The sequence below is a fragment of the Salmo trutta genome, chromosome 14, assembly GCF_901001165.1.
Source record: "Salmo trutta chromosome 14, fSalTru1.1, whole genome shotgun sequence".
NCBI lineage: Eukaryota > Metazoa > Chordata > Actinopteri > Salmoniformes > Salmonidae > Salmo > Salmo trutta.
In genome coordinates, this window is record NC_042970.1 from 20,410,317 (window position 1) to 20,482,177 (window position 71,861).

Below are 71,861 nucleotides of genomic sequence, written 5' to 3' on the forward strand. Positions count from 1 at the left end.
GTTATGTTTTTTGTGAACGTTTATCGTGAGTAATTTAGTAAATTCACCGGAAGTGTTCGGTGGGAATGCAAGTTCTGAACGTCACATGCTAATGTAAAAAGCTGGTTTTTGATATAAATATGAACTTGATTGAACAAAACATGCATGTATTGTATAACATAATGTCCTAGGAGTGTCATCTGATGAAGATCATCAAAGGTTAGTGCTGCATTTAGCTGTGGTTTTGGTTTTTGTGACATTATATGCTAGCTTGAAAAATGGGTGTCTGATTATTTCTGGCTGGGTACTCTCCTGACATAATCTAATGTTTTGCTTTCGTTGTAAAGCCTTTTTGAAATCGGACAGTGTGGTTAGATAAAGGAGAGTCTTGTCTTTAAAATTGTGTAAAATAGTCATATGTTTGAAAAATTGAAGTTTGTATTTCGCGCCTTGCCCTATCATTGGATATTGGAGCAAAACATTAGATTATGTCAGCAGAGTACCCAGCCAGAAATAATCAGACACCCATTCCTTCCAGAAATTGGCAGCAGAGAACTGGAAGGAAAGGCCGCCAAAGGAAGTGTTGGCTTTGGGGATGACCAGTGAAATATACCTACCGGAGCACGTGCTACGGGTGGGTGTTGCTATGGTGACCAGTGAGCTGAGGTAAGATGGGGCTTTACCAAACAAACACTTATACATGACCTGGAGCCAGTGGGTTTGGCGACGAAAATGTAGTGAGGGCCAGCCAACGAGAGCATACAGTTCGCAGCATGAGTGAAGGACACTTTGTTGCGAAGTAGGAAGCCGATTCTAGATTTCATTTTGGATTGGAGATGCTTAAAATGTGAGTCTGGAAGGAGAGTTTACAGTCTAACCAGATACCTAGGTATTTGTAGTTGTCCACATATTCAAGGTCAGAACCGTCCAGAGTAGTGATGCTAGTCGGGTGGGAGAGTGCTGAAAGCAATCGGTTTAAGAGCATGCATTTAGTTTTACTAGCATTTAAAAGCAGTTGGAGGCCACGGAAGGAGTGTTGTATGGCATTGAAGCTCGTTTGGAGGTTTGTTAACACAGTGTCCAAAGAAGGGCCAGATGTATAGAGAATGGTATCGTATGCGTAGAGGTGGATCAGAGAATCACCAGCAGCAAGAGCGACATCATTGATATATACAGAGAAAAGAGTCAGCCCGAGAATTGAACCGTGTGGCATCCCCATAGAGACTGCCAGAGGTCCAGACAACAGGCCCTCCGATTTGACACACTGAACTCTATCTGAGAATTAGTTGGGGAACCAGGCAAGGCAGTCATTTGAGAAGCCAAGGCTATAGAGTCCGCCGATAAGAATACGGTGATTGACAGAGTCGAAAGTCTTGGCCAGGTAAATGAAGACGGCTGCACGGTACTGTCTTTTATCGATGGCGGTTATGATGTCGTTTAGGACCTTGAGTGTGGCTGAGGTGCACCCATGACCAGCTCGGAAACCTGTGCATAGTGGAGAAGGTACGTGGGATTCGAAATGGTCAGTGATCTGTTTGTTAACTTGGCTTTCTTATATTTTACAAAGGCAGGGCAAGATGAATATAGGTCTATAACAGTTTGGGTCTAGAGTGTCACCCCCTTTGAAGAGGGGGATGACCGCGGCAGCTTTCCAATCTTTGGGGATCACAGACGATACGAAAGAGAGGTTGAACAGGCTAGTAATAGGGGTTGCAACAATTTTGGTGGATAATTTTAGAAAGGGAGGGTCCAGATTGTCTAGCCCAGCTGATTTGTAGGGATCCAGATTTTGCAGCTCTTTCAGAACATCAGCTGTCTGGATTTGGGTGAAGGAGAAGGGGGGAGCTTGGGCAAGTTTCTGCAGGGGGTGTTGAGATGTTGGCCAGGGTAGGGGTAGCCATGGTCAGCCGTAGAAAAATGCTTATTGAAATTATCAATTATCGTAGATTTATCGGTGGGGATAGTGTTTCCTATCCTCAGTGCAGTGGGCAGCTGGGATGAGGTGATCTTATTCTCCATAGACTTTACAGTGTCCCAAACCTTTTTGGAATTAGTGCTGCAGGAAGCAAATTTCTGTTTGAAAAAGCTAGCCTTAGCTTTCCTAACTGACTGAGTATATTTGTTCCTGACTTCCCTGAAAAGTTGCATATCGCAGGGGTATTTGATGCTAATGCAGAACGCCACAGGATGTTTTTGTGCCTGGTCAAGGGCAGTCAAGTCTGGGGTGAACCAAGGGCTATATCTGTTCTTAGTTCTACATTTTTTGAACGGGGCATGCTTATTTAAGATGGTGAGGAAAGCACTTTTAAAAAGCAACCAGGCATCCTTTACTGATGGGATGAGGTCAATATCCTTCCAGGATACCCGGGCCAGGTTGATTAGAAAGGCCTGCTCGCTGAAGTGTTTTAGGCAGCGTTTGACAGTGATGAGGGTTGGTCGTTTGACCGTGGACCCATTATGCACACAGGCAATGAGGCAGTGATCGCTGAGATCCTGGTTGAAGACAGCAGAGGTGTATTTGGAGGGCAATTTGATCAGGATGATATCTAAGAGGGTGCCCATGGTTACGGATTTAGGGTTGTACCTGGTAGGTTCCTTGATAATTTGTTTGAGATTGAGGGCATCTAGCTTAGATTGTAGGACGGCCAGGGTGTTAAGCATGTCCCAGTTAAGGTCACCAAGCAGTATGAGCTCTGACGATAGATGGGTCACAATCAATTCACATATGGTGTCCAGGGCACAGCTGGGGGCTGAAGGGGGTCTATATCAAGCGGCAGTGGTGAGAGACGTGTTTCTGGAAAGGTGTATTTTTAAAAGTAGAAGCTCGAATTGTTTGGGCACAGACCTGGATAGTATGACAGAACTCTGCAGGCTATCTCTGCAGTGGATTGCAACTCCGCCCCCTTTTGCAGTTCTATCTTGTCGGAAATTGTTATAGTTAGGGATGGAAATTTCAGGATTTTTGGTGGCCTTCCTGAGCCAGGATTCAGACCTGCTAGGACATCAAGGTTGGCGGAGTGTGCTAAAGCAGTGAGTAAAACAAACTCAGGGAGGAGGCTTCTAATGTTAACATGCATGAAACCAAGGCTTTTAAGGTTACAGAAGTCAACAAATGAGAGCGTCTGAGGAATGGGAGTGATGCTGGGGGCAGCAGGGCCTGGGTTAACCTCTACATCACCAGTGGAACAGAGGAGGAGTAGGATAAGAGTACGGCTAAAGGCTATAAGAACTGGTCATCTAGTGCGTTGGGAACAGAGAGTTAAAGGAGCAGATTTCTGGGTGCAGAAGAATAGATTCAGGGCATAATGTACAGACAAGGGTATGGTAGGATGTGAGTACAGTGGAGGTAAACCTAGGCATTGAGTGATGATGAGAGAGGTTGTGTCTCTAGAGGCACCATTTAAGCCAGGTGAGGTCACCGCATGTGTGGGGGGTGGAACAAAAGGGCTAGCTAAGACATATTGAATAGGGCTGGAGGCTCTACAGTGAAATAACACAAAAATCACTAACCAAAACAGCAACAGCCAAGGCATATTGACATTAGGGAGAGGCATTTGTAGCTGAGTGATCATTGGGTCCAGTGAGTAGCTAGGCGAGCTGGAGACACGGCGATTCAGACAGCTATCAGGCTGGGATAGCAGGCTAGCAGATGGGCCTCAGGGGGACTTCGCAACGGAAGAGCCTGTTGAAACCCCCTTGGATGGATTACGTTGGACGACCAATCGTGATGGATCTGCGGGGCTCCGTGTTGGCAGCTAAGGGTCCAGGCCAATTGGCAAAAGAGGGATTGAAACCCAGGAATTGTCTGATGGATCTCTTCGGCTAGCCAGGAGATGGGTCTAGCTCGAGGCTAGCTCCAGGCTAACTGGTGCTTGCTTTGGGACAGAGACGTTAGCCAGGAGTAGCCACTCGGATAGCAGCAAGCTAGCTGCGATGATCCGGAGTAAAGGTTCAAAGCTTGCTGTAGGAATCCGGAGATGTGGTGGAGAAAAAGTAGTCCGATATGCTCTGGGTTGATATTGCGTTGTGCAGACTGGCAGGAATTGACCGGTCAGAGGCTGCCTGATGTCCGCGTTAACAGTGAAGACCGCTAGCAGTGGCTAACTGGCTAGTAGCTAGTTAGCTGGCTAGCTTCTGTTGGGGATTCTGGCTCTAAAGTATTAAAAAAATAGCAGATCCATAGCACATTGGGTGAGGCGGGTTGCAGAAGAGTATGTTCAGTCCGTTGATGGAAATTGAGATTAAAAATAAAAAAAATATGTGTGAAATATATACAAAGAAAACGATATATACACGGGACGAGACAAGACAAACAAAACAAACGCCCGACTGCTACGCCATCTTGGAAATCCCTATAAATAATGAAAAGTAATAACATTGGCCAGTATTGTCTAATATCATTTTTCGGGCTTACCCAGAATTGCCGATGAGTATTATTTTCAAATGAGGCTTAGGTTTGTCCAATTACGTCATGAGTTAGAAACATCTGCTCTTTCCATGACATAGACTGACCAGGTGAATCTAGGTGAACGCTATTATCCCTTATTGATGTCACCATTTCAATTAGTGTAGATGAAGGGGAGGAGACAGGATTAAGAAGGATTTTTAAGCCTTGAGACAATTCGTATATGGATTGTGTATGTGTGCCATTCAGAGGGTGAATGGGCAAGACAAAAGATTTAAGTGCCTTTGAACGGGGTACGTTAGTAGGTGCCAGATGCACTGGTTTGAGTGTGTCAAGAACTGCAATGCTGCTGGGTTTTTCAAGCTCAACAGTTTCCAGTGTGTATCAAGAATGGTCCAGCACCCAAAGGACATCCAGTCAACTTGACACAACTGTGGGAAGCATTGGAGTCACCATGGGCCAGGATCCCTGTGGAATGCTTTCGACGCTTTGTAGAGTCCATGCCCGGATGAATTGAGGCTGTTCTGAGGGCAAAAAGGGGTGCAACTCAACATCAGGAAGGTGTTCCTAATGTTTTGTACACTCAGTGTTTATTAACAGCATGGATGTACATGTATTTATGTACAGTTGAAGTCGGAAGTTTACATACACCTTAGCCAAAGACATCTAAACTCAGTTTTTCACAATTCCTGACATTTAATCCTAGTACAAATTCCCTGTCTTAGGTCAGGTAGGATCACCACTTTATTTTAAGAATGTGAAATGTCAGAGTAATAGTAGAGAGAATGATTTATTTCAGCTTTTATTTCTTTCATCACATTCCCAGTGGGTCAGAAGTTTACATACACTCAATTAATATTTGGTAGCATTGCCTTTACATTGTTTAACATGGGTCAAACGTTTCAGGTAGCCTTCCACAAGCTTCCCACAATAAGTTGGGTGAATTTTGGCCATTCCTCCTGACAGAGCTGGTGTAACTGAGTCAGGTGTGTAGGCCTCCTTGCTCGCACATGTTTTTTCAGTTCTACCCACAATTTTTCTATGGGATTGAGTCAGTGAGTGTGTATTTTACAAATATATGTACATACATTTTATTTATTTATACATTTGATAAATACATTTTCCAAATATATTTAAATATATTTATATTTTATTGAAATATATTCCAACATATTCTTTTTCCATGTTCGAAACACAATCCTCCTTTTTTTGTCCACCAAAATGTTCTTAATTTATTCAGCTGGTTATTGATTTGAACAATTTGTGCCAAGTTTCTTGAAAAATAAGCTATAAAACATGTTTAGTACATTCCTGAGATTTCAATATTCCATTCACTGCAGTGCACGCAATCCCCTCCCAGCGCAAAAAGCAAGAAGCCTGGCGTCTTGGAAAGTCCCTCAACAACTGAGCCAATTATTTGAAAGTGATCTTATTATTCCCATTGAATGAAGACACTCATTTGAAATTAATGAACCTCAGCTACTGAAACATTTCCACCACCAGAGGGTGGTCATATGATGTTATAAACTCAGCAAAAAAGAAACGTCCCTTTTTCAAGACCCTGTCTTTCAAAGACAATTCATAAAATCCAAATAACTCATTTAGCAGATGCTCTTATCCAGAGCGACTTACAAATTGGTGCATTCACCAATTTGTAAGTGGAACAACCACTTTACTGGAATGAAAGTGGAACAACCACTTTCATTCCAGTGGAACAACCACTTTACAGTATTGTAAAGGGTTTAAACACTGTTTCCCGTGCATGTTCAATGAACCCTAAACAATTAATGAACATGCACCTGTGGAACGGTCGTTAAGACACAAACAGCTTACAGATGGTAGGCAATTAAGGTCACAGTTATGAAAAGGCCTTTCTACTGACTCTGAAGAACACAGGGTCCCTGCTCATCTGCGTGAACGTGCCTTAGGCATGCTGTAAGGAGGCATGAGGACTGCAGATGTGGCCAGGGCAATAAATTGCAATGTCCGTACTGTGAGACGCCTAAGACAGTGCTACAGGGAGACAGGATGGACAGCTGTTCGTCCTCGCAGTGGCAGACCATGTGTAACAACACCTGCACAGATCGGTACATCCGAACATCACACCTGCGAGACAGGTACAGGATGGCAACAACAACTGCCCGAGTTACACCAGGAACGCACAATCCCTCCATCAGTGCTCAGACTGTCCGCAATAGGCTGAGAGAGGCTGGACTGAGGGCTTGTAGGCCTATTGTAAGGCAGGTCCTCACCAGACATCACTGGCAACAACGTCGCCCATGGGCACAAACCCACTGTCGCTGGACCAGACAGGACTGGCAAAAAGTGCTCTTCACTGACGAGTCACGGCTTTGTCTCACCAGGGGTGATGGTCGGATTCGCGTTTATCGTCAAAGGAATGAGCGTTACACCGAGGCCTGTACTCTGGAGCGGGATCGATTTGGAGGTGGAGGGTCCGTCGTGGTCTGGGGCAGTGTGTCACAGCATCATTGGACTGAGCTTGTTGTCATTGCAGTCAATCTCAACTCTGTGCGTTACAGGGAAGACATCCTCCTCCCTCACGTGGTACCCTTCCTGCAGGCTCATCCTGACATGACCCTCCAGCATGACAATGCCACCAGCCATACTGCTCGTTCTGTACGTGATTACCTGCAAGACAGGAATGTCAGTGTTCTGCCATGGCCAGCGAAGAGCCCGGATCTCAATCCCATTGAGCACGTCAGAGACCTGTTGGATCGGAGGGTGAGGGCTAGGGCCATTCCCCCCAGAAATGTCCGGGAACTTGCAGGTGTCTTGGTGGAAGAGTGAGGTAACATCTCACAAAAAGAACTGGCAAATCTAGTGCAGTCCATGAGGAGGAGATGCACTGCAGTACTTAATGCAGCTGGTGGCCACACCAGATACTGACTGTTACTTGTGATTTTGACCCCCCACCCCTTTATTCAGGGACACATTATTCCATTTTTGTTAGTCCCTTGTCTGTGGAACTTGTTCAGTTTATGTCTCAGTTGTTGAATCTTGTTATGTTCATACAAATATTTACACATGTTAAGTTTGCTGAAAATAAATGCAGTTGACAGTGAGAGGATGTTTCTTTTTTTGCTGAGTTGATATGGGCCTACTCAAGGATTTCAGGAATCTTGCTAGGGTTCTATCAGCTCTCACTGTTCCAAGGTGTGATGATAGTCACCATAACCACCACTACCATGCCATGGTCAATTCAGATCTTATATCATATATTAATACACTCAAGAGTTGATCTTACTTTTGATAAATATGTTCAACATTTGATTTCATTATCATAATGCAAAAGAATTGGCAGTCAGAGTATCAAATAGGAAATATCCTATTTTTTCCAATAGGAAAGATAGATTTAGACAGTAAAGGTATTTTATTGTATTTCAAGTACTTGCAACAGTAGAAGAAATCTTTGTCATTCTGATTTGTATATTTAGAATGACATTTAGTAGTGGGAGAACTACAAAGAAAGGGCCGTAGATGGCAGTGAAAAATGTTAATGACATATTTTTTGTATTTTCCTATTACTGAATAAAATATATCAAAATCAAAGCTCTATTAATATGATCTGTTGCTAAGCTGTGCTCTTCTCTTCCAGGACCTCTGTAAGACATGCATATCTGTCTCTCGTATATCAGATGAAGCAAGTGCTGACATTAGCCTTGCTTAGAGTTCTTTGCACACATATGTTGTGGTGTGTCAGTGTTTTATGACAGTTGGGTTGTGGTACCAGCCTATAATTTGTTACTTACAACAAACATTAAAAAAAGTTAATGACCATTATTGAGTTAATTAGTAAAAATCTAAATTATTTGTGTAATAATCTGTCTTTTTACCGTTATAACTGTGAAGATTCCCCAGGAGATTTCTTTCTAGAGCTAGAGAAAGAGAGAGAAGGGGGGGGGGTATACTGGTATCTGAGAATGGCTCAGCAGCCTCTGTGTGGTAGAGATAACACTACTGCATACACAGAAGACTGTTTCTTCGGAATTGGAGGTCTGACCCCAATGGGCACTGGACTGCCACCGCTGTCCCCCCTCCCCCATCCTCATCTTATTACCATATCGTAGAACTGCTCAACTGTATATTATATACATTATATACAGATATCTTTCTCTCTCTCTCTGTGTGTGTGTGTGTGTGTGTGTGTGTGTGTGTGTGTGTGTGTGTGTGTGTGTGTGTGTGTGTGTGTGTGTGCCAGTGCATAGACAGAGATGTATGTGTGTGTGTAAATGTGTTTTTTAGCTTATGTACATTTGTGTATTAGGAGTGGCATGGCTTTGCAGGGTTTCAGATTTTATTGGTTGTATGTACAGGAAACACATGGTATACTCCGTCCAACAAAATGCTTATTTGCAGGTTCCTTCTCAACAATTCAACAACGGTAAGAAATAATAACATAAAAGAATACGAATGTAAAGGAAATGGCTCAGTAGAATAAAATCAACATTTTATGATTAGTATAATACCTACTGTATATTCCTCTGTGTCTGCTGGGTGACAGTGTTAGGCCCGTAATTCCCGGCCTCCCCCTTTCATCTTGATAACCTCTTATCAGAGACAAGCAGCTCAGTGAGTGCCACCAGCCACATCCCTCGCCACCGCTCTCCACCACTCTCCTCTCCTCACACAAACCCAGCTGTACACAGTCAGGACCTCATCCTCTCTCTCTCTTCTTCATTGTTTTCTCTTTCTTTGAGTGAGCCATTAGGCTCAAAATTATCTCTCTGACTTAAGATTTAACATCAACAGATATAGTTCCTCTGAATTGTTCTAATTTGAATATTGTGTATTTGAATACTCTCTATCACCATGATAGGAACAGGGACTATACAGCAGTTGTTCATGTAAATTCTCTTACATTTCCACTTCAAAAAGACAGTTACAGGCAGTGAGCTACAGTAGGACGTGTTTCTTGTGCAATGAAAGGTTTCACTTCTCTCTAACTCTCTCCTAATTTCCATGAAAACTGTAAATGAACAAAGGAGGAGGAAAGTCGAGGATGCTTTGACTACCAAATGTGAGGCCTGTCTGAAGCCTGCCTGTGTCCAGACCATATCTCTCTCCATGATTGCAGCACCTCTCCCAATTTGCATTACTGTCCTCCACTCTAAGCTGTGCAGAACCACAGAGAAATGTATTCTTTGCATTTTTTATTTGTTTTGTTAAAATGCCAATCTCTCCTTTTTACGATGTGGGTCTTATCAGCGTTGTATGCATATCCATCAACAGACAAAAATAGTCCCTGCTGCAAGCTGGCTGCATAACTCAATGAAGATTGTAATTCAGGAGCAGATACTGAGAAGAATTCCAGCATGCAAAATTCAGTGAAATTCAGAGACAGTGAAATTCTGACGTACAAATTGTATTAGTCCAAGACATTGGTCGAGACATATAGTTGAAGTCGGAAGTTTACATACACTTCGGTTGGAGTTATTAAAACTCGTTTTTCAACCACTCCACAAATTTCTTGTTAACTAACTATAGTTTTGGCAAGTCGGTTAGGACATCTACTTTGTGTATGACACAAGTAATTTTTCCAACAATTCTTTACAGACAGATTATTTCATTTATAATTCACTGTATCACAATTCCAGTGGGTCAGAAGTGTACATACACTAAGTTGACTGTGCCTTTAAACAGCTTGGAAAATTCCAGAAAATGATGTCATGGCTTTAGAAGCTTCTGATAGGCTAATTGACATTATTTGAGTCAATTGGAGGTTTACCTGTGGATGTATTTCAAGGCCTACCTTCAAACTTTGTTTGACATCATGGGAAAATCAAAAGAAATCAGGAAAGACCTCAAAAGAAAATTGTAGACCTCCACAAGTCTGGTTCATCCTTGGGAGCAATTTCCAAACACCTGAAGGTACCACGTTCATCTGTACAAACAATAGTACGCAAGTATAAACACCATGGGACCACGCAGCCGTCATACCGCTCAGGAAGGAGACGCATTCTGTCTCCTAGAGATGAACGTACTTTGGTGCGAAAAGTGCAAATCAATCCCAGAACAACAGCAAAGGACCATGTGGTCCCGTGTGTCTCAGTTGGTAGAGCATGGTGTTTGCAACGCCAGGGTTGTGGGTTCAATTCCCACGGGGGACCAGTACAGAGAAACATTTTTATGAAATGTATGCATTCACTACAGTAAGTCACTCTGGATAAAAGCATCTGCTAAATGACTAAAATGTGAAGATGCTGGAGGAAACAGGTACAAAAGTATCCATACCCACAGTAAAACGAGTCCTATATTGACATAACCTGAAAGGCCACTCAGCAAGGAAGAAGCCACTGCTCCAAAACCACCATAAAAAAGCCAGACTACAGTTTGCAACTGCACATGGGGACAAAGATCGTACTTTTTGGAGAAATGTCCTCTGGTCTGATGAAACAAAAATAGAACTGTTTGGCCATAATGACCATTGTTATGTTTGGAGGAAAAAGGGGAGGCCTGCAAGCCGAAGAACACCATCCCAACCGCGAAGCCCGGGTGGCAGCATCATGTTGTGGGGGTGCTTTGCTGCAGGAGGGTCTGGTGCACTTCACAAAATAGATGGCATCATGAGGAAGTAAAATTATGTGGATATTTTGAAGCAACATCTCAAGACATCAGTCAGGAAGTTAAAGCTTGGTCAAAAATGGGTCTTCCAAATGTACAATGACCCCAAGCATACTTCCAAAGTTGTGGCAAAATGGCTTAAGGACAACAAAGTCAAGGTATTAGAGTGGCCATCACAAAGCCCTGACCTCAATTCCTATAGAACATTTGTGGGCAGAACTGAAAAAGTATGTGCGAGCAAGGAGGCCTACACACCTGACTCAGTTACACCAGCTCTGTCAGGAGGAATGGCCAAAATTCACCCAACTTATTGTGGGAAGCTTGTGGAAGGCTACCCAAAACGTTTGACCCAAGTTAAACAATTTAAAGGCAATCCTACCAAATACTAATTGAGTGTATGTAAACGTCTGACCCACTGGGAATGTGATGAAAGAAATAAAAGTTAAAATAAATCATTCTCTCTACTATTATTCTGACATTTCACATTCTTAAAATAAAGTGGTGATCCTAACTGACCTAAGACAGAGAATTTGTACTAGGATTAAATGTCAGGAATTGTGAAAAACGGAGTTTAGATGTCTTTGGCTAAGGTGTATGTAAACTTCCGACCTCAACTGTAGCCACCAAACTCAACCCCACGATTTGAGATAGAGTTGAGCGGCGACTAGTGTGGGCGGACTGGAGCTCCGACCAAACATAAAATGAAAATGTTATAAAAAAATGACAGATTTCAGCACCCAAAGAATAGCACGCATTTACAGTCTATTGTTGGGGTGCTGAAATATGTCGTTTTTGATAAAAAAGTAATTTTATGTGACGTTGGAGCTCCAGTCCCCCCACACTAGTTGCAGTTCAAATCTATTGTAAATCGTGGAGCTGAGTTTAGTCGGCTAGTCCAGATATTACTGACACAAGCCACATTAATACCCGTCAACTCCCCTTTTTATACAACAATACCATGTCATAAATGGAATCATATAGAAAATTTAAAAAAGTGTTCATGTTAACAATTCCTGTCAACATAGAAGTAAATAATGATCATAATAAGGAGTTTCTGGGTATTGATACATTTGCTGACAATTTCTAGTTGGGACTGACTATAGTGAGTCTACCCTAACAGACAAATTAGATCTCTTGGTATAGCAGGAAAAGGAGGTGTGTCTTTCAAAAAAGTTCTCCCCAACCCCTCCCATCTCTCCCTTTCTAACCTTAATCTCAGTCATTTTCGAGGGGTTCTAGAACTCAGTTAGTCTTCTGGAGATTTTCCCACACATACACAGATACAAACCTCAGGCTGTATGATCTCTTAATCTCTCACCTAGCTGGGTATCCTTCTACTGTGGCCGTACTTTACTCACCTTTGACATCCACTCCTCACAGGGACCTCAGGTAGGTGCAGCATTTCTGTCACATTACAGTGCCACTGTACACACTATCAGCCTGTGAGTGACAGTGGAAGTGTAATGGTGTGAAGCTGGAATCTGTGGAAGTTAGCATTCTGCATTACTCCAGATCATTCGTTGTTTGATTGGCTGCAACACTATGAGAGATCAAAGTGATAAGTGGCAATGGCTTCTTTAGATAAAGTTCTTAAACTTTTTCAATAGTTACATTTTGGTAACCCTAGCTACAACTGTAACACTACAGTTACAGTAAAGGAGGGCATGGTTGAATTATTTATATCCAGACAAGTGTACACTTATCAACATGGGTCTTAATTGCTCATCATGTCTTTATTGCTAGTATGTTACTTCTCTTCATCTAGTTGGATGAATAATTTGAGTTGAATCTTAATTTAACATAAAGCATTTTCATTATATTAATTAACATTTGAATTGTAACTATTTCACAAAAATGTTGACATCTATTTATTTTTGCCATAACGGCTGGTATACAATGAGAGTAAAACTACTATACCATTGGAAATTTACAGTGTCATTTCACTATTTTCCTATTGTGATTATTTGGGCAAATTGTTTTGTTGTTGTTATTGCAGTGATAGCATTGATTTATTATGCACACTTTTTTTATTAAGAGAAGTTCCATAACAGTGGTTTTCTATGGTCCACTGGCTGTTAGTCAGCAGTAATTGTGTTACAATAGATTTCAACTAATCAGATGAGATTAGTTGATTCCGTCATATCACTGGTGCTAGGTATATTAAGTAGGACAATAATGTACTCTATCTGATTTTCTCAGACTCTATCAGACCCTATTAGGCTCCTCTTTTCCCTTATCACAAGTGAATAAAGGTATGATGCAACATTGTGTCTACTACTAACTACTGTACACCCTGCACTGTGTGATACAGAGCAGACCATACTTCCGTTGTTTCCAGAGATGAATTCTTTGTTTTGGCTAGAAGAACTCTCTGTTACATTATACCATCAATTCCATTGAATGTGATAAACTCACTTTATATTATACAAAATTGTCACTGAACTTTATCAAATTATATAAGCACCAGCACCATGCAGTGCTGAACATCTATAAACAGATTATTTCCATTGAATTAACTGTTTTCAATTTCATTACTACCATTTTTATTTGTTTTTTCCTTAGAAGTACTCAATGTTTTAGCCCAGGGATGTTTCTCTCATATTCTGTTTTTACAAAACGCATAATATGAATTACAATAAAGGTCATTTGTTGTAGTCAGCAAACGTTTGTTCACTGTTTGTAATTGCAGATAGGCTTATTAATTATTTGGGTCTACTTTCAGCCACAGGCAAATGAGGATTCTTGAAAGGGAAGTTAGAAAAGAACTGCTGCTGTCGAGGGACCATCATGTCTTGAAGTTACATGGGTTTCTTTAAAATGGCATCCACACAAACAACATTATTTGTAAACACTTGAATGTAAATCACATCGGCCTACTGAGATGCTGGTCCTGTCTGGTTGTTGCTATAGGTCAAATCAGGTCCCAACTAAATCTATTCCCTGGGACTCCCAAAGAATGGCAGATTTCTCCAAATCCTTTCTGTTGTTTCAGAGTCAGTGGTTATCTCTGTAAAAATGGAGGATTCCACTGAACAGTCTCACTGGGTGTCTCCGGCTCTGCTCAGCTCTGATCCCCTGGCCAGCTTCTCCTCAGAGCCTGGCTTACTACCTCCAGGAGAGGAGGGAGAGCCCTTCTTCTCCAACCATGAGACTGATTTCTCCAGCCTGCCCTCCTACTTGTCCAACCCCAGCCACAGCAGAGCTCCATCAGCCTACAGACACAGCTCAGGTCAGCAGTGTGGAACCTAACATAACTTTAAAACATTTATGTTGACCTTTCAGAGTTTAAATTAACATTGAATATAAAAGTATTTGAAAAATGTGTAATGAGGGACTCCCCTGACAACTATGCCCTTCTATTGTATCTCTCTCATACAGTTCGCCAAGTGTACTCCTCGCCCTCTCTCCCAGGCAACCTCCAATGGCTGGAAGGGCCTGGAAGCCACTCCCTGAGCTCTCCTTACAACCCATCAACCTCTACTTGGACCAGCAACCCTTTCACCAAGACTTCACTGCACCCACACACCCCAACCTCCCTTTATGCCTCCAGTGCCACATCCTCGTTTTCCTGCAGAAATGGGTACTCCTCTCCAGGCAGGGATGGCAAAGAAAGTCCCAGGCTTCAGGAGGCCTTGAAGGCCGAGCGCTTGAGTCCTTTAGGGGGAGGTGGTGGAAGCAGTTTTCTGAATCTGACTTCAGCTGCTGGGGGTGTTTACACACCATCTCTCCACTCCCACTCGCAGATGATGGGCCCCTACAGCTCGTACATAACCTCTCCACAGGACTACGGCACAGCAGGCCTCTACTCTCCAGGGGCATGGATTAACCCCTCCTCCTACTCCCCCAAACTACGTAATAAGATGAGGCTGTCCCCACCAGGTGAGCAAAATAGGACTCCAGAATTTCCCGATTTTTGGGGGGGTTCAGTAGAGATTACTTAATTACATACATCTTTATGTGCACTAACTAATATCGTAGGCTAATTATTTGGGGTTCAATACCTGAGGAAGTGGAAACTCAAAACACATTAACTAGATCGCTAACTCTAAATATAATACCCACTGCTAGTAGCCATGTATTCATCCAACAGTAAATGTAATGTCCTAAAAAAACTTTGCAGACTACTACCTACAGTAGGGCTGTGACGGTCATTACATTTTGTCAGCCGGTGACTGTCAAGAAAATAACTGCCGGTCTCATGGTAATTGACACTGAATTAACATAAACACGTTTAGCATCTCCTGGCTTCCATGTATAGCCTACAATTCACTGATGCAGACATTTTGAACATCTACATTTTAAAAAGTCTAATAAATCCATTTAATATAGCCGACACCATCCCAATGAATCCATTATTTATTTTAGACAGGTTTAAAGAAACATGATATGAAGAAAATGTACTCTATTTCAGAAAAAAAGAATAGCATTCTCTGAGTTGTCTTTATGTTAGGCCCTGATATGGGTAAGTTTAAAAAACAAGAAAATCATGCCATCTGGGTTGCTTAATATAAACAATTTGAAATGAGTTATACTTTTACTTTTGATACTTAAGTAAATTTAAATTCAAATACTTTTAGACTTTTACTGAAGTAGTATTTTACTGGGTGGCTTTTACTTTTACTTGAGTCATTTTCCTTTAAGGTATCTTTACTTTTACTCAAGTATGACAAGTGGGTACTTTTTCCACCACTGGCTATATGTTTTGATTTTAATACATTCTAAGGCTGCATTATTCGACTCTTATGATGATTTGAAAAAAGTTGCATGAAAGGCATGAGCTTTTCTTTGGGTTTTTTGCAGGCTGCACACACTTCATCAGTCACTCATTTACAATTTTACAAGCACTCGATAATATTCTCACCAGGCCTTGAATTTCCCATTGGCATCCCCCTTGTGTGGCCGTAATGCCCCCTAAACAATCCATGCCTTTTGCGGCCAAAGTGGCCGTTGTGCCATTGGGCTGAATATAATACACAGAACAAAAGTATAAATGCAACATGTAAGGTGTTGGTCCCATGTTTCATGAGTTGAAATAAAACATCCCAGAAATGTTCCATATGCACAAAAAGCTTATATCTCTCAAATTTTGTACACAAATTTGTTTTCATCCCTGTTAGTGAGCATTTCTCCTTTACCAAGATAATCCATTCACTTGACGGGTGTGGCATATCAAGAAGCTCATTAAACAGTATGATCATTACATGGGTGCACCTTGTGCTGGGGACAATAAAAGTGAATGTGAAAATGTGCAGTTTTGTCACACAACACAATGCCACAGATGTCTCAAGTTTTGAGAGAGCGTGAAATTGGCATGCTGACTGCAGGAATGTGCACATGAGCTGTTGCCAGTTAATTTCTCTACCATAAGCCGCCCCTAACATCGTTTTAGAAAATTTGATAGTACGTCCAACCGGCCTCACAACCGCAGAGCCACGTGTAACCACGCCAGCCTAGGACAGATGGCAGATGGCAGACGTTGTGTGGAACAGCAGTTTGCTGATGTCAACGTTGTGAACAGAGTGCCCCATGGTGGCAGTGGGGTTATGGTATGGGCCGGAGTAAGCTACGAACAACGAACACGATTGCATTTTATCGATGGCAATTTGAATGCACAGAGATACCATGGCGAGATCATGAGGCCCATTGTCGTGCCATTCATCCGGTGCCATCACCTCATGTTTTAGCATAATAATGCACGGCCCCATGTCACAAGGATCTGTACACAGATCCTGTAAGCTGATCATTTCCCAGTTCTTCCATGGCCTGCACACGCATCAGACATGTCACCCATTGAGCATGTTTGGGATGCTCTGGATCAACGTGTACGACAGTGTGATCCAGTTCCCATCAATATCCAGCAACTTCGCACAGCCATTGAAGAGGAACTGGGACAACATTCCACAGGCCACAATCAACAGCCTGATCAACTTTTTTTCGAAGGAGATGTGTTGCGCTGCATGAGGCAAATGGTGGTCACACCAGATACTGACTGGTTTTCTGATCCACGACCCTACCTATTTTTAAGGCATCTGTGACCAGCAGATGGATATCTGTATTTCCAGTCATGTGAAATCCATAGAGTAGGGCCTAATGAATGTATTTAAATTGACTGATTTCCTTATATGAACTGTAACTCAGTAAAATCTTTTAAAAAGTCGCTTGTTGTGTCTATATTTTTGTTCAGTGTAATTATAATTCCCTTCTCCCGGCTGCTGTGCTCCAAAGCACTCTCACTCACATGGCTCTCTCAGATGTCTCAATTCTTATTAGCTAATGCCCGTCACGTGATCAGGTCCTTGTCACAGCTAAGAAGTAAGCTACAAGTGAAGACAGGCACATCGGGGATGCAATTGCACATGTCCCTTATCAAATTCTGAGGCGCATATTGAAGATGTTAGAAGAACTGTCCAAATTTAGCCAATAAGATGAGCAGGCAAAAGCATTAGCCTATGTCAATCTACTATCCCCCATCGTACAGAAGTTGACCTATTCTATTGGTCAACTTGTCCTTCTGTGCAATAAATAGATATTCCAAACATACTCTGGGACAGTTGTGGGATGCGATAGATCCCAAATTAATACAACCACTCGCATAAAAAACGTTTTAAAAGAAATGAGGCTGATGCAACAGATCAGAAAATTTTGCTTACAATGTTGATACATTTCTTCATATTATAAGTGTAGCAATGCGCACACGGCAGTAGGCTAGAAGTGCAATTTTTCCAAAATGCAATCAATTAGCAGAAAATGATTTTCCCTAAATTTGAAACTCGTGCTGCCTATGTATTTCTGTTTGGCTCTACACCCGTTGTAAAGCAAATTAATGTGCTTAATTTTATTAAGAAGTTATTTGGCCACTTTAGTTGTGATACAAACATTATCAAAACATATAGGCCTATGGGCTAGGCTGAATGAGGTGTGCGACTATGATTTGAGAAAGTTGCAAAATATGTGTGAAATTAGTTTTGATTTAGAATGGACCATTAACATGTCTGTCTCGGACAGAGCATGAGGGGAAAAAAGACATGTCATCTATGCACCTAAATAGAGAATGGAGGACGCTTTTCCTTTTGTTCATTTTCATGCCAGCCTGGTAGGCTATACTTCTATTGTAAAGTGAAGCATTGTGCTTAATATTAGGAAAGTTGATCTGTGACCTGGCCAAGATAAAGCAAAGCAGTGCGACTAAAACAACAGCACAGAGTTACACATGGGATAAACATACGTACAGTCAATAACAAAATAAAAAAATCTAATTACAGTGTGTGCAAATGTAGTAAGAGTGATAGATGTGCAGATGATGATGTGCAAGTAGAGATACTGGGGTGCAAAAGAGCAACAAATAAAAAAATAACAATATGGGGAGGAGGTAGTTGGGTGTGCTATTTACAGATGGGCTGTGTACAGGTACAGTAAGCTGCTCTGACAGCTGATGCTTAAGGTTAGAGAGGGAGATATAAGTCTCCAGCTTCAGTGATTTTTGCAATTCGTACCAGTCATTGGCAGCAGAGAACTGGAAGGAAAGGAGGCCAAAGAACGTGTTGGCTTTGGGGATGACCAGTGAAATATACCTGCTGGAGTACATGCTACGGGTGGGTGTTGCTATGGTGACCAGTGAGCTGAGATAAGGCGGGGCTTTACCTAGCAAATACTTATAGATGACCTGGAGCCAGCGGGTTTGGCGACGAGTATGAAGCAAGGGCCAGCAAACGAGAGTATACAGGTCTCAGTGGTGGGTAGTATATGGGGCTTTGGTGACAAAACGGATGGCACTGTGATAGATTACATCCAATTTGCTGATAGAGTGTTGGAGGCTATTTTGCAAATGATCGCCGAAGTCAAGGATCGGTAGGATAGTCAGTTTTACAAGGGTATGTTTGGCAGCATGAGTGAAGGAGGCTTTGTTGTGAAATAGGAAGCCGATTCTATATTTAGTTTTGGATTGGAGATGCTTAATGTGAGTCTGGAAGGAGAGTTTACAGTCTAACCAGACACCTAGGTATTTGCAGTTGTCCACATATAAGTCAGAACCGTCCAGAGTAGTGATGCTAGTCGGGCGGGCGGGTGCGGGCAGCAATCGGTTAAAGAGCATGCATTTAGTTTTACTAGCATTTAAAAGCAGTTGGAGGCCACAGAAAGAGTGTTGTATGGCAATGAAGCTCGTTTGGAGGTTTGTTAACACAGTGTCCAAAGAAGGGCCAGATGTATACAGAATAGTGTCGTCTGCTTAGAGGTGGATCAGAGTATCACCAGCAGCAAGAGCGACATCATTGATATATACAGAGAAAAGAGTCGGCCCGAGGTTTGAACCCTGTGGCACCCCCATAGAGACTGCCAGAGGTCCGGACAACAGGCCCTCCAATTTGACATACTGGACTCTATTTGAGAAGTAGTTGGTGAACCAGGTGAGGCAGTCATTTGAGAAACCAAGGCTATTGAGTCTGCCGATAAGAATGCGGTGATTGACCAAGTCGAAAGCCTTGGCCAGGTCGATGAAGATGGCTGCACAGTACAGTACTGTCTTTTATCGATGGCATTTATGATATCGTTTAGGACCTTGAGCGCGGCTGAGGTGCACCCATGACCAGCTCAGAAACCAGATTGCATAGTGGAGAAGGTACGGGGGGTTTCGAAATGGTCCGTGATGTGTTTGAAATTATCGATTATCGGAGATTTATCAGTGGTGACAGTGTTTCCTATCCTCAGTGCAATGGGCAGCTGGGAGGAGGTGCTCTTCTTCTCCATGGACTTTACAGTGTCCCAAAACTTTTTGGAATTAGTGCTAAAGGATGCAAAGCTAGCCTTAGCTTTCCTAACTGACTGTGCATATTGGTTCCTGACGTCACTGAAAAGTTACATATCGCGGGGGATATTCGATACTAATGCAGAATGCCACAGGATGTTTTTGTGCTGGTCAAGGGCAGTCAAGTCTGGTGTGATGCAAGGGCTATATCTGTTCTTAGTTCTACATTTTTGAATGGGGCATGCTTATTTAAGATGGTGAGGAAAGCACTTTTAAAGAACAACCAGGCATCCTCTACTGACGGGATGAGGTCAATATCCTTCCAGGATACCAGGGCCAGGTCGATTAGAAAGTCCTGCTCGCTGAAGTGTTTTAGGGAGCGTTTGACAGTGATGAGGGGTGGTCATTTGACCACGGACCCATTATGGACGCAGGCAATGAGGCAGTGATTGCTAAGATCCTGGTTGAAGACAGCAGAGGTGAATTTAGAGGGCAAGTTGGTCAGGATGATATCGGTGAGGGTGCCCATGGTTACGGATTTAGGGTTGTACCTGGTAGGTTCCTTGATAATTTGTGTGAGATTGAGGGCATCTAGCTTAGATTGTAGGACAGCCAGGGTGTTAAGCATATCCCAGTTTAGGTCACCTAACAGTACGAACTCTGAAGATAAATGGGGGGCAATCAATTCACATATGGTGTCCAAGGCACAGCTGGGGGCTGAGGGGGGTCTATAACAAGCGGCAACGGTGAGAGATGTATTTCTAAATCAAATAAAATCAAATGTATTTGTCACATACACATGGTTAGCAGGTGTTAATGCAAGTGTAGTGAAATGCTTGTGTTTCTAGTTCCGACTATGCAGTAATATCTAACAACTAATATAACCTAACAATTTCACAACTACCTTATACACACAAGTGTAAAGGAATGAATACGAATATGTACATACCAATATTTAAATGAGTGATGGCCGAACGGCATTGGCAAGATGCAGTAGATGGTATAGAGTACAGTATATACATATGATATGAGAAATATACGGTATGAAAACATATAAAGCGGCATTGTTTAAAGTGGCTAGTGATACATTACATCAAGATGGCAAGATGCAGTAGATGGTATAGCGTACAGTATATACATAAGAGATGAGTAATGTAGGGTAAGTAAACATTCTATAATATAATGTGGCTAGTGATAAATTGATTACATCAGTTTAACCATTATTAAAGTGGCTGTTGTTGAGTCAGTGTGTTGGCAGCAACCACTCAATGTTAGTGATGGCTGTTTAACAGTCTGATGGCCTTGAGATAGAAGCTGTTTTTCAGTCTCTCGGTCCCCGCTTTGATGCACCTATACTGACCTCGCCTTCTGGATGATAGCGGGGTGAACAGGCAGTGGCTCGGGTGGTTGTTGTCCTTGATGATCTTTTTGGCCTTCCTGTGACATCGGGTGGTGTCGGTGTCCTGGAGGGCAGGTAGTTTGCACCCGGTGATGCGTTGTGCAGACCTCACTACCCTCTGGAGAGCCTTCCGGTTATGGGCGGAGCAGCTGCCGTACCAGGCAGTGATACAGCCCGACAGGATGCTCTCGATTGTGCATCTGTAAAACTTTGTGAGTGTTTTTGGTGACAAGCCGAATTTCTTCAGCCTCCTGAGGTTGAAGAGGCGCTGCTGTGCCTTCTTCACCACGCTGTCTGTGTGGGTGGACCATTTCAGTTTTTCCGTGATGTGTACGCCGAGGAACTTAAAACTCCCCACCCTCTCCACTACTGTCCCGTCAATGTAGATAGGGGGCTGCTCCCTCTGCTGTTTCCTGAAGTCCACAATCATCTCCTTTGTTTTGTTGACATTGAGTGTGAGGTTATTTTTCTGACACCACACTCCGAGGGCCCTCACCTCCTCCCTGTAGGCTGTCACTACCACTGTAGTGTCGTCTGCAAACTTGATGATTGAGTTGGAGGCGTGCATGGCCACGCAGTCATTTGGTACAGGAGAGGGCTGAGAACGCACCCTTGTGGGGACCCAGTGTTGAGGATCAGCGGGGTGGAGATGTTGTTACCTACCCTCACCACCTGGGGGCGGCCCGTCAGGAAGTCCAGGACCCAGTTGCACAGGGCGGGGTTGAGCCCCAGGGTCTCAAGACCCAGGCTTAATGACGAGTTTGGAGGGTACTATGGTGTTAAATGCTGAGCTGTAATCGATGAACAGCATTCTTACATAGGTATTCCTCTTGTCCAGATGGGTTAGGGCAGTGGGATGGCGATTGCGTCGTCTGTGGACCTATTGGGGCGGTATGCAAATAGGAGTGGGTCTAGGGTGTCAGGTAGGGTGGAGGTGATATGGTCCTTGACTAGTCTCTCAAAGCACTTCATGATGACGGAAGTGAGTGCTACAGGGCGGAAGTCATTTAGCTCAGTTACCTTAGCTTTCTTGGGAACAGGAACAATGGTGGCCCTCTTGAAGCATGTGGGGACAGCAGACTGGGATAAGGATTGATTGAATATGTCTGTAAACACACCAGCCAGCTGGTCTGTGAATGCTCTGAGGACGCGACCGGGGATGCCGTCTGGGCCTGCAGCCTTGCGAGGGTTAACACGTTTAAATGTTTTACTCACGTTGGCTACAGTGAAGGAGAGCCTGCAGGTTTTGGTAGCAGGCCGTGTCAGTGGCACTGTATTGGCCTCAAAGCGAGCAAAAAAGTTGTTTAGTCTGTCTGGGAGCAAGGCATCATGATCCGCGACGGGGCTGGTTTTTCTTTTGTAGTCCGTGATTGACTGTAGACCCTGCCACATACCTCTCGTGTCTGAGCCGTTGAATTGCGACTCCACTTTGTCTCTGTACTGACGCTTAGCTTGTTTGATTGCCTTGCGGAGGGAATAGCTACACTGTTTCTATTCGGTCATGTTTCCAGTCACCTTGCCCTGATTAAAAGCAGTGGTTCGCACGTTCAGTTTTGCGCGAATTCTGCCATATATCCACGGTTTCTGGTTGGGGAATGTTTTAATAGATGCTGTGGGTACAGCATCACCGATGCATTTGTTAATAAACTCGCACACCAAATCAGCGTATTTGTCAATGTTGTTGTTCGCCGCAATGCGGAACATATCCCAGTCCACGTGATCGAAGCAATCTTGAAGCGTGGAATCCGATTGGTTGGACCAGCGTTGAACAGATCTGTGGGCGGGAGCTTCCTGTTTTAGTTTCTGTCTATAGGCTGAGAGCAACAAAATGGAGTCGTGGTCAGCTTTTCCGAAGGGAGGGTGGGGGAGGGCCTTATATGCGTCGCAGAAGTTAGATTAACAGTGGTCTAGGGTTTTGCCAGCCCTGGTAGCACAATTGATATGCTGATAGAATTTGGGGAGCCTTGTTTTCAGATTAGCCTTGTTAAAATCCCTGGCTACAATAAATGCAGCCTCAGGATATGTGGTTTCCAGTTTACATGAAGTCCAATGAAGTTCTTTCAGGGCCGTCGATGTGTCTGCTTGGGGTGGAATATACACAACTGTGATTATGATCGAAGAGAATTCTCTTGGTAGATAATGCGGTCGGCATTTGATTGTGAGGAATTCTAAGTCAGGTGAACAAAAGGACTTGAGTTCCTGTATGTTATTATGATCACACCACATCTCGTTAATCGTAAGGCATACACACCCGCCCTTCTTCTTACCAGAGAGATGCTTGTTTCTGTCGGTGCAATGCGTGAAGAAACCAGGTGGCTGTACCGACTCAGATAGCGTGTCTCAAGTGAGCCATGTTTCCATGAAACAAAGAAAGTTACAGTCTCGGATGTCTCTCTGGAATGCTACCCTTGCTCGGATTTCGTCTACCTTATTGTCAAGAGACTGGACATTGGCGAGTAGTATGCTCGGGAGCGGTGCGCAATGTGCCCGTCTACGGAGCCTGACCAGAAGACCGCTCCGTCTGCCCCTTCTTCTACGGCGTCGTTGTTTTGGGTCACCGTCTGGGATCCGATCCATTGTCCTGGGTGGTAGGCCAAACAAAGGATCCGCTTCGGGAAAGTCGTATTCCTGGTAGTAATGTTGGTGAGTTGACATTGCTCTTATATCCAATAGTTCCTCCCGACTGTATGTAATAAAACCTAAGATTACCTCGAATTGGAAAGTTGGATTTTTAAAAGTAGAACCTCAAATTGTTTGGGCACAGACCTGGATAGTATGACAGAACTCTGCAGGCTATCTACGCAGTAGATTGAAACTCTGCCACCTTTGGCAGTTCTATCTTGCCGGATAATGTTGTAGTTGGGGATGGAAATTTCAGAATTTTTGGTGGCCTTCCTAAGCCAGGATTCAGACATGACTAGGACATCAAGGTTGGCTGAGTGTGCTAAAGCAGTGAATAAAACACATTTAGGGGGTTCTGATGTTAACATGCATGAAACCAAGTCTTTTACGGTTACAGAAGTCAACAAATGAGAACACCTGGGAAATAGGTGTGGTGCTGGGGGCTGCAGGGCCTGGGTTAATCTCTACATCACCAGAGGAACAGAGGAGGAGTAGGATAAGGGTACAGCTAAAGGCTATAAGAACTGGTAGTCTAGTGCGTTGGGAACAGAGAATAAAAGACGTACTGATGGATCGTGATGGATCGGCGGGGCTCCGTGTTGGCAATAAAGCGTCCAGGCCAATTGGCAAAAGAGGTTTTGTAGCCCAAGAATTAGCTGGTAGACCTCTTCGGCTAGCTGGGAGATGGGCCTAGCTCGAAGCTAGCTCAAGGCTAACTGGTGCTTGCTTCGGGACAAAGGTGTTAGCCAGCAGTAGCCATGTGCTCTTTTTACGTTTATAGGAGCTCTTTCCGTTTTTTACTATCCATGATCTTAGCTGTCTAACTGATGACACTAGAATCGGGGGAGTCAGAACAGGTCTCTGCTGATGTCGCATTTGACTTTGAATGTGAGTTTGCATGACCTCAGCTCTGCCTATCACAAAACTGTCCGTTGCACACTAATCAGCCAAAGGCTCATTATATACTAAACAAAAATATAAAGCAACATGGAACAATTTCAACGATTTTACTGAGTTACAGTTCATATAAGGAAATCAGTCAATTGATATAAATTCAATAGGCGCTGATCTATGGATTTCACTTGACTGGGCAGGGGCGCAGCCATGGCTGGCCATGGGAGGACATAGGCCCATCCACTTGCGAGCCAGGCCCACCCACTAGGGAACCAGGCCCAGCCAATCAGAATGAGTTTTTCCTCACAAAAGGGCTTAATTTTAGACAGAAATACTCCTCAGGCCTCCTGAGTGGTGCAGTGGTCTAAGGCACTGCATCGCAGTGCTAGCTGTGCCACTGAAGATTCTTGGTTTGAGTCCAGGCTCTATCGCAGCCGGTCGCGACCGGCACATTGGTGCGGCTGGCTTCCGGATTAAGTGGGCATTGTGTCAAGAAGCAGACGGCTTGGTTGGGTTGTGTTTCGGAGGATGCACGGCTCTCGATCTTCGCCTCTCCATACGGGAGTTGCAGCGATGAGACAAGACTGTCACTACCAATTGGATACCATGAAATTGGGGAGAAAAGGGGTTTAACATTTTTACAAATTTAAATAAAAAATAAATAAAATAAATACTTCGCCGTTTCAACGGCTGTCCGGGTGGCTGGTCTTAAACTATCCTGTAGGTGAAGAAGCCGGATGTGGAGGTCCTGGGCTGGTGTGGTTACACGTGGGCTCGGTTGTGAGGCCGGTTGGACGTACTGCCAAATTCTCTAAAACGACATTGGAGGCGGTTTATGGTAGAGAAATTAATATTCAACTATCTGGCACCAGCTCTGGGGGACATTCCTGCAGTCAGCATGCCAATCGCATGCTCCCTCAAACCTAGAGACATTTGTGGCATTGTGTTGTGTGACAAAATTGCACATTTTAGAGTGGCCTTTTATTGTCCCCAGCACAAGGTGCACCTGTGTAATGATCATGTTGTTTAATCAGCTTCTTGATATGCCACACCTGTCAGGTGGATGGATTATCTTGGCAAAGTAGAAATGCTCACTAACAGGGATGTGAACAAATATGTGCACCAAATTTGAGAGAAATAAGCTTTTTGTGCATATGGAACATTTCTGGGATCTTATATTTCAGCTCATGAAACATGGGACCAACACTTTACATGTTGCGTTTATATTTTTGTCCAGTTTATATTAGTATAACAGAAATTGCGCAACATGCCCATGGTCCGTCAGCCATGTTAAGTTTTTTCATTGTTTTATTTTTCGTTTATTTTTATTTTTTGTGTGTGTATTAATTCCAACCAGCCCACCCAAATAAAAAATGGTCCAGCCCAATAGGTATTTGCCAGAATTGCCAGATGGCCAATCCCCCCATGCTTTCCTCTGAACATCCTTTGGGATTTCAGATGATTCTTTGGGAACAAATGACCGGTAGGAGACTGATGTAGTGTGTTTGTGATTTGTGGCAGACGCCAGGGAGTGCGTCAACTGTGGAGCCACTAACACCCCTCTATGGCGTCGAGATGGGACAGGACACTACCTGTGTAACGCCTGTGGGCTTTATCACAAGATGAATGGCCAAAACCGTCCCCTGATCCGGCCAAAGAAAAGACTGGTATGATATGGCACAAGGATTGGATAAGCTAATCAGTTGTAAATTCTATTGTGTTGACATGCCAATCTATTGATTGAAAAATTCAAAGAATCCAAATGAACATTGGAACTCACCTTTCATCCACAGAATTGACGTACATTCCTCTCTCTCTGTTTCAGATTGTCAGTAAGCGGGCTGGGACACAATGTGCCAACTGTAACACCAGCACCACCACATTGTGGAGACGGAACGCCAGCGGTGAGCCTGTGTGTAACGCCTGTGGACTCTACTTCAAGCTGCACAACGTGAGTCAATGAACAAGATACACTGATACAGTATACTGACTGCTAGAGAGCTACTATTATCAGCTTCTAGCTAGCACCCCTTCACTGGTGAAAAAGACAAAACCTCACACAACTCCAAGCTACTGAACCCTAGTCATTGAACCGCAATAGCGGTTTGTTTTAGATCTACCTCATGTAGTATAGTAGTATCAGGGTAATAACGGAGAAAGAGAATGTACTAACTTATGTATATGAAGTAAAGGCACACTTCTCTTTTACAGGTCAACAGACCCCTTACTATGAAGAAAGACGGTATCCAAACACGAAACCGTAAAGTGTCAAACAAGAACAAGAAGGGCAAGATGAGTGCCATGTTGGAGCAATACCCTGACCTATCACAGGGTCCCACCCTCGATTACCACGGGGGCCCTTACTCCCTGGGCCCAGGGTCACTGCTCTCCTACAGCCACACCCCTCACTTCCCCCCCCCCCCTTCCGGCCTTCACCCGTCTGCCAACCTGTCCTACAACCAACACCCAAACACTGCCATGGTGCCCACTCTGGTGTGAAACAGACCTGGGCATATGCAGACCCATAAAGGCAGCAACATACAGAGCATACAGACACAAAGTAGCCTACTGAGGAAAAGCTTCTTTGTAGCAATGGATGCCCTGTACATAAATGCATTTATAGTTGCTTACCAATTTTGTGTGTGAAGTTGATCTTGTCTAAACACTGGACATAATATGGTGGCACATTTTTCAAGATCAAAAAATAAAAACTTTTACAGAATAATTTGACTGTATTTTGTTAAAAGGCATATTCTATGTTTATGAAAAGTAAAACAATAAAAGTAAAGTTTATACGTCCCACTGTGATCATTGATACGGCTAACACTGGTATGAGCTTGTAGCTGTATTTTGTAAATACGCACCGACTACAGTTGCCATATGCCTTTTCAAATATTTATGATTTTAGTAGACCAATGTGAAAGGGCATTCAAATGTGAAATTGTTTTGCATTTGCTACATTTCTATATTTGTCATTTTTTACAAGCTCCACATAAACAATAAAACATGAATGGTAATATTAAGAAAACTTCTATACTATTTCTGGTTAATTACTAAACAAATACCTGGGTTTTAGGCACAAGTTGATCGTTTTCAATGTGTAAATGGTATTTAAATGATCAGCACTGTTGCAGGTGCTGCAGTGAGTATCACTATAGTGGCATTGTACTCTCACTTGTTGAGGTATAATGGTGTCTTTGTTCAGGTTCTGTTGGGGTAAGGACTCTGACAGTGGAATTGTATTGGAAACACAAGACATGCAAATCCTCAGTTTTCCATTAAGCTGCGGGAAAGTGACAAAACATTTAACTCAAGTGAGGAACTTGTGCCAGGTTCTAAATTTAGATTGATGTGGCATTACTTACCGTTAGGTGAACAAAAAATGACACACACACACACCATGGGCACACACAGTGTTCCACAAACACCTGCATGCTCATGGTGTTTAATGCATTACACATTTTCCCTGCTGTTTGCTATGGTGCGTGAACGCAAAGGTCATGTATTAACAACAAAACATAATTTGCTTTGTAATAACTCAGAAACAAATATGATATGACGGTTTGATATTCTGATTAAAATCAGCTTACAGGCAGAATAAATATGTTCAAATCAATATCATATGATAATATATAACTGTAAGTCGTTCTGGATAAAAGCATCTGCTAAATGATTTTTTTTAATGTAAAATGTAGCATGGCTAAACTTGACAACATTCGGACTACTATATGTACAGTACATCTCAATATAATATAGAAGTTGTGACCTCGAAAGTGTTTCTTTTTCTGTTTCATGGTGGGGAGTGGGGTTGGGGTTATTCAGTACAGTGGCTGTCAGACTACTGATAACTTATCACTGAAGCCACACACTCTAAACCACCCACCTGCTGCCAAAAGCCAATCATACACACTCCCCTCCAGTTACTCACTAAGAGGCTCTGCAGTGCACATAGGTACTCAGCCCAATGCCCACACATGCTTCAACAGACTTAATCTAACAATAGACAGACTATTCAATCTAAACAGACAAATCAATCTAACAATAATGATTATCACAGTAATATTAATCCAATGATAATATCAAACTAATAAATGACAGTATGACAAGTCACTTTTTAATAAAAAAACAACATTATTTGTGGTGTCAAGCTATTCATGAGGCATGACCATAAAGAAGGCTACATTTGTGAGCAGCTCTCTAAAGAGAATCATTTTGACTTCAGTATTACTGTACATTCCTGTACATAAACTTATTTTCAAAAACACTACCACAATAATATCTTCATAAACATGTCAAGCTGTGGACATAAATCCAGACAAATAGATTCAATGGACCAGATCTAGATGTAAACAGTCATTTGCAAAGTTGTGTTTATACAACCCTTGAATCCACGCTTCACTGACATGACGGTCACAGGGAGAAGCAGGACCGTTATTTATGCAACATTTTGTTTCAGCCTTGTGAGCACACCACCCTGTTGCAAGAAGAGGCAGTGAACATAGGGACATGCCACCTAGACTCAAGCTTACATCCACTTTCATTATGAGAGCAGATCATAATCATCTTCAGCCTTCTTTTGAAGAATGCATATCAAAAACGAACTTCATACAGTATGACCTCCAGGGCTCTCTGACATCCAGGGTTCTCTGACCATAGTGTCAAGCCAATGTATAGAGAGAGGCCTTGTGAAATAAATCATTGAGAATTCAGCCATCTCTATTTCCCATAACTATCCCTCCTAACATTATATATAGTATATATATAATACATGCTCTCTATAATAATTTATTTTTGAATACACAACTCTGCTTGTTTTTCTCAAGGTTTCGGCTCTTCCTCTCACTGTGAGCTTAAAAAAAATAAGAAGATGCTGAGTTTGTGAATATGACATGAGAATATGAAGAGAGTAAGAGTTATTTTCTCCGAGGCTGGTGAGTTTCCATAATTTATTCAGCCTTTCCTTAATTGGCTTTATCTACTGGTGCGGCCAGCTATGGTTTGGGGAAATGGCAAAAAATGACAGGGAGAGATTAGCAACCACAGGCCATCCGTTGGTTCCCATCTGTCTATTCCATTGACACTTTCAGTATTATTCTTTGAGAAGTCATTGCTTCATGTGTTTTGAATATCGTAGGCTCCAATGAATAGATACAATAGTATGTTATCAGAAATAACCTAAAAGTTTGGTATCAGCCTATGTGATAATTTTGTGTAACATTGTGTAAGAAAAAACACCACTATGTGAATCTAATTCTGCTCTTGTGAAATGACTGCAGTTATGTTTCGTATGTGCTGTACATGTTCTGTACCTGCTCTTGAATATACATTTATGTTGAAAAATACAAAAAAGTAGGATAAGAAATAAATATACATGATTTACAACTACATGTATATATAAATATTCAAATATTGAATTCAAAGGGTTTGTTATAGCCAGGGCTAATCATCTGTCAGTGCACAAGCAGACTGGCTTATGTAAACATGACAAACTCTTAAGTTCTATTTTCGTTGATTTAGTGTTTATATGTGCGGAGGTAAACTAAATGTGGCTCGTATTACGCCACTTCATTGGTGTTTACAATTAAATACATTCAAATATTAAATTAAAAGGGATTGTGAGGTCTTTTAATTGTGCAATGGTAGAACTATGATTCCAAACCAAGTTGGATGTTTCACTGCCATCAGTACTGTAGACAATTTCCAAACTCTACTAGCGAGGAGCTCCGAGAGACAATGTGATATTGGCAGTATATTAGAGGTAGACTTTTCAGAGTAACACTTTCTCTGGGAAACAGGACAAGGTATTCCTGATATGTTGCACTGAGTTGAGGCTGAAAAATAGTCGCTCCAGAAACTGTATTTGTTGAGCACATGCACCCCCTAATGGCATATTATGAGAATGCAGCATGGGCAACTCTGAATTCATTACTTTCTTCATGTTCCCACTATCTGTGTCGAACTGTTGTCTGTGAATCACATAGAAAAAAAACCCACTTAAAACATAAATATGTTTTATTATTTAGTGCATGCCTGAAACTCCAGTACAGCAAGGAAAGAACGTAACATTTTAAAGAAATTGTCACATTGAAACTGTGGTTTCAGTTAAAGGCCCAATGCAGTAAAAAACATGATATTATTGTGTTTTATATTTCCACTAAGAGGTTGGTAGAATACTGTGAAAATTATGATAATGCCCTTTTAGCAAGAGCTGTTTCCCCCTCCCTACTAAGACAACAACCAGAGAGTCCAAGCTGAAATTCTCTTGCTAAGGGAGTTTAAAAAAAATATATTACCATTTTCATTGGAAGCAATGAATACATCAATATGTAAGGTACTTAATTGTTACCCCAAAATGATTTGATATGAAGATAAAAACAGCAGCATTGGGCCTTTAACACAAAATAAAAACAATATTCTAAAATCTTCAATGTAATTTGTCAGATGTCAATTTGGAAAGAATGTATGTAGTTGGTCCCAGGGTATAAAGGGTAACACACAAACCTAAAAATACATAAACAATCTCCTATGTCCTCCCACACCAGCTGTGGTTTTCCCATTCACGCTTAGCTTCAGGTCCATTTAAAGCACCTCCAGTCTCGAATGCAACACCCTCTATCCAAGTTAAAAAAATAAAACCAATAATAATTATAAAAGTAAGAAAATAATGTCATAAAATTGTATTTTACGTATTACCTTTCAAATGTAAAAACAAATGTTACAGAGCGCAGGACAGGAGAGGTGAGTAGTGAGACAGCTCACCATGCTACATATTCATTGCCCAAAACCTGTTGTAGCCAGGGCTAATCATCAGGTTTCTGTCAGTGCACAAGCAAACTGGGCTTATGTAAACATAAACTATAAAGTTCTATTTTTGTTGATTTTGCGTTTATATGTGCTGGGGGTAAACTAGATGTGGCTCGTATTACACCACCTCACTGACGTTTCTTCATGATGAGAGTGCCGACCAGCACTCCTGAAAGCAGAATCACCCCAGCTAGCAGCCATTTAATTATGCTCTCCTGAGACCGTCGAACGTCTGCAGCAGCATCTCTGCCAAAGATCTCTGCAAAACGGTCCTTTCAAGGAACAGAGACAGAGCTAGATTAATACAGTGAACTATGTGTTAGCAGCCCAGCTGTTTGCCCCAATACTCCTCTGTAGCTTCTCCCTTTAGGGTAGTCTATCATGGTATTCTCTATTTCTAAGAGAGAGAGAGTGGGTGCAGCAAAGGATGCGCACGCACACACACACACAATAGTGTTGACAATGAGAATGTATTACTAAATCCCATAACAAGGATGTATAAGGTACAGAGTAAAGTATCAGCTCCAACCTACCCATCCTCCTTGGCTCTGGATCCAGGGCTGGATATGGTTGTCCAGGTAGGTGGTCATCCAGTCTGCGATGCGCGCCACCAGTGGGCTCATATCCTTCTCAACACACTCAACACACAAGGCCCCGCCGAAAGCAAACAGACCCACCACGCGACCCCAGTTGACCCCGTCCCTGAACACTTCGTCCATCACACTCTCAAAGCTGTGGTAGGCTGTGGCAGGGGTGATGTGGAGCTGGGAGGAGAGGTCACTAAAGGCGCGGGTGTAGCGCAGCTCAAACTCATCCACTGAGTCCCGTAGTGCTGCTTTCACTGGCTCCATGCCCCCCTGTGGAGATGAGGGCTTTGCCAAGTTGCTTCTGCTGTTCCCCACAGACCCATTTGCAATGGCCTCATCTCCCTCAGTCCGTCCACTTGCACCCTCCAGCCCCAATTGACAACATGAATAATTCCTCTGGGACAGTCTATAGCTTATAAAAAACACCACCAGTTCCCTGTTACTGTAAGACATCTTTTCCACCTTCTATGAACCCTCTTTATCCATTGACTTTTCACTCTATTTGGATTCCCAGGGCTCTCCTGCCATACCTCACACTGTAACTGAGATGTTCTGGAATAAATGCTTGCTGTCTGGCAGTTTCCTCTGGGCTGCAACAAGTTATCACACCCTGGAAGAAAAAAAACACACTCGCACACAAATTCTCTGGTGCAGAAAACATGAAAACACTGGATTCTATTGTTCATTGTTATTAAGAATGGAACTCTGCCCCAGCAGCATCACAATCACCTTGAAATACTGCACTGCTAAACCCAGGTCTGTTGGGTATGGTAGATGTTTCTTCTTTTTTTTTTTTTTTGACACATACTGTATGAAACTTATTACGCCATACCATTGGGGCGCCGCTTTGATGGTTGGTAGCAAGCTATCAGTGTTGGCTATGTAAAGCTATAACCATCATATTAATTTCCACCAAACAATGCACTTCTTTGGCTATATACAACGAACCAGCTAATATAGCTACTATTTTACATTATAGCACGTTTGACAAGAGTGCATAACAAATTGTCAAAATGTGTTTTCTTTAATGCTGCGCTACTGCCATATAAATTGATTTCAAAGCTCAAAAACAAACGTATTGAGATCAGGTTAATATCACCTAGGGTACAAGTGACAAACAAGCAGTAATTTCTTAATATGGTATTCATAAAATTTGTAAAATATATGTATTTATGTATACGTAACTAGCAAATTAGCATCGCCGCTACCTAGCTACACATGACAGCTGCTTTTACACTCACTATACAAGCTTCCCATCTCCATAGCAATATTTTCTAAACCAATCCTTTAAAATATCATGGTCTGTCATACTTACAATTGCAAATAAGACTGAAGTACCTTTCAATAGATAAGTATCGATTTTTTAAAAGGTAAATTCCATTTTTGTGCATAAAAGCATTTAAAATAACGACATATTTCAAGCGAATTGGAGCGGCGAGAAGGCCAATAATGCCATTGGCCAGTTTTGTCACGTAGATCGGATGTTCCGCCTTCTCATAAAATGAACCACCAATCAAAGATACACCGGAAGTTAAGATCGTGTTCAAATTATCGCGGGCAGATTATCCGTGTGTTCCCCAAAGATTTTGGAGTATAATCAACTCTCTAGTATAGAGAGCGGCGCAGCGGTCTAATGCACTGCATCTCAGTGCAAGAGATGTCCCTAGTTCAAATCCAGGCTGTATCACATCAGGTCGTGATTGGGAGTCCCGTAGGGCTGCGCAATTGGCCTAGGTTTGGCCGGGGTAGGTGTCATTGTAACAAAGAGTGTGTTCTTAACTGACTTGCCTAGTTAAATAAAGGTAAAATATATACAGTACCAGTCAAAAGTTTGGACACACCTACTCATTCAAGGGTTTTTCTGTATTTTCTACATTGTAGAATAGTGAAGACATCAAAACTATGAAATAACACATATGGAATCATGTAGTAACCAGTGTTAAACAAATCAAAATATATTTTAGATTCTCCAAAGTAGCCACCCTTTGCCTTGATGACAGTTTTGCACTCTTGTCATTCTGTCAACCAGCTTCACCTGGAATGCTTTTCCAACAGTCTTGAAGGAGTTCCCACATATTTATTTTATTTTTATTTCACCTTTATTTAACCAGGTAGGCAAGTTGAGAACAAGTTCTCATTTACAACTGCGACCTGGCCAAGGTAAAGCAAAGCAGTTCGACACACATAACAGAGTTATACATGGAGTAAAACAAACATACAGTTAATAATACAATAGAAAAGGCTGGTAACTCTAACAAAATCATCCTCTGCAGCAGAGGTAACTCTGGGTCTTTTCTGTGTTGGTCCTCATGAGAGGCAGTTTCATCATAGCGCTTGATGGTTTTTGGGACAGCACTTGAAGAAACGTTCAAAGTTCTTGACATTTTCCATATTGACTGACCTTCGCATGTTAAGGTAATGATGGACTGTCATTTCCCTTTGCTTATTTGAGCTGTTCTTTACATAATATAACTTGGTCTTTTACCAAATAAGGCTAACTTCTGTATACCACCACTACCTTGTCATAACACAACTATTTGGCTCAAACGCAGTAAGGAAAAAAATTCCACAAACAACCTTTTAACAAGGCACACCTGCTCATTGAAATGCATTCCAGGTGACTACCTCATGAAGCTGGTTGAGAGAATGCAAAGAGTGTGCAAAGCTGTCTTCAAGGCAAAGGGTGGCTACTTTGAAGAATCTCAAATATATTTTGATTTATCACTTTTTTGGTTACTACATGGAATCGTGTTTTTTTCATAGTTTTGATGTATTCACTATTATTCTGCAATGTAGAAAATAGTAAAAATAAAAACCCTTGAATGAGTAGGTGTGTCCAAACTTTAGACTGGTACTGTTAGGGTTGCACATTTTGGGGAATATTCAGAGATGGAAACTTTCCATGGGAATTAACAGGAATCTATGCAAATTAATACCATTTAAATGTAGATGCTTTTTGCATTGGATATATTTACCATATCATATGGAGACAGAAACAAACCTTTTACCTTATCATAAGTAGACAATTACAAATTATTAAATCCTTCCAAAATAAATAAAATAATTTGTTACGAATTGAACTTTAAATGAGTTGACTCTTTCTTCACATAGGATGATTTCACTGAACAAAAAGGGAATATATATATTTTAAATTCAACATACATCTGTAAAATGAAAGCCTAGGAACTAAAGCTTTGATTGTCTTCCTCTCAGGCTTCCATGTCTTCTCCCTCGACCTACTCAATGTCCACCTCTTGAATATCAGAGGCCTCATCTTCACTGTCACTTTCCAACCTTGAGGATGGCTCATTGTCAGGCTCAAAAAGCCTTAAATTTGCCTGGATGGCAACCAATTTTTCAACCCTTGTATTGGTCAGCCTGTTGCGTGCCTTGGTGTGTGTGCTCCAAAACAAGGACCAGTTGCACTCTGAGGCAGCTGATGGTGGGATTTGGAGGATGGTGGAGGCAACAGGGGAAAGAGCCTCAGATCCACAAAGTCCCTTCCACCAGGTGGCTGATGAGATATGTTGCCACGACTGCCATATTGCATATCCATCCCAAAGCCCTTGCTTGGAAGTGTACTTCGCCAGACTGCCAAGAACATTGCCCTCATCCAGGCCAAGGTGGCGAGACACGGTAGTGATGACACCATAGGCCTTGTTGATCACTGCACCAGACAGGATGCTCTTGCCAGCATACTTGGGGTCCAACATGTACTCTGTATGGGCTTCAGGCAGAAGTCTTCATGCTTTTTGATGCATTTCAGAACTGCAGTTTCCTCTGCTTGGAGCAACAGTGAAGTGGGCAGGGCAGTATGAATTTCTTCTCTTACATCTGCAAGTAGAGTCTGAACATCAGACAGGATGGCATTGTCTCCCTCAATCCATGCCATGGCTACTGCTATAGGTTTCAGGAGTTTCAGGCTGCTTACCACTCTCTCCCAAAATACATCATCCAGGAGGATCCTCTTGATGGGGCTGTCCATATCGGCAGACTGTGATATGGCCATTTCTTGGAGACTCCTCCAGGACTGTAAAACATGACAACAGCACCCCAACAGGTGTTGCTGGGCAGCTTTAATGTGGTGCTCTTATTCCTCTCACTTTGCTCGGTGAAGTAAATTGCTGCTATAACTTGATGACCCTTCACATACTTAACCATTTCCTTGGCTCTCTTGTAGAATGTATCCATTGTTTTCAGTGCCATGATGCCCTTGAGGAACAGATTCAATACATGAGCAGCACAGCCAATAGGTGTGATGTGAGGGTAGGGCTCCTCCACTTTAGACCAAGCAGCCTTCATGTTCGCAGCATTGTCTGTCACCAGTGCAAATACCTTCTGTGGTCCACGGTCATTGATGACTGACTTCAGCTTACCTGCAATGTAGAGACCGGTGGGTCTGTTGTCCCTTGTGTCTGTGCTCTTGTAGAATACTGGTTGAGGGCTGGAGTTGATGTAGTACATTATTCCTTTCCCACAGACATTCGACCACTATCAGAGATGATTGCAATACAGTCTGCTTTCTCTATGATTTGCTTGACCTTCACTTGAACTCTGCATCCAGCAAATTAGTAGATAAAGCATGTCTGGTTGGAGGGGTGTATGCTGGGCGAAGAACATTCAGAAATCTCTTCCAGTACACATTGCCTGTGAGCAGAGGTGAACCAGTTGCATACACAGCTCGAGCAAGACATTCATCAGCATTTCTCTGATTACATTCCTCCATTGAGTCAAAAAAAACTTCTGATTCCAGGAGGACCATGAGCTGTTGCTATCGATAAGGTGTCCGATTCAACATTTTCACCTCGAATAGAAGTAGAGGGACTTTTGTCAGAGGTTTCTTGTTGTGAGCACTGAGGGAACTTTATGCACTTGGCCAGATGATCTGCATCTTTGTTGCAATCTTCACATATGATTTGGCATAGTATTGGCAAATGTAGACAACTTTTCCAGTGAAATGTCTCCACACATCAGATAGTGCCCGTGGCATTTTCCTGTAAAGATTAGGGAAAAAATGAGTAAAAAAATATATTCAATTCCATGTACAGATAAATAGTTAACAGTTAGATTCAATTCCTTTGTAAGATAAATGTTTTAAAATAAAACATGTATGGAAACAGGTGAATTAACACTCAGTTAGCAGGTCAAAATCCACAGGGTAGCAAAAACTGACTTGCAGAAATTGTTAACAAGTTAGAAATGATTTAAAATACACTTTGCTGTAAGCTACCATTTACTATTAACAAAAAAATAGTGTCATACAAAATATATTCACACCACCCATTATTGTAATCAAAACTTACCAGAAAGCAAGTAGTCCTTTGCTCAGACAGTGTAGTAGTGTGGGCTCAATAGCATCTCATTAGCGTGCAAGATCTTGAGAATCAACTGTACATGTGATGTGCAAGTGCACGTGATGAGAGTGCACTGTGCATGCAGAGGGTTGCAATTCCATTGAATTGAGGATAGTTTAACCAAAATATGCCACAAGACCTAGAATTTCCATTTGTATCCCACAAAAAAGGTTCACTGTTATAAGCAAACGTTTTTGATGAATATAAGCAAAATTCCCCAAATCCAGGGCTTAACTTCCCATGGAAAACTTCCCGGAAAGTTTCTGACCCTTTGCAACCCTAGGTAGTGTATATATATATATATATATATATATATATATATTGTTTTATTACAACGGAGTATATTTGTATAATGGAGGGGCACAATAACATTATATAGTGTTAGTCAAATGAAGGTTCTTTGAAAAAAGCTTTATTAAACCAATTTCTTTGTTTAAACAAAAGTGAACATAGGTATGTATACATGTTACCCTGCTATCTCTAAAATTGAAATGACAATAATACATCACATGGGAGGCCAATCCATATGCCTATAAGTGAACGTTTTTGAATTTCACTTAAAACTGACATTCTAAATGTATGCATAATCTAATGTAGGCCTACTAAATATGTACAATGTTCCCACCAATATTAGCTACAGACACCATACATTTTCTTTTGCACCATTTCAGCATACCTTTATCTGGAGCCAGACGTTTTAACAGCTAGTTTCTATACTTGTGTAGTTCCTAATCTATGAATTAGTAATTGTTATTTACTTAAACTGAGCATCCCACTGACTTTATGAAGTCTTAATTTGTCCTGTCAGTCTCTCCTACGTTCCCTGACATTCCTATAACCGAAGAACTGCAGAGTGTAAGGATTACCTGCACCAAACCCTCATGCTTCCCCTGTACCGCAGGTCTTTTAGGCTGCTCTCATTTTGATTCATCATCTTACCAACCCATGGCACCTTATTTAGGCCTAGAGTCTGTAGTAGACTAACAGAAGGTGATTCAGGTTTTTGATCTCCCATCTTGATAAGGACCCATCTCTATTTTAGGCCCCGCAATGCTTGGAGATCTCTCTTCTGGCAGGTTTGATTTTCCTTAAGATGTGACATCCACAGATTTTGGTGTGTCAACTTGCCCATTCTCAATGGAACAGTCCTCTGGTTCCGACTCACTATCAGACGAGTCAATAGATATGGGTTCTGTGTAAGTACTTAGCTTGAGGGTACAGTTAATTGTCTCGCATTGCTTTCTTTGGTCTGTGTTAAGTGCCGGCCTAGACTTAAAGGCCTTCTCCACTGACGTGATGGGGAGCTTGGTTTTCTCCTCAAAGTCCATGTCATGCTTCAGTCCCTTGAGTGCCTGCATGTCAAAGCCAAGTAGCACTTTCAATTTCCTGGTCTCACAGTCTCCCTCACATGACCTCCGTCGATTAGCGAAGTGACTGGCAATGTCAGACTTCCAGAGCCACAGGCTTGCAGACAGCTTCTCTTCTTCCTGTGAAGTTAAATAGGGGCAACGATTGAAATAGGTTGTGAGAAAGGCTTTGCGTGCTTCATAAGTCTTGTGCTCATAGTTCCTGGGGTCCAACACTAGATCCACAGCCTCCCCTGGCTTGTCTATATTCATGGGGGAATATACATCATTTTTTATCTTCATCCTCTTGGAGCCAGACATGGGTTGGGAGGGTAGCTGACGCTTTAAGAACCCTGCACCAGAGGAGTTGAGTGTCAAGGCAGACTTTGGTCCCAGGCCCTTCTGGGCCCTTCCCACAGCTCGGCACTGCACAAGGTGCAGAGTGATCGTGGAGGCCACCATGTTGCTGGTGTAGACGCCCAAACAGTGGATGCACTTGTACGTCATCTTCTTCTCCACAGGGTGCATTGTCTGAAGCACTTGGTGTCGTTCTCTCAGATGCTGTGACAAGGCATCAGATATAGGGCCCTTGAGGATGGTAAAACATAGTGGGCATAGGGTCTTGCCAACCTCATTGCTGCCAGATATAGTGGCTTGACTTCTGGCAAGCATGTCATTCTTATTCACTGGCATCTTTGAAGGCAGACTCTTCACTGGAGTGTGGAAGCTGTTCTGGGCATGGGAAGCCATAGACTGCTCCTGAGCAGCTACAGGTTCCTTCATGTTATAGGTTATAACAATAAGCTGTATGATTTTGTTCTTAGCATGCCCAATCGTGAGGTCAAAGGTAAGTGGGGAGGCGGCTGGAGGACCAACAAAGTCATCTGGATGAGCCTGCCCCACATGATCTAGCATTTTCTCCACATTATTAAAGCTGGCATGACACTGTGGGCAAGTGAGCCCATGGATCAGCATGTGGTTAAGCAACGTGTCACTGGGCAGATATCGGTTGCAAAGCAAACACTTACTGGTGAAGTTGTGGATCTTCATGATATACTTTGCAATTGCCCATACCTTCTTAGCCCTGTGTGCCTTCTCAAAATGAGCACTGTACAGGTTTTCAGGGAAGAGCTCATTGCAGACCGTGCACATTTTCCACTTCTGTGTTTGGGATGTAAGACTAGCATTGGCACCTTCTCCCAAACCACCATTACTAGGAATGGTCAAACGCTGGCCAGCAATAGAGGACTGACTTGTCACATTCTTTAGTCCAGTAGGTCCCTGCTTTAGATGGACCCCCACCATATGGCTAACCTGTTCAGACGTCAGGGTACGACCCCCAGTCATCACAGAACCCTTCTGGGCCATCCCATAGCTTTGCGGTCTGGACACCACAACATTAGCATGTCCAATCATGGTTGTCACCTGAGAGCCAATGCGCTCATGATATTCAATGACATGCTGCACCAGCGCCTCATAACTACGGGTGGAGAACTGACAGCGCTTACAGAGGATGTTGTTGCCGTTGACAGCATTGGCTCCATTTTTGACTGATGTTTCTGAGACCATGGCAACATAGGGTGAGACTACATGCTGGAAGTGCTCCCTGTAGATGTGCCTTCGCACAACATTGTACAGAGGGTCCCGGAAGTTACACTTCTTGCAATAGTACATTGCCTTCTCCACCTTGTTATTTGCTCCCACAGCAGCCCCCTGGTAGCCCCCTAGACCCTGACGTGCCACACTAGATATGTGGAAGACCTTGACATGCGTTTCCATTGTCTTCTTGCTCGCAGTGAAGGTGCAGTAAGGGCAGTTGAGCAGGATGCGGTTCTCAAAGTTGTGCCTGTGGACATTTCGGAAGTGGTTTTTGTAGCCCGAGTAGTACTTGGAAGAGAAGTTGCACTCTGTGCAGCAGAAAGGCTTTGACCGGTACTCCTGTAAAAAAAACACAAAAACAGGCAAGTTTGAAAATGTGACACTGCACCTAACAATGTTGTTTAATTTTTCTAACTTTGTAATCACAACATTTACAAAATTGAAATGGTTGCTCCTTTATCCAAAACTAGTTGTATTTATGATTGTGACAAACAAAGAAGCACTATAATCATTACAAGCCCCAGAATAAGGGGTCATTCAATTAATAATCTTGTCCTTTTTCTAGTGTGAGTGATTTACCTGTGTTTTTGAGAATGTCGGATCCCATGAACAAAGTTCCAGGCAGACAGTATTCTTCACATAGTTCTCATCTGGGCAAAATTCTTTGAGATCCTATGTGAGAGGGACAATTATTCTGATCAGAAATCACAGTACTGTATGCTGGAACTTGTCAAATTAGATTATATGCCTATTAACTTCTACCACCATATTTTTTTCGGAAGCACAAGTGACAAAAAATATGAGTGAAACTCTTACGTTAGGCACAGACACACAACACTAGAACCTTAGTGATAGGTAAAAGCTATGACTTGTTTTATTTTTTATCTCACCTCCGCTTGCTCCTTACAGTACTCCAGTCCAATGTCACAAAGTGCCGCCTTCACCTGTTTCCTTGCTCTTCGTATCCTAGTGAGGTTGTTCACAGGGAGTTGATACATCTTTCCAGACTGCAAGAATAAATCACGGACAATTCTATTACTACTCATGTCAAACCCATATGGCCTGCTCATACCCAAAGTTAGCCAAGTACCTCAACTCCATGATGATTTTATCCAGGGTTGATCTCAGACTAGTGTTTTTTAAACGAACCACTGACTTGCTATGAAGTCAATACAAAAAAAAGTACATTCTTAAACCCTTACCATGTAGCAGTTTATCCTCTGATGTTGCTAGCGTTTGTTTGTTGAAACGTTTAATAAAACATCAAATACAACCGTTATTTAATTGGCACATGCGCATCTTAGAGCAACAGCAATTTAGAAACAGTCGGTGGTTGTAGCATTAACGTCTTATTAACGTCTTATTAACGTTCTCATTAACGTCTTATTAAAAAGTATGCATTTCAGCAAACAAAGAAATGAACGCAAGAGAGGACAAACATTGTAATGGTTGAAGAATCGACTGTGTTGTAGGCTAATAAAAAAACGAGTCTACACTCAACTCCGTAGATGAAATCATCGTGGAGTTGAGGTACTTGGCAATAACGTTTTAAGATTTTTTACATTCGAAGATCATAACTAAATCACAAACAGCATTGATTGGCACAGACATGATGGGACTTCAGTTCTGGTACAATATTCTTCTCATCTATTAGCTTCCCGTACAGCTGAAACGTCCTCATGTAGCTATGCGGTCGTCACTACTTACCATAGCCACAAAAGCATAAACCCCGCCCATTTCTACAATTTATCTTTAAGTGATTTTAAACCTAACCACACTACTAACCTTAAATTAAGACTAAAAAGCGAATATGGGCCTAACGCGTTAGAGAATTTAGCTAGCTAACATCACTTAGATCTCTGATGGTTAGTTACAAATCCTTTGTCAAAGGTTGGTTATCTAGCTAACGTTATGTTTAATGTTAGTCATCATTATGAAGTGAGGTAAATAAAATACACAATGGATGCTAGTTAGATACCTTATTTGTTAGCTGGCGTCAGTTTAGCAGAAGGCGAACTGGCTAGCATGCAGTAGCTAGCCAATGTCTAGCCGACCAACTAGCTAGCCGATGATAGCCAGGCATGTTTGTTCGCTAGTTAACTTGCCGCCATAACTAGCTAGATAACTAGTTATACAAAATGCTGCGCCTCAACTCTAACCAATCTTACCTGGTATGTCTCCGAACCCAACCACACAAAACACTGGCTGCCCAAATGGTTTGCTGAGATAAATGCTAGCTAACAAGTAACGGTAGCTCGTTGGCTAACAAATGAATCCAACTCAATGATGCGGTTGTTGTTCGTCCTCGCCAAGCCGGTGGTGCTGTTTAGCTAGTAAGCAAAATCTCTGCCATCTGCAATATACGTAAAATTAATTGCTAGCTAATAGCCACAATATGTGGGGTGGATTTCTAATGCATATTTTACAGCATACATGGCAAATTGGACTGTTACAATTGACTCCGACAATCATCAGCACTTCTCTTGAACGTTCCCAACTAACCCGAGCCAAGTCAATCCAAAATGGCGAGGAGGAAAAGACGGAAGTGAATGTTTGGGGAGATAAGTTTTAAATTTACAATATTTTTTCTGAGATATATGCTTCCCATAGTACTGAGTATCTAATTGTTTCAAAAGTCACACCTATGTTTCTTGGGTGTAAAATCAAGGAAAGTGGTCCAAAAGCATCATATATATTTTCTTTGACTGGACCCACCCACCTATTCCACGACATGTGGGCCCATAGAAGACTAGGCCACAGACAGAACAATGAGCTAGTTATACAAAGTATTTGACTAGGCTACTACACCCTGACCCTGTGATATAGTTTTAGTTAGTTTTGCCAATTTTTCTCTAGGCTAGCAACTGTAGCCACCACCATGAATAGGCTAAAACTATTTAACTAAACAATCTACAGCATGGATGCTCAACAACAAAGCCATGCACTCAGATAATTTTTCTTTCAAGAGACTTCCATGAAATTGGAAGTAGTATCTTACAGATCAATATATAGCTTACAGATCAATTTGTACAAATGTCCATACCACACTGTGCCCCTTTGTAACACAGCACACAATAGTTTAGCTAGTTCAGGAGATTTTTGAGGCAGGTTTTGGAGAATTTTGATGGTACTTCTGGTCACCCCAGTGGTTCCATGACCTCCAACACAACTGTGCGAGGTCCGGTCATCACCAGCCTGGTGACCTGGCAGTAATCCAGGTGAAGAATGCTTTGCCCATTCACCTGACTCACCTAGACATACAATAAGAATCAGGAGAATGTCACCAAAAAATTGGCCTACATATTAATATATTACTGTGTGTGGCACTATGTTTGCGTTACCTTAACCCCTGCAGCAGCAGCAGGGCTTCCAGGATCGACTGCCTGGACGTAAACTGGGGCCATACCTCTGACCACAAAGCCCCAGCCCACATCCCCATCACCTGACATGCAAAACACTGTTATAAGGGGACTATATTTATTTCCCTACAAGATACTCCCCTACATATTTATTTGGACAGTGAAGCTACAACTTTTAATTTGGTTCTATACTCCAGCATTTTGGATTTGAGACTCGGCAGAAGGTCCGAAAAAGAAGACTATTATTATTATTCAAGAATGTTGTTATCAGTGGCGATTTTAGCATGTACATTTTGGTGGGGCAAAAAGAAATGTGGGATGCATGCCCAGCAAAGCCACTGCACAACACTAAACAATCCATTAATTGCACTATAATGGTAACTGTTCAAACAGTCAGCTCATCTCCTTTCCAAGACCCCAACTTTCTTTTGGTTTTCTTATTGGAATGAGGTCACACCAATCATCATAATTTTATTAGCCAATAAGCAGCCTTCTTTCTCGGGACAGGGTAATACCCGACCAGGCAGAGCCTCAGGTAGTCTATAGTGTCCATTCTGATGATCAAGCTGTTCTCGACCTGATTATTTTACCTCCTTAGAAGAAATTACTTTTATTTCTAATGTTATTATGCATAAATAACCACAATTAGTATCAGAGAGAGTGGTGTTGTACAGTGGGGGGGGAAGTATTTGGTCACCTGCTGATTTTGTACGTTTGCCCACTTACAAAGAAATGATCAGTCTATAATTTTAATCGTAGGTTTATTTGAACAGTGAGAGACAGAATAACAACAAAAAAATCCTGAAAAACACATGTCAAAAATGTTATAAAATGATTTGCATTTTAATGAGGGAAATAAGTATTTGACCCCTCTGCAAAACATGACTTAGTACTTGGTGGCAAAACCCTTGTTGGCAATCACAGAGTTCAGACGTTTCTTGTAGTTGGCCACCAGGTTTGCACACATCTCAGGAGGGATTTTGTCCCACTCCTCTTTGCAGATCTTCTCCAAGTCATTAAGGTTTCGAGGCTGACGTTTGGCAACTCAAACCTTCAGCTCCCTCCACAGATTTTCTATGGGATTAAGGTCTGGAGACTGGCTAGGCCACTCCAGGACCTTAATGTGCTTCTTCTTGAGCCACTCCTTTGTTGCCTTGGCCGTGTGTTTTGGGTCATTGTCATACTGGAATACCCATCCACGACCCATTTTCAATGCCCTGGCTGAGAGAAGGAGGTTCTCACCCAAGATTTGACGGTACATGTCCCCGTCCCTTTGATGCGGTGAAGTTGTCCTGTCCCCTTAACAGAAAAACACCCCCAAAGCATAATGTTTCCACCTCCATGTTTGATGGTAGAGATGGTGTTCTTGGGGTCATAGGCAGCATTCCTCCTCCAAACACGGCGAGTTGAGTTGATGTCAAAGAGCTCCATTTTGGTCTCATCTGACCACAACAATTTCACCAGTTGTCACCTGAGTCATTCAGATGTTCATTGGCAAACTTCAGACGGGCATGTATATGTATTCTTGAGCAGGCCACCAGGTTTGCGCCCTGCATTGCGGGCGCTGCAGGATTTCAGTCCTTCACGGCGTAGTGTGTTACCAATTGTTTTCTTGGTGACTATGGTCCCAGCTGCCTTGAGATCATTGGCAAGATCCTCCCGTGTAGTTCTGGGCTGATTCCTCACCGTTCTCATGATCATTGCAACTCCACGAGGTGAGATCTTGCATGGAGCCCCAGGCCGAGGGAGATTGACAGTTCTTTTGTGTTTCTTCCATTTGCGAATAATCGCACCAAATGTTGTCACCTTCTCACCAAGCTGCTTGGCCATGGTCTTGTAGCTCTTTCCAGCCTTGTGTAGGTCTACAATCTTGTCCCTGACATCCTTGGAGAGCTCTTTGGTCTTGGCCATGGTGGAGAGTTTGGAATCTGATTGATTGATTGCTTCTGTGGACAGGTGTCTTTTTTACAAGTAACAAGTTGCGTTTAAGAGTGTGCTCCTAATCTCAGCTCGTTACCTGTATAAAAAACACCTGGGAGCCAGAAATGCAAATCAATTTATAACATTTTTTACATGCGTTTTTCTGGATATTTTTGTTGTTATTCTGTCTCTCACTGTTCAAATAAACCTACCATTAAAATTATAGACTGATCTTATCTTTGTCAGTGGCAAACGTACAAAATCAGCAGGGGATCAAATACTTTTTCCCCCACTCTATGTGTGTGTGTGGATCTTCATTAAATCCTTGATCTGGAACTACTGCTTCCTCATGTTCTGAACGGACACCCTGTGGCAGTTGCTACCAGCCTAAAATCCAGCACCTAAGTTTTTTTCTATCCTTTTTATTGGTCCTTCGAATTCATAAACAACACATATTTTACAGTAACAAATTGTGCCTACAAACTGTTAGGGCCTACATAAAGCTGTTCCAACAGCAGTCCCAACATCTTACCACTGCTACACCTGGCTATCAGCGGAGCCTTGTCTGGCAGCAAAACAGTTCATTCAGCCTCATTTACTGCCTTTTAAAAAACATAGCTGATATGGCAGACTTGCTTAAACAAATGTGGTTTCTACTGACAATTGAGAAGTACAAACTATAGCATAAGGGGACGACAAGCTGATAAGAGGCAATCCGTAATTTCAATTAAGACATTAATGAGCGAGCGACGACGGACGTAGTCAATTTAACTATTTGTTTAGCACTTTTGAAATGTACAGCGACAGAATTCAGAATATGGGCCGTTCTTACAGTGTTCTCCCTGTACAAGCCAGCAGCATACCACCCTGCATCCAACTGCTGGCTTGCTTCTGATGCTAAGCAGGGTTGGTCCTGGTCAGTCCCTGGATGGGGGACCAGATGCTGCTGGAAGTGGTATTGGAGGGCCAGTAGGAGGCACTCTTTCCTCTGGTCTAAAAAATATCCCAATGCCCCAGGGCACCCTACACTGCCCTGTGTAGGGTGCCGTCTTTCGGATGGGACGTTAAACGGGTGTCCTGACTCTCTGAGGTCATTAAAGATCCCATGGCACTTATCGTAAGAGTAGGGGTGTTAACCCCGGTGTCCTGGCTAAATTCCCAATCTGGCACTCATACCATCATGGCTGTCTAATCATCCCCAGCTTACAATTGGCTCATTCATCCCCCTCCTCTCCCCTGAAACTATTCCCCAGGTTGTTGCTGTAAATGAGAATGTGTTCTCAGTCAACTTACCTGGTAAAATAACGGTAAAATAAATAAATAAACAAGTCAGAAATGTAGGATAAATAAATGGGGCATATAACCAGACAATGACAGCTCTTACAATATTCAATGATTACATTTCTCTGAAACAGGTTATAGGCTATAGTCACCACCAAGTTAGAACGAGTTGAAAATAGACCAAATTATTAGGGTGAGGCATATTGAACGCCATTTGTATCTTGGCGTGTCAAAAAAGATGCACGTTATATAACACTATTTGACACGTTAAATAAGCTTTTATATTTGACGTGTCAAATAACACAAATCTATTATTATGCTGTGTGTGCTGAATTTGCACGTGCAAGCCAAGCACCACAACTACTATGTGTTTACAAAACCGCATTGGTGAAAATAGACCAAATCATTAGGGTGAGGCACATGGGCTACTAACAGCTTACTACACAACATACACTTAGTATTACGTTACTTTTTTAGCTACAGTATAAATTTCTCCCTCGCATATTACATAATTTATGCAGTAACATACAAGACTTTGCGATTTCCAACTTGTGTAATCTTTATGTACAATGGCCGATGAGCACCAATACGTTTTATCTATAATTTCTCTTCATTATTTCTCATCATATGACAAGGATTAAAAAGGATTTGCCAGTAGATTGTCAACTTCATGACAACTGATGATGACTGCTAGCTAAGACATTGAAAGTGAGATGTTGACATGATCAGTCCAATAAAAGTTACTGTAGATATAACATGATTTGATGTCATTCTTTCTGTGGCCAATGACCTTGAGCCTTCTTGGATGGGCACTTCTAATATAACTCTATGGCAGAATTCAAGAGGATAACATTTTCGAGCTCTAATCTTAGAATTGGGGATGACATACTGTCCCATGAGTGACAGAAAACTGAGCCAATCATGACAGAAAACTGAGCCAATCAGGTGCAACGCTCTGTATTTTCTGCTGGCTAGCCCCACCATCACAGAAAGCACTGAGCTAGGCTGGAACACCAGCATTTTGGAGCAGCCTTACTCAAGAAAGCAAAAAAGAGACCATGTTTGTATGCGGCTTTATTAACTCAATTACATGTAATTTTTTTTACATCGTTTGCAAACTGATATGTGACACGTATTAATGCCAAAATAACAAATATTTTGGCATCTGAGGTGAAGGTAATTGGCACACTTAACTAGCATGGCTACCACAACATTCTGCAGTGATATGCCATCCCATCTGTTTGTGGTTAGTGGGACTATCATTTGTTTTTCAACAGGACAATGACCCACACCTCCAGGCTGTATAAGGGCTATTTGACCAAGAAGGAGATTGATGGAGTGCCGCATCAGATGACCTGGCCTCCACAATCCCCTGACCTCAACCCAATTGAGATGAGTTGGGCCGCAGAGTGAAGGAAAAGCAGCCAACAAGTGCTCAGCACATGTGGGAACTCTTTCAAGACTGTTGGAAAAGCATTCCAGGTGAAGTTGGTTGAGAGAATGCCAAGAGTGTGCAAAGCTGTCATCAAGGCAAAGGGTGGCTACTTTGAAGAATCTAAAACAGAAAATATATTTAGATTTTGTTTTTAAGCACTTTTTTTTGGTTACTACATGATTCCACATGCATTATTTCATAGTTATTCTACAATGTAGAAAATAGTAAAAATAAAGAAAAATCCTTGAATGAGTAGGTGTGTCCAAAGTTTCGACTGGTACTATATATATATGAGAGGACCACAAAAAGCATCATACTAATTGGTTATGATAGAAGTAATTTAAGAAGGCTAGCAACTGGGAGGCTGGGGAACCAGTATTACCTCAAATTTTTTTACATTTTTTAATTTAGCCTTTATTTTTAGTAGGCAAGTCAGTTAAGAACACATTTTTATTTTACAATGACGGCCTACACAGGCCAAACCCGGATGACGCTGGGCCAATTGTGCGCCTCCCTATGGGACTCCCAATCATGGCTGGTTGTAATACAGCCTGGATTCGAACCAGGGTGTCTGTAGTGACGCCTCTAGTACTGAGATTCAGTGCCTTAGAGTGCTGCGCAACTTAGGAGCCAAATGTAATGGGCTAAAGGTCAAAAGGTAACATCTCACAACGGGATGAATGATGCCATGCTCCAGCAAGGCACGGCAGAGCTCCAAACCCTGGCGCCTGCTCTCTGTCTTTCCATTCTGTAGCAACCAGTCGATCAACTGGCAGCCAGGGAAGGAGCGCTGGTATGCAACACCCTGCGCCTCCCTTAGATGCAGAATGGAGTCTCTGCCAGTTATTACACTGCAAAACACACCGCACACACAAAACATGTCACATCCATTTTGCACTCGAGAGACAGAATGAATGGAACAGTTACACACAAACTTCTGTACACAATTGGTAAAGTTGAATGTTTCAGTCCATAATCACCAAAACCAGCACATACTGAGAACATAGGCCGTCATTGTAAAATAAAAGATTCAGATGATGTGGCTACCCTTCTTCCTAAGCTAGGCTTGACTTCTTCAAGGGCACCAGTTCCTACCAGATAGAGACCCCCAGGGTAAACAAAGTAGTTCTTACTGCTTATACAATCGTTGTCCTTGGATGAAGACCTTGACGGTGTTAAATGGAAATATGCCATCATCCTTACGGAAACGGTACAGCAATTTTGCATCCTTGAACATAGGGTACTTGTCACAAACTAAAGAGATCAGAAAAATGTTTTCACATTGTTCTACTTTATAGTTCAGCATTTTGGATCTCCTGTATCAATGTTAGTATATTGGCAAAGCTCCTTGGCTCTTGGTATCCCTGATGTAGGAGGAAGTGTATAATAGGAGTTGAATATACACTTGGTCCTGTGTCAGGGCCATAGGCTCTTGGAAAAGCTCTTACTATGCATTTTATATCCCCTTAGAGATGTTACTGTGGTGCCCAACAGTACCATGGTGCACAATGTCATGGTCCATAAGGTGTTGCATGAGGCAGACCACCGTTGCCCGATCGAGAGCTTCCTTGTGGCTGATCAGCCAGTCTGTAAGCTCTTGGGCCACAAAGTAGTTGGGGCTAAGTGCGCAGATAGTACTGTCGGTCCTTGATCAGTTTGCCATTATGCAGACTCAATGTTGCAGTGAGATACAATGTACAATTAATCAGCTATAACTAGTATAAGTAGGCAAGGGCACATTAAGAAAAATATTGAAACATGTATTTAATCAATTTCAGTTATGACATTTCTGCATGCTATATTGTATCTATTATTGTTAGATTTTTATGGGAAGGTCAGCTGAAGAAAATATGTGAACTATCTGAAATGAATTTGTTGGATTTCAACACAGTATGTTTCTACAGGTAGCATAACTGTAAAGAAAACCAAGCATCTATTTCTCTCTTTCTCTCTCTTCCATACCTCAGTTGTTCTACAGCAATCATAATTTCAGCCTTGTGCAGTCTGGTCATTGCTTTTATGTTTATGCTGCTTTCCATTTTCTCCATGTTCCTTTACTGACACTGGTCTAAAAAAACTACTAATTTCATTAGAAGCCAGTATGTTTACCAAATAATCAGTGCCCAGCAGCAGCCTCTGACCATGTGGGATAGATGTTGTGCATAAACCCAGAGAGAGAGGGAGAGAAATCCTAATGGTGTTTAGAATAACTGCAGCACTCACATCAATCAGGAGGACTCTTCGTTTCTGATGAGGTATTCTCATCAGAATCTGTTCTGCCATGGACAAAAAAAACTTAAGAGAAAGCTAAACCAGACCCTATGACCAAGGGGCCAGACTGGGTGGAGGGGGTATTGAGAACCACAAGCCACCATCGTCATACTTACTTACATTTACGTCATTTAGCAGACGCTCTTATCCAGAGCGACTTACAAATTGGTGCATTCACCTTATGATATCCAGTGGAACAACTCCTTTACAATAGTACATCTATATCTTTTTTGGGGGGGGAGGGTAGGGGGGGGGTTAGAAGGATTACTTAATCCTATCCTATTCCTTAAAGAGGTGGGGTTTCAGGTGTCTCCGGAAGGTGGTGATTGACTCCGCTGTCCTGGCGTCGTGAGGGAGCTTGTTCCACCATTGGGGTGCCAGAGCAGCGAACAGTTTTGACTGGGCTGAGCGGGAACTGTGCTTCCGCAGAGGTAGGGAGGCGAGCAGGCCAGAGGTGGATGAACGCAGTGCCCTTCTTTGGGTGTAGGGAATGATCAGAGCCTGAAGGTACGGAGGTGCCGTTCCCCTCACAGCTCCGTAGGCAAGCACCATGGTCTTGTAGCAGATGCGAGCTTCAACTGGAAGCCAGTGGAGTGTGCGGAGGAGCGGGGTGACGTGAGAGAACTTGGGAAGGTTGAACACCAGACGGGCTGCGGCGTTCTGGATGAGTTGTAGGGGTTTGATGGCACAGGCAGGGAGCCCCGCCAACAGCGAGTTGCAGTAATCCAGACGGGAGATGACAAGTGCCTGGATTAGGACCTGCGCCACTTCCTGTGTGACGCAGGGTTGTACTATGCGAATGTTGTAGAGCATGAACCTACAGGATCGGGTCACCGCCTTGATGTTAGCGGAGAACGACAGGGTGTTGTCCAGGGTCACGCCAAGGCTCTTAGCACTTTGGGAGGAGGACACAATGGAGTTGTCAACCGTGATGGCGAGATCATGGAACGGGCAGTCCTTCCCTGGGAGGAAGAGCAGCTCCGTCTTGCCGAGGTTCAGCTTGAGGTGGTGATCCGTCATCCACACTGATATGTCTGCCAGACATGCAGAGATGCGATTCGCCACCTGGTTATCAGAAGGAGGAAAGGAGAAGATTAATTGTGTGTCGTCTGCGTAGCAATGATAGGAGAGACCATGTGAGGATATGACAGAGCCAAGTGACTTGGTGTATAGCGAGAATAGGAGAGGGCCTAGAACTGAGCCCTGGGGGACACCAGTGGTGAGAGCATGTGGTGCGGAGACGGATTCTCGCCATGCCACCTGGTAGGAGCGACCTGTCAGGTAGGACGCAATCCAAGAGTGAGCCGCACCGGAGATGCCCAACTCGGAGAGGGTGGAGAGGAGGATCTGATGGTTCACAGTATACTTACTATGCATGCTCTGTACATTCTGACATTATAAAAAGCCAATATAAAAAAAATGAATTAAGGAAAAAATGACAGGGTAGATATCAGACAATGACACAACGCTAGCTTTCATTCACTGCTCAGTATACCCTGAGGGTCAATAATGACGTTTTTCCTCATATCACCACAAGGGGTCAGCATAGATCTATAAATATACAATTTGGCTACCAGAACTCAGGAGAAACCCCATAGAAATACAGTTATTTACAATTAGCCTATTTCTAACTCTATGGTCCACTCTTTATGCTTTTCCATATAATATAACCAGAAATCAAATAATAACACATACAAGTGGAATATAAAGATTTATTTTCAGTGGGCTAGTCATGGACTAGAGAGAGAGTATAGGCTATTTGTTTATTATGGGTGGTGGTGGATTATTGCAAAGCACAACAGCTCTATTAGAATTCTTGAATTATGTTTTTGATTGATGGACTTCCTCTTAAACATAAAGACCATTGTCCAAATACAATTGTGACTTTAAAACTGTGATAGTCTTATGTTATTTATATGGAAAGTCAGATGGTAATTTAGTGCGTCTACATTTTTAATAACTAGCCCTATTGACTATAATATATCCCTGGACATATAGCCTACAGACTACATATTTAGTCCTCAGATGCTTTGCATTCCAGCATCAGTTCCCTTGTGGTCTTTCACAATAAACTATTTTAATACATCAAGTGGTGAGGTAGTGTGTGAGAGAAAGAGAAACATATGCACAAATTAAATAAAGTAGGCCACAGTAGCCTGTAAAACGTGTCGTCTACAATATGTCTTTGCAGGTCTATGTAAAAAAAATGTTGGGCATCATTCTACATTCAACCTTTGTTGGATTGTCAAAACGCACACATCAGCTATTATGCAAATTACCCTTCTCGTCGTCTTTTTATTGGAGAAGAGCAGGGAGGTGTAGTCTATACCGTGTGACATCATGCAACGGTTCTTTATGAAGAAAGTGCGCTCGCAAGCATAAACCAGTACAGCTACACACATGCAGAGCTTTTGGCCCTGCCGTGGACTCAGAGCACCTTTCTTCTATCCGATTAAGAGGACGGTTTTCTTTCCATTTTTACGCACGCGTGTTTTCACTGTAGATTTAATTTGACGGACTTACTAATTGTATGAAGCGTCTCATCAATAGTGCAATTGTTGCAAAAGACTGCATGAAAGAATAGAGTTTTGTGCCCCTTGGAAGTGGCCAAGACAAATAGATACTGGAAAGAATGACCGCCGAATCGCATACAAATCTGGGTCTGCCGAAAACCCCTTTGGGTTATGTCAGTGAGTTCGACTTGATGAAGTTCGAAGTGAAGAAGGAGACAATGCAGGGGATTGATCACTCGTTCATTGGGCCGTGCAGCGAGCTCCAGAGACCGGACTCAGTCTCCTCTACCCCGGTCAGCACCCCTTGTAGTTCGGTGCCATCGTCACCGAGTTTCAATCCGGGTGAGCAAAGGAACCCTGATGATCTTTACTGGACGCCCAGCAGTGGAGGTTATTCTCAGCAAATGTATCCCCACACTTTTGGCCTGACACCTGAGGACGCAGTGGAGGCCCTTATCGGTACCACAGTCCACGGGCACCAACCCACTCCGAACGGTCACCAACAGGCTCTCCAAGCAGAATTCGAAGGGTACGGGGCGGCACATAACCTCAACGGCCATGTCCAGCAGTACCCTGGACTTATCCGTCAACCCGACGGTCTCTCGGGTCACCCTGATATGCAAGATATGCACTGCCAAAATCAATATCACCACAAGCAGGACCTCGACAGCTCGGCTCCGCACTCACCCGACTCCCAGCTTAGTGCGCACCACCTCCATCAGCAGAATCGCCACGACAGACGACTCAACGTGGAGAGCGCCTTCTCGGACGACCAGCTGGTCTCCATGTCAGTGAGAGAGCTCAATCGGCACTTGAGGGGTCTGACCAAGGACGACATGATGCGTCTGAAGCAGAAGCGCCGAACCCTGAAAAACCGTGGTTACGCACAATCGTGCCGCTACAAACGCGTTCAGCAGAAACACGTTCTTGAGCACGAGAAGACCAGCCTTGTCACACAGGTGGAGCAGCTGAAGCACGAGCTCAACCGACTGGCACGCGAGAGGGACGCATATAAACTCAAATGCGAGAAATTGACTGGTTCGAATGGTTACCATGAAACTGGGTCTACCAGTGACAACCCTTCCTCGCCTGAGTATTTTATGTGAGTTTATTCTTTGTACCAGCTACCAAAGTTATTTTACTGATTTTATTGATAAGCTTATTTGTTTCAACAATATTAATGATTTCATACCAGTTATTGATGCAAACCTACCATTTAATTCACCTTTTCAAATTAAGATAATAAGATTTGTAATATGAATCTATAATCAATCGTGCATGCTGGACATGTATGGAACTGTCTATTTAGTAGGTCTAAAATCTGTTGTACATTGTCACACATGTCTTCGTGAAAATACTTTAAATATTTCCTCTTACTTTTGTTGAATTGAATAACCAGTCTGGTTCATGAAATGACATAACTTCTGGCTACATGTACTATCCCTACTCTCAATTTAGTCTTAAATGGATTCATCCATCAAAACAATTTGAAATTATTTGTATTTTTTGTGTTCAAATCTTCACTTGAGTGGTATTCATGTGTTAATTCTGCCTATTCTAACAAATGATGGGTGATGATGATGTATCTCCTTGTGCTAGATATCCTTTTATGTTATATTACATTTTGAGGAGCTGGTTCTGCTGGCCAGATGTGGCTAATGTTTTTGTTGTTTTCTTTCACATACATTTGTGTTATTTGTACAAGAAAAAGTGCGAGATTTTTTGAAAATATTATTCATGCATTATTGCCTGCAAATGACCATTATTGTTACCTGTCCAGTTGTGTTGAAATCTATTGTCATCTGCTTTAGACTTGTAAAGATCAATAAAGCCATTAATACTTTTATTCTGCAACTTTGTGTTTAATCTGTTGAGTAATCATTGGATCCACTTATAGACATTGTGCTGGCTCACTTAGCTATGTATTCATTTGGAGCTGGTCTGATTAATTCATTGATTACATTTATTGAGCATGGAAGCCAGTGGCTATAAAATAAAAATCATATTTATTTTTCCAGAGTATTTTGTTTTTACAGAGAAAAAGGTTTGCTTCATGTGGCCATATTGTTAGCAGTATAAGAATAGTTTTCTATAAAGAAGAAGTGAAGTGCGACTGGCAGACATAATGTAAAGGAACATCTTGCTTACATCTAATTAGGCTAATTGATGTAGAAATATTTAAATGCTGAAAAAGAAAGACAGTCATTACAACAAGAAGGAGCTCAATAAAACACAAAATTCAAAGCTGTGACAAATGTGTTTTAGAAAAATTGTTATACAAATACATTTGAGTAATTGATTAAAACAAATGTCTCTTCATTTACACTCTTTCTTCCACCTTACTATACCTTCTATTATTACTTTCATCATGGAAAAACAAGTGCACCTGGCGCGTAAATCAGGCGCCAAGTAAGCTGCAGAATCCTTTTTTAAAAGTCTGTTCTGTGCACTGCATACAATATATCACACAAATGCCTGTGCTGCATAATACACATAATCCTACACCATTTTACTCATTTACTTGTGTGGAAGAAAGAGCAGTGAATGTCCCCAATGCACAGTATAACATTCCAGGTTATTGGTACTGTCATGACAGGAACAACGTTTTTTGGCATTTATAGTGAAATGTAGTTGTATTTATTTATATTTTTACACACAGTTATTGCATTTTGCACACAATCAACTGATTTGATAGAAAAATAATTGGAATACAAAAAGTAAATATAACTGCGAGCAGCAATGAATGGGGTTCACAGGATGACAGAAAGGACACAACACCAGTTGCATAACAAAGCAAGCACTCTATCATGTAGGAACTCATTGTCTTATGTCAGATCGCGACGCTCATCCCTCAACCGATCTGTCTTGTAGGACGTGGAACACATCTAAAAAAATGTGATTTTTCTCATCCGCCTAACACTAGTTCCTAATTCTGAAAATCACGCCGCTCTCGGTAGCTATAGATGCACCTGATATTATGGCAAACCAAACCATGCTCCAGCTAACAGCAAAGTGCAAGCTTGTTTGAATGGTCATATGTGACTCCACCTGGATTCGGTCTTATGTAGCAAAATTTGAAATTGTGTTTTTTACATTGAAGACTCAGAGCTACAAAAGGGTATATCATACACTGCATTTTAGGAACAATGTGAAAGTAATTCTGCTTTGAAAGTTGATCAACTTGTGAACTTACTTTTGAGAAAATGGCCTTTGAATATTTTGGTATCCAGTGAAGAGCTCCTCTTTGTCTACACCCATTCAGGATCGTTCACACCCTCTTAGACAGTTGTAAATCATGCAGCGCCTTGTGTCACAAACGCAGATTTTAGAGAAACAACAAATGTCGGTACATATAAGTGTCTTATATCGGCTGAAAGCTTAAATTCTTGTTAATATAACTGCACTGTCCAATTTACAGTAGCTATTACTATGAAAAACTGCCATTCTATTGTTTGAGGAGAGCTCCTAACAACAAAACACTTTTTTCACCGCGATAGGTTTGATAAATTCCCCTCTGAAGGTGAAATGTGTACTTCCATTCTGAAATCTTGCTCTGATTTATCATCCAAAGGGTCCCAGAGATAACATGAAGTGTCGTTTTGTTAGATAAAATCCTTTTTCATATCCTAAAAAGGTCCATATAGCATGCATGATTGATTTTATATTTCCACTCGTTCAATTTGCAAAGAAGGGAATCTGTGAAAATCTAACCCTAAACGTTGTTTCAACCAGTCAAATCAAATTCGTACATATTCCTCAGAGATCCTAAAACGTAACCAGACTTCACTATATTATTAGGGGTGTAGTATATCCTATAGGACACCAAATTTGGTCATAGCACGCTGATGACGCGGGCGGTCTTCACTTGAACAACTCTAACTTGGTGAAATAAGCGCCAATCGAGGTCAAACAAAGCTAGCTAGATAGCCAATGAGCTGGGCTTTACGGGAGTATCTGGAAACCCTGTATCTGTCGTAAAATGTAGCTACTAACCTTGTGCGACAGCATGCCTTTTCCTTTTGGACAAAAATGATAAGAATATTCAGAGTTATGAAGTTATGAAAATTGGTTGTTTTGCAAATGTTGAACTTATAATATGGCTACTAATACTGGAAAAGCTAAATCAAAGTCCAAGTATACAGATTTGAAGATATTCTTGCAGAAAAAAATGTAATATGAATGCAAATGTCTCCTTCACGATTTGCCCAAATGTACCTGGGTGACTTCACACTAAATGTCATGTAGTTTGCTCATACTTCAAGTTATCCGCCTGAAACTTTGCACATACACTGCTGCCATCTTGTGGACACCATCGGAATTACAACCAGAGTGATGACTAGAACTGGGACCTTTCTCTTGAATTTCAAAGATGGTGGTAGAAAATAAACTGGGTTTTTTTTCTTTGAATTCTCTTCTACCAGATCTATTGTGTTATATTCTCCTACATTCAATTCACATTTCCACAAACTTTAAAGTGTTTCCTTTCAAATGGTACCACAAATATGCATATCCTTACTTCAGGGCCTGAGCTACAGGCAGTTAGATTCGGTATGTCCCTAAGAAGTTTTAAGCTTTAGCCCCACCCATCTCGTTTCGCTCTTGGAGCGCACACTTGATGTTCTGGCCGATGATTTGTTTACCTAGAGATAACATGAAAACAGCCTAACCAGCTCTGCTGACAACAATTTCATTACATTTTTTGCAGACGTTTACGGGTGTTGTACACACGTCACGTAACGTTAGCTAACAAGCCAGCCAGCTAACATTAGCTAGTTAAACAACAATGAACACAGTGCCAACAATGCCACAGTGCTGGGAGCTAACCAACCAGGTTCACTATTAGCTAGCTAACATTAGGCTCTAACTAGAAAAGCAAACTGCTCTGGGATACGAATAATAACGTCTGCTAGGGAGCCAGCCAGCTAACATTAGCTAGCTAGCTAACAGTACACTTTAGCTTGAAATGAAACCACCTTCTGCCAAAATTAGAAATGTGTAATATCTGACAATGTAGCTAGCTAACGCTAGACTATCTTACCTGTATACATCATCATGCATGATGTGCACGTCTCACTGTCAGGAATGCCACGCCACGGTTGCCCTTAGTTTGAAGATGTAATCCAGACACAGGTGTTTTCTCCATCTCTTTAGCTATCATACTCTAATTTCACTGATTTCAAAACTTGATCCCCCAGAAAGTGGAGAGCAACACCTATGCAGCGCCACTACACAATACATTTTTAAAAAAGCCGCGTTCGACAGGATTACCAACACAGACTGACCAGCTCAAATAGACAGAAGCCCTCTATATGGCAGACCAATCCGAACTCATCTCTCGGCATGTCCAGCCCACTCATTATCTCAGCCAATCATGGCTAGTGAGAAGGTTGCTTCCTTTTTTTGTGGCTTAACCAACAAGGCTCGTAATTTAACAATTTTATTGTATTTACAGATGGCATACAAGTTTGTTATTAAGGCACTTGAACGTTTGCAAGTTTGAGAAGGCATTTCTGCCCAAAAACTCATTTTGATCCAAAAATATTTTTTACGTTCAAACGGCTCTCCTGTGAAGTCGTGACTTACCACATATGCCTAGTTTCCTGAATCGGGTCACATATGGTAGCTAGTTTGCCAGCTTGTTGATGAAGTTTTAAGGCACCAAAGTTATGAGACTGTTCTCAGAAATTAGCATGTATCTGATTCTGACAGCTGGCACTGTGCCTCACTACTTTGTAACATTTGGCCAACGCAATAACGTCACAGAGAGCAGTCAGCTGTGCTGTAGAACTCGGCACATTAATCACGGCAGATCATTAGCTAAAAGTTCACTACACTAGCTAGCTAGCTGCAGGTATTATTCAGCATTGATTGTGTGAACTGGCGTTGTTAGCATCCCTGCCTTTTGTTTCATATGAATTGAGTTGAGATTAGTTCAGCCAGCAGACACTTACTGTTGGCTAGGACATTTTTATATACACTTCGAATTTCAGAAATACTGATTCTGCTACCACAAAACACCTTAGCTAGATGTAGAATTAGGTAGTGAAGACTTGCTCATGAAAAAATGTCAATATTAGCTACAGGTTTATAGTTTCTGGTAAGATTTTGAGGATGATTTCTCTAAGTCTTTTGAGGATGAAAGGGCACTGGGGGGAAAAGGTCAATATAAGGGGATATCTTTATTTATATATTTCTGGATATCTGACATTTTATTAGATATAAGGAGTAGACATACTCCAGATACGCATGTCCTTAATTTCATATATGGAGCTAAGATATTCTCCGCAATGGGACAGTTTCTACATGCATCCAATCCGGACCTCAGAAATCTCCCTGCTACTATGAGTCCAGGGAGATATCCGGGGTGAGATATGTTCAAGACACTCACCTGATGCTTACATATTTGTAGAATATTCTAACTCCGGCATACTTCGGCATTAAAGAATCAACATATTTCCAGAAATGTATCATATCTGTAGGCATTACCTGATAATTTATGTATGTATTTATGTATGTAAAATGCATAATTTCAATAGATATCCTTACATGATATGTACTATTTATCCTAATTTCTGATCGAAAATGGGCTAAATCCGACTCCATTTTATTTTACCTGTTCAAGCGCCGAAAATCATCGTGCTTCTTCACATGAAGGTGACATATCTGAGCATGCATTTGCACCATATTCAGTTGTAGGCTATACAATGCACGGAAAGGGAAACATCGTCATATTTAATCCAAGTCGTTATTTCCAAAGCTATTTCTATTGTGAGCTCTAATCACAACACATGTTTTTGTAAAGATGCAAACAGAGGCCAATCTTTGCTAAACATTTATTTTATTTATTTAACAGAAAATAAAAGTTGCACACCCTCAATCCCCCTAACTAAACTGTTTGTTATGGACGATAGATGCGATGGGTACAGATTGGATCGTCAGCGGTGGTCCCTTGCAGTCCTGACCCAACGTGGTGGTAGTTATGGTCTTGTAACGGCTGTCGTCGGGGATGGAGGACCAAAACGCAGCAGGAATGTGAATGCTCATCTTGTATTTATTTGAATAAAAGAGAACACCAAAATAAGAAACGAGAAGAACGCACGAACAACAAAACAGTCTTGTCATGCTCACACAGGCAAAACAAGAAACAATCTCCCACAAACACTTAACCAAACACATACCTATATATAGGACTCTCAATCAGAGGCAACTATAAAACACCTGCCTCCAATTGAGAGTCCAACCCCAATAAACTAGACATAGAAATACAAAAGACTAGAGACCACATAGAAAATACAAACCTAGAACAAAACCCCAAAAACCCAGAAATAATAAATCAAACACCCTACTACATAAAACACCACCCCGAACCACATAAACAAAATACCCTCTGCCACGTCCTGACCAAACTACAATAACAAATAACCCTTATACTGGTTAGGACGTGACAGGTCTGTGATCCCCTCCAAACTGTCAATGCATAAATCATTAATCAAAATTGTGTCAATATTGCAAAAAAATATTGTAATTTCACATAACTATACCACAAGGTAGCTACTCTAACTGCTTCATTCACAATGAGAAAACTAACTGGAACAAGCTAGATAGCCTAGTTAGCTTATATTAACCAGTAATACAAAATACGCCTAAACATTTTAAAATGTTTGTCAAATTATTGAGCATGTGCTGAAAACTCAGAAATGCATCAGAAATCATCCTTATTTTCAGCATATTAGAAAGCCTATCAAGATCCGAAGATGGACCTCAGCCAAGAGAAGGATATCTGGAATCAATATAGCTTCATATCTTGAATGTGCTGAGAAAACACAAATATGCTATGTATACAGTCAGTATTTGTCAACATAAAGAGAGAAAGTAGGATGTCGCTTATCTCAGGATATTGAATGAGGTCATATCCGGCAATAAGAAATGTCCATGTGTGATATTCAGAGTAATTCCAATATCATATATATCTAAGAGACACATCTGGATTCGGAATTTGCCAAGATATGGTGCATATCCACAGGATATGGTGCATATGAACTCAAAATATTAATTTGAAATTGTCTGTATTCTTTAAAATATCAACACGTGTCATGTATTGACCCTTTTAACCCAGTGGATGATGTCAGCTTGTATATTGTAGCCGGACTCCTTTTTAGCTGTCCCATGAGTGTTTTTGAGTTATTAGACAGATCAGTGCAGACAGCCGTTGCGGTATCTGATGTGAGACAATGGTAGGAACTATCTTCCTTTATCTGCAATTAAAAAATCTGAAGTGAATCTGAGGTATGGTTCATGAGGAGAAAATTATTACAGATGATTTTGAGCATTAGTGTTACATATGCAAAGAATTAGTTATTAATAGTTTCCTTGTTTTTTGAGGTATCATTACCAAATTTAGTGTGGTTCATGTAAGGGACATGCATGATAGCGATTACAAGTTTCACGTTGATAGGCCACTGTGGAGATGATTTACAGTAATTTAAATGGACATGTAAAATCTGATTTATGATTTGTCAATAACTCAGCCATCATTTGAACAGTACATTAGCTTTTCTCAAACGAAGATAGATGTACCATCGGCCTACATTCCAAATGTGGTGTCATTTGGTCTTTTTGATTCATGAGAAGAAGATTTATGAAGTATTTTTTGCATATTTTAGTATATTAGTGTATGTGCTAATATGCATCTACTGGTATAGGGTGGCCATCTTTGAATGCATCAATGTTATTTTCTCATACTCTTTAGGGACTATTGTGATGAGTTCAAAGACCACATTTTGAGTGAATCTGACTTTTTGTCCACGAGAAAACATTTTTTATGATTATTTTAAGCATTAGCATTACATAGTCCAAAAAGTGAATAGTTCAAAGTTTCCTTATTTTTTAGGATATCAATGCCAAACTTAACATGGTTCATCATGGTAATGTATTTGATGACCCTAAAAGGTTTCAAATTGATAGGCCATTGTGGAGTGGATTTACAATGGATTTAAATGGAAATCTGATTTCCTGATTCATTAATAACTCAGCCATCTCTTAAACAATCCCTTAGCTTTTCTCAAACTAAGTTAAGAGATGTACCATGGGCCTACATACTGAGTTGTTGTTATTTGGACTTATTGTTCATGAGAATACATTTTTTGAAATGCTTTCAAAAATTTGAAGATGGAGGAAAATCTATCCTGATAGACCTTTTTGGTGCTTGAGGCAAATGTATTCAGCTTGAAGAAAGACAGGGACATACAAAGTTTAAAGTCTCTAGATCCCACAGGGAAGCAGATATGAGGGTTTAAGTGAGACTGCTTAAAACAGCAGCACTTATTTGCTAATCGGTGCCATTCTTTTTGACCAAGTACTCAACGCTTCTAGTTTCTGTTCCAAATTAGAAAAAAAGTTACCAATCTACGCTTGAGTTATTTGACCATCTCAAGGAAAAAACAATCCTAAGAATAACATTAGGTTTCACAGCTTAGCTGTGAACCCCTAATAATAAACACTTTTCCATACCACTGAACTCATTTGGCTCGTGACAAATGAAAGGATGAGTGTCTTTTTTCTCTGTGCTGACCTTTGACCTTCATGGACGGCTGCTTCCTGAGGGACCCCTGGATGTGAAGGCACTGAAGACTCACTGGCTGGGGCTGTGTGGTGGAGATAATATGAGTGGAAATCAGGCTTCCCCTCTGCTCTCTTCCTCAGACAAACAGGTCACCTCTGCATTCATTAACAGAGGAAAAGAGAAACACCAAGCACAGCACATTGTTGTGCACTTGTCTCTTTCGGTGAACTCTATAGGGTATTTTTCATTAGAACTGTTCCAATCTTTTTAGTTATTTTCAAGTTTTGGTAAAAGTTTAATATGATGAAAGGAAAGTCCTTGGACAAAAGGTGACAGTTTCTGCCTGGTAAACAGTGCTGAAATGCACAGAACCAACCATATTCACAATACATGCAGTGGAGTTGATCTTAGAATGTATCTTCATAAAATGTCCATGAGATGATGATGATCATTTAATACTTTCTGTAGATCTAAAAGGTAAATGTACATAACGCAATCACAAACTTCAGTACTGCAAGCTTGTTCATATTTTTATTGAATTTTTTTATTTAACCTTTATTTAACTTGGCAAATCAGTTAAGAACAAATACTTATTTTACAATGATGGCCTACCCCGGCCGAACCCTTCCCTAACCCGGACAATGCTGGGCCAATTGTGCGCCGCCCAATGGGAGTCTCGATCACGGCCGGTTGTGATAAAGCCCTGGATCGAACCAGGGTTAGTAGTGACGACTCGATCACTGAGATGCAGTGCCTTAGACCGCCACTCGAGAGCCCGGATTAAGGGACTTCTCAGAGCCGTATATGTGGAGAAATGTCTTGGCATATGTTTAATTGAAATTGTGCACCATAGTCCCATTTCATATTAAGTGTTGTTCAAGCATTTATGTAGTAGTTACAAACTGTAGGCAGGTGTAATTTTATATTACTGTATAATTACACAATATTTGTACAATGTGGTTGGTGTGACTGCATATTGATTTTAATAAAATGTTGTACATCTATTACATTTGCAAACAAACTCATTTATTGTATTAAGCCTTCCCTCACGTTTTATCACGCTAATTCTATTTAAAATCTCTGAAATTGGGCAAGTTGTAAAGATATTTAACATTTGTAAGTGCTAAAGTAGTGTACCAACCATGTAGCCTAAATAGGCTAACACAATTTTTGCAATGCTTTCACAATAAAGTAGGACATAAATGTGCAGTTATTTTTGGTATGATATTTACATTTACCCACTGGCTGTTCAGTAGACACAATAAAATTGCATAAAAAAATACATTGAAAACAGATTGAAGTGTTGCCTCAGTGTGTGTTCTTTTCCCCTTACCTTTTTTTCTCCACAGTTAGATGAGCACGTAGGGTACTATTGGCTCTAACCTTTAACCTGGCTGACTGTTTCTCCTCCACTCATATATTACCTCACAGTGTTGACCTTACCCTCTGTGCAGTGTGCGAACTGTCTCAGAAACAGAGCACAGGTGCAAAGGCACTTTCCCACTGAAAACAGAAGGTAGATTCCTGGAAGGTCACCCCACTGCTCAGGGTGAGGATCAAGTGGTCAATAGCGTCTTCACCTTACCATCACCAATGTGACACACAGGAGGAGGAATACGTGAATCAGGGATGGACCCCCCCCAAGATCTAAATATTGACGGTAATAACCAGTGCAGTTACCTTGCAAAAGCACACTGGAAAATCATTTTTTCAAACACTTTCATCTGCATAAGAATGTGTTTATTTGTGTTTGTGTGTGTGCGTGTGTGCACGTGTGCGTGTGCGTGCATGTCTGCCTGCATGGTCACTGTGTTCAGTATGGAGTAGACTGTTGGAAGAGAGGAGACAGCGGTTTGTGGTCCTGTAACACAGCTTGCAGGGTGCCATTGTAAAAGCCATTAGCCAGCTCTTTTTCTTTGCATGTGATACGCTAGTGTGCCTGATGTGGGAGCCCAGCACTTCCCCCTCCTTGCTCGCGGCCTCGCTCTCTGCCACCAACACCCCTACCTCAAACCCACCGCCTCAGGCTGATTACTGAGTCAGCAGGAGGAAAAGGTGTCTGCTTCTCTGTGGCGTCAGAGAGAGTTGAAGAGAGTGGAGAGAATGTTGGATAGTGAAAATAGATGAGAGTTGGAGAGGAGATAGAATATATGGATGGGAGAACAAGCAAAACAGAGATATATTGAGATAGTTGAGAGCAAGAGTGGTTGAGAGGGAGGAAAAAATGAAGAAGGAAGGCAATCATCATCAGTCACCTTTACTCCTTTCAATGTCACAAACGGTGAACCTTCATTGATACCAGCAGGTCATCACAGTAGAGTAGACCATTTTAAAGTGTCATCATCATTGATTACAGCTGGTTTAGTTGTATTTCTAATGTAGTACATATCAATAGACTGTTTAACTTTAAACTCTGTTACTCAATACAAATGTGTAAATGCAGGTGACAACATTCATTTAGGGATACTGCTCTCTGTTGTAAGGATGGTGACTGTGAGATGAGGTTTCGGGCAGGCAAATGGAATTCTGCTTGGCGCTTTGTGCTGGTTTGCAGAGGCCTGGCTGCTCCCAGTGGGCACTGGTGACAGAGGAATGTCAGAGATGTGCGCCATTGTGTGGGGAGATGCACAGGAATGCAGGCCGCCAGGCTGCAGTGTCACCAATGAACACAGCCAGGGGCGTCAGTAAAGGAGGGGTGCGGGGCAAAAGGGGCCGTTCCTTCTAAAACATGAAGCCAATCCTCCATCGCCGTTCTCACAGTCATACCCATTATTTAGCTAAACCCATACATCAGAAATGCAAGACCTTGGTATAACATTATAACTAATCCCTCTCCTGCCAACAGTTCCAGAAAATTTTTTATTTCTCATTATTCAACTGCTTGCTGAGGATATTTCTATGATAATACCATCCACTGACCAGACATTTGACCTCTACAGCAGCAGGACGTTACCAGTCAGAGCCAGTTATTTCCAACTTAACCATTGTTATTGTGCAATGGATGAGGCTGGTTCAGATGACCTGTTTATCTGTGACTTCACATGAACAGCAGAGCAAAGAGTGGAATAGAGGATGGAATGGGGGGGGGGTTCCTCTTTCACTTCCTATATGAGGGTCCAGTCAAGTGACTCTTTGTGAGAGCGGGTTGTTTAGTGCAGGAAAATGCAGCTTGTGGTTTCCGCTCAGGATGTCCAGTCCTATCTGTGCAGAGTTGTGACAGTCTGAATCATTCACAGATTGTGCATGCACATGCACACATGCACTCAAGCACACACACAAACATGTACATTAGGATCATTATTGAAAGTACTGCATGATCCTAAATGTATTAGTCAAGTCTCTCAAGTCTTACGTTTCTCTTGTTCCTATAGCTAGTCCCTTGGGCTTACCATAAAATACACGTCTTCAAGCCAAGACGGCCACATTTTAAAGGGTTGTATTGTAATTATGTTGGCACTACTGTAAATGACCCAGGTTATCACATGATGGCCTTAGCAGGCTTCAGCAGAGGACACTCATGATCCAGATTAATGTGTAGCTCCAGTGTTGTAATAAAGGTGGCAAGCTATCTGGTTTGATGTAATAGAGCATCAGGAGACGATACTGTTTACTGCGTGTTTGCAGGCGTAAGTCACTGAGGATCTGATAAGGATCCCCCCAGTCACGTCTCACTGAGCACTTCTGAGAGGGATGTGACAAAGTCCTGTCAGATTACTGACCATGGACTTTAGAGACAGAGCAAAGGTGATGTTCTGCATATAATAATTCACAGTTCAAAGGCCCTCAACAACTGTAACAATAATTAAATGGGCTGTATCTATATAATTTGAATATCAGATCAAAATCCAGACATGAGCACAATGTAACGGTTATATCAATTGTACTGAGACCTAAAATCATCTCGTGTCCAATTCCTACCCTTGTGCTTCTGAAACTCCTGACAGTTATTACAGTAAACAGTGTTTTCTCTTTTTTTCTATTCATAGAGGTGACATGGCAGTTGATTGGCAGAGAGGGGAACATGAAAGTTAATCCATGTAGTGCTTAATGAACAGAGTGCAGCAGCAGTAAACTGGAGGTCAAAGATTGAAACTGGTCTTGTGAGAGATAACAGAGAGAAGAAAGAGAGAGTGGTTGAAGGAGAGAAAAAAACTAGTAGGAGTTCCTCTGTCCCTCACTCTCGTTCCCTGCTAGGATTTCCTGCTCTGTTTTATGGGGGTCACGCAGCTGGCAGGCGCCCTCCTGTTTCAGTCCGTAACGATGACAGTCCTCCATTAGTGCCCAGTAGAAACATGAGCCATGGAGGTTAACTCAGGCTGTTCCCCCTTGACTGCCTCTTCCCTTTTCACAGCCCTGGCACTGGTTCTGGATCTGGTTCTGGGCGGCAAGGGCAGAGTTGGGGCTCTCAGTGTTGTTAGCAAAGCACTGCTGATAAAGGCTCAGCCCCATTCAGACACCAGTCTGCACCCTGTTGGGTTCAACACAAACTGCAAAGCAAGTCCCGAAACTGTGTGGTCTTTTGCACAGCTGTTTAGTGTTTGAAGTAATGAGACTGACATCCTGAAGTCACTGAGGCGTTTGGTTATTGGAAAGTAGGCTGTTGTTGTAAAGCTAAATAGCTGTTTCCTCATGGTTCAATAATAAAGCAGAACTCTAATTAAGATTAGGATGATGTGACAGTGAGAATGAATAAGAAGGTAGAGTGTCACAACAAATGTTAGTATGTGTGACTGCCTGGCGTATGTGCATGGCTGTTTGTGTGCTTGGAACAGGGTTAGATCCTTCTCTGCTGCTGGGGTTAGCTATGCTGGACAGTGGCTTAAATGTCTTGTCAGTTGTTTATCCTAAAGGCTGCATTCATATGTACAGTACATTAACACTAAGAACTCTAGTCACAGGCGTCCTTTGATTTGTATGACCAACCCCAGATTTAGGGAGGGACTTCCTTTAAAGAGCAGATTGTGCAATTTAGAAGTAAAGAGGAAACTTGCTCACCATCTGTCATTCTTTGGTAGAAACTAAGGTAAAATATAGATTTACTGGAAAATTACTCATCTTCTTACAATAAAGAGTGAATACAAAACTTAACTTTGACAGTAAACACGTCTGGAAAAAACAATTAGCCTTATGCCCAATAGGGCATTCATCATTCATCGACCTGGCCAAGGCTTTCGACTCTGTCAATCACCCCATTCTTATCGGCAGACTCAACAGCCTTGGTTTCTAAAATGACTGCCTCGCCTGGTTCACCAACTACTTCTCAGACAGAGTTCAGTGTGTCAAATCGGAGGGCCTGTTGTCCGGACCCCTGGCAGTCTCTATGGGGGTGCCACAGGGTTCAACCCTTGGGCCGACTCGCTTCTCTGTATACATCAATGATGTCGTACTTGCTGCTGGTGATTCTCTGATCGACCACTAAGCAGACGACACCATTTTGTATACTTCTGGCCCTTCTTTGGACACTGTGTTAACAACCCTCCAAACGAGCTTCATTGCCATACAACTCTCCTTCCGTGGCCTCCAACTGCTCTTAAATGCAAGTAAAACTAAATACATGCTCTTCAAACGATCGCTGCCCACACCTGCCTGCCCATCCAGCATCACTACTCTGGACGGTTCTGACTTAGAATATGTGGACAACTACAAATACCTAGGTGTCTGGCAAGACTGTAAACTCTCCTTCCAGACTCACATTAAGCATCTCCAATCCAAAATTAAATCTAGAATCGGCTTCCTATTTCGCAACAAAGCATCCTTCACTCATGCTGCCAAACATACCCTCGTAAAACTGACTATCCTACCGATCCTTGACTTCGGCGATGTCATTTACAAAATAGCCTCCAACACTCTACTCAGCAAATTGGATGCAGTCTATCACAGTGCCATCCGTTTTGTCACCAAAGCCCCATATACTACCCACCACTGCGACTTGTATGCTCTCGTTGGCTGGCCCTCGCTTCATATTCATCGCCAAACCCACTGGCTCCAGGTCATCTATAAGTCTTTGCTAGGTAAAGCCCCGCCTTATCTCAGCTCACTGGTCACCATAGCAGCACCCACCCGTAGCACGCGCTCCAGCAGGTATATCTCACTGGTCACCCCCAAAGCCAATTCCTCCTTTGGCCGCCTTTCCTTCCAGTTCTCTGCTGCCAATGACTGGAACGAATTGCAAAAATCATTGAAGCTGGAGACTCATATCTCCCTCACTAACTTTAAGCACCAGCTGTCAGAGCAGCTCACAGATCACTGTACCTGTACATAGCCCATCTATAAATAGCCCATCCAACTACCTCATCCCCCATACTGTTATTTATTTTGCTCCTTCGCACATCAGTATCTCTACTTGCACACTCATCTTCTGCACATCTATCACTCCAGTGTTTAATTGCTATATTGTAATTATTTTGCCACTATGGACTATTTATTGCCTTACCTCTCTTATCCTACCTCATTTGCACACACTGTATATAGACTTTTTATATTGTATTATTGACTGCATGTTTGTTTATTCCATGTGTTACTCTGTGTTGTTGTTTGTGTCGCACAGCTTTGTTTTACCTTGGCCAGGTCGCAGTTGTAAATGAGAACTTGTTCTCAACTAGCCTACCTGGTTAAATAAAGGACTTGTTCTCAACTAGCCTACCTGGTTAAATAAAGGACTTGTTCTCAACTAGCCTACCTGGTTAAATAAAGGACTTGTTCTCAACTAGCCTACCTGGTTAAATAAAGGACTTGTTCTCAACTAGCCTACCTGGTTAAATAAAGGACTTGTTCTCAACTGGCCTACCTGGTTAAATAAAGGACTTGTTCTCTACTAGCCTACCTGGTTAAATAAAGGACTTGTTCTCAACTAGCCTACCTGGTTAAATAAAGGACTTGTTCTCAACTAGCCTACCTGGTTAAATAAAGGTGAAATAAATAAATAAACGGGTAATTTAGTGAGTTACTCTGGGTGTCATTACCATGAGTTTGGTCTTGGTGTCTTGCTATATTTTAGATAAAGTTCTATTGGCAGTTGGGTGCTAAGATGTACTATCTAGGAGTTGGGTGTGTCCATCCAAGACCAATGTGTCATGTCAACTTCTCCAATGTGTCATACCTCTCCTCTCTCTCCATTTTTATCAAAAGTTAGTGTTTCTCAGAAGAGCCAAAAAGGCCTCAAGGCCACTCCTCCCTCTGGTTTCTTCTTGACATCTTTTTCCTTCCTCCTTCTCTTCTTCCTACACAGTCATAACAGCTGAAATGGTTGCTTTCCCATACACACACCCATTCTTTGATTCCAAACCCAGTTTTCTCACCATCATTAAGGTCTGGCTAAAACAAACAACTAAAGCAACCAGACGCAAACCAAATCTGTGCTGTGGTCTAACTGCATGGAGGAGGGCTTTTCATTGACACAGCATAAAGCCTATAAGAGTTATATTTAAGGCCAAGCCATCCTTTATACAGTATGCTTAAGTATTTGTTTTCTCTTTTTGTGGTTGAGATACAGGAAGTACTTTGTTCTGGGATTTTAACAACAGAAAGAAGAAAAAACCCAAGCAGTATTTTCCCAGAGTAGGAAAACGAATGTGAAGATTGAAAGTTGAATTACCATGTTCTTTCGAAGTGGTAAGCAGATTTTGGGGAAAACAGTTGAAATATTAACTAAATGTTCTTCTCCCCTTCCTTTTTATTTATCTCCACTGTCCACTTTTCTTTTTGTATGCTATCTTACTTGATAGCATGCGCAAACACAAGATACAGAGCCTCATTCCTGTTAATACAAATCTGTTGACATGACAAAGGGCGTGCTATAATAGAGAAGGGAGAGAGGTCTGTTTAAGGGGATACCATGCCCACATGTGGCTGAGCAGTGATCCTGCATCCGTCACAGACAATATGTTGTGTAACTGTGTAACAGGGGTTTACAGACCCCTGACACGTGACCCCACACCGTTTGACCTTAACCTATCCCCGTCAGGTGTTCTGGAACACTCAAGAGGGCTCCATTGTTGTGGGAATTTCCAACTGTCTTTCTCCCGTACACTCACTTAACCAACATAATTGGTGAGATAAATTATGTCCAAGAAGTCAGCCACAGATATACTATTTTGATAACCAAATCAGCATACGTGAAATCAGCCACTAAACGACGTATGGTACTTTTACCTAACAAAACATATGGTGGGAAAATAATTTGCTACAGTGGGTATCATAAGTACTCATCCCCCTTGGATATTTTTCAAATTTTGTTGCATTACAAAGTGGTATTGAAATAGATTTAATTGTGATTTTTTTTTTGTCATTGATCTACACAAAATACTCCAGAATATCAAAGTGAAAAAAACTTTCTACACATTTTTACAAATTAATAACAATTTAATAACTAAAATATAGTCATTGCATAAATATTCAACCCCTTTGTTTAGGCAAGCCAAAATTAGTCCAGGAGTGAAATTTGGCTTAACAGATCAACAAAATAAGTTACATGGACTTTGTGTGAAATAATAGGGGTTGACATGATTTTTGAATGACTTCCCCTTCCTCTGTCCCACAAACATACGACATCTGTAAGGTCCCTCAGCCAAGTATTGCATTTCAGGTACAACTACAAAGACATTTCAACTACAAAGACCAGGGTGCTTTTCGAAAGCCTCATAAAGAAGGGCAGTCATTGGTAGATGGTTAACAATAACAAATCAGATATTGAATTTCTCTTTACGCATGGTGAGTTGATAATTATTCTGTGGGTGATGTATTAACCACTCAGACACAATCAAAGATACAGTCATCCTTCTGAACAGAGCTGCAGAACAGGAAGGAAACTGCTCAGGGATGTCACCATGAGGCCATTGGTAATTTTAAAACAGCAGTGGAGTTGAATGGCTATGATGGGAGGATGGATCAACAACATTGTAGTGACTCCACAATAATTACTTAAATGACAGAGTAAAAAAATAGAGAGAGAGAGAATACATGGATCCTGTGTGCAACAAGGTGCTAATGTAATACTGCAAACAAACACGGCAAAGGATTATATATTTTGGCCTAAATGCAAAGCCTTATGTTTGGGGCAAATCCAACAAAACATTACTGAGTAACCTCCTCCCTAATTTCAAGCATGGTGGTGGCTGAATCATTGTATGGGTATGCTTGACATCGGCAAAGACTGAGGAGGTTTTCCGGATAAAAATAAATGGAATGGAGCTAGGCATAGGCAAAAT

The 71,861-nt window shown here is 41.9% G+C and overlaps 4 protein-coding genes across 6 annotated transcripts; 2 read left to right on the top strand and 2 right to left on the bottom strand.

Moving 5' to 3' along the window:
- Positions 1-12,181: 12,181 nt before the first annotated feature.
- Positions 12,182-27,424, top strand: LOC115207589 (endothelial transcription factor GATA-2-like). Its single transcript, XM_029774811.1, has 6 exons — positions 12,182-12,355; positions 13,959-14,195; positions 14,345-14,845; positions 26,146-26,291; positions 26,450-26,575; positions 26,836-27,424. Exons 2-6 carry the CDS (start codon positions 13,982-13,984, stop codon positions 27,121-27,123), a joined length of 1,275 nt encoding a protein of 424 aa, XP_029630671.1. The 5' UTR covers positions 12,182-12,355; positions 13,959-13,981; the 3' UTR covers positions 27,124-27,424.
- A 3,194-nt stretch (positions 27,425-30,618) lies between these two features.
- LOC115207590 (bcl-2-like protein 1) lies at positions 30,619-33,481 on the bottom strand. 2 transcript variants are annotated; one of them, XM_029774812.1, is made up of 3 exons: positions 33,331-33,481; positions 31,962-32,625; positions 30,619-31,700 (listed from the first exon to the last, which is right to left on the bottom strand). In XM_029774812.1, exons 2-3 carry the CDS (start codon positions 32,466-32,468, stop codon positions 31,557-31,559), a joined length of 651 nt encoding a protein of 216 aa, XP_029630672.1. In that variant the 5' UTR covers positions 32,469-32,625; positions 33,331-33,481; the 3' UTR covers positions 30,619-31,556. The 2 variants fall into 2 exon arrangements, with proteins under 2 accessions (XP_029630672.1, XP_029630673.1); XM_029774813.1 differs by lacking the exon at positions 33,331-33,481 and adding an exon at positions 32,745-33,270.
- A 4,278-nt stretch (positions 33,482-37,759) lies between these two features.
- On the bottom strand, positions 37,760-42,854 carry LOC115207591 (activity-dependent neuroprotector homeobox protein). Of its 2 annotated transcripts, none has more exons than XM_029774815.1 (4): positions 42,483-42,854; positions 41,205-41,321; positions 40,894-40,986; positions 37,760-40,653 (listed from the first exon to the last, which is right to left on the bottom strand). In XM_029774815.1, the coding sequence occupies exons 2-4, from the start codon at positions 41,310-41,312 to the stop codon at positions 38,458-38,460; spliced, it is 2,397 nt and encodes a 798-aa protein (XP_029630675.1). In that variant the 5' UTR covers positions 41,313-41,321; positions 42,483-42,854; the 3' UTR covers positions 37,760-38,457. The 2 variants fall into 2 exon arrangements, with proteins under 2 accessions (XP_029630675.1, XP_029630676.1); XM_029774816.1 differs by lacking the exon at positions 42,483-42,854 and adding an exon at positions 42,293-42,471.
- Positions 42,855-52,933: 10,079 nt separating this feature from the next.
- LOC115207592 (transcription factor MafB-like) lies at positions 52,934-54,947 on the top strand. Its single transcript, XM_029774817.1, has one exon. The coding sequence runs from the start codon at positions 53,213-53,215 to the stop codon at positions 54,197-54,199; it is 987 nt and encodes a 328-aa protein (XP_029630677.1). The 5' UTR covers positions 52,934-53,212; the 3' UTR covers positions 54,200-54,947.
- Positions 54,948-71,861: the final 16,914 nt, after the last annotated feature.

What these genes read in the sequence shown, in the direction of transcription:
- LOC115207590 (XM_029774812.1), bottom strand. Translation starts at nt 32,468, where the DNA reads ATGTCTTACAGTAACAGGGAACTGGTGGTGTTTTTTATAAGCTATAGA. An exon ending in TCCAGAGCCAAGGAGGATGG is followed by an intron (nt 31,701 to 31,961) that starts GTAGGTTGGAGC and finishes GTTCCTTGAAAG; the next exon opens with GACCGTTTTGCAGAGATCTT.
- LOC115207592 (XM_029774817.1), top strand. Translation starts at nt 53,213, where the DNA reads ATGACCGCCGAATCGCATACAAATCTGGGTCTGCCGAAAACCCCTTTG.
- LOC115207591 (XM_029774815.1), bottom strand. Translation starts at nt 41,312, where the DNA reads ATGTATCAACTCCCTGTGAACAACCTCACTAGGATACGAAGAGCAAGG. An exon ending in ACTGTAAGGAGCAAGCGGAG is followed by an intron (nt 40,987 to 41,204) that starts GTGAGATAAAAA and finishes CCTCTCACATAG; the next exon opens with GATCTCAAAGAATTTTGCCC. An exon ending in CGACATTCTCAAAAACACAG is followed by an intron (nt 40,654 to 40,893) that starts GTAAATCACTCA and finishes TTTTTTTTACAG; the next exon opens with GAGTACCGGTCAAAGCCTTT.
- LOC115207589 (XM_029774811.1), top strand. Translation starts at nt 13,982, where the DNA reads ATGGAGGATTCCACTGAACAGTCTCACTGGGTGTCTCCGGCTCTGCTC. An exon ending in TCCGGCCAAAGAAAAGACTG is followed by an intron (nt 26,292 to 26,449) that starts GTATGATATGGC and finishes TCTCTGTTTCAG; the next exon opens with ATTGTCAGTAAGCGGGCTGG. An exon ending in TCTACTTCAAGCTGCACAAC is followed by an intron (nt 26,576 to 26,835) that starts GTGAGTCAATGA and finishes TCTCTTTTACAG; the next exon opens with GTCAACAGACCCCTTACTAT.